Source organism: Ranitomeya variabilis, chromosome 5 (assembly GCF_051348905.1).
Source record: "Ranitomeya variabilis isolate aRanVar5 chromosome 5, aRanVar5.hap1, whole genome shotgun sequence".
Classification (NCBI taxonomy): domain Eukaryota; kingdom Metazoa; phylum Chordata; class Amphibia; order Anura; family Dendrobatidae; genus Ranitomeya; species Ranitomeya variabilis.
The window spans coordinates 191,196,303-191,268,391 of NC_135236.1; the positions used below are offsets into that span (position 1 = coordinate 191,196,303).

General features: G+C 45.5%; 1 protein-coding gene and 1 pseudogene across 3 annotated transcripts in view; both read right to left on the reverse strand.

Moving 5' to 3' along the window:
• LOC143775481 (high affinity cAMP-specific and IBMX-insensitive 3',5'-cyclic phosphodiesterase 8A-like) overlaps positions 1-2,166 on the reverse strand; it is a 534,058-nt gene extending 531,892 nt beyond the window's left edge. For 2 of the 3 annotated variants that reach the window (XM_077263662.1, XM_077263660.1), the window contains exon 1: positions 1,865-2,166. In XM_077263662.1, the coding sequence (XP_077119777.1) occupies positions 1,865-1,927 (63 nt within the window). In that variant the 5' untranslated portion in view covers positions 1,928-2,166. The remainder of the gene's footprint in view (positions 1-1,864) is intronic. The other variant, XM_077263664.1, reaches the window with a different exon arrangement.
• Positions 2,167-19,688: 17,522 nt separating this feature from the next.
• On the reverse strand, positions 19,689-39,320 carry LOC143773408 (putative Kunitz-type serine protease inhibitor; annotated as a pseudogene).
• Between the last annotated feature and the right edge of the window lie 32,769 nt (positions 39,321-72,089).

A 72,089-nucleotide genomic window follows, 5' to 3' on the forward strand; every position in this document is an offset into this window, starting at 1 on the left:
TGCTCCCAAGCTGTCCTTTATCGCGAGAGCATATTCTTAACTCCGTTTCTGGACAGCTTCAGTGCTAATGTGCTCCTCTGAACTTACTTCATATAGTAGTATCAGAGTTTTCGCCAATGGATCAAAGATGCTGCGAGTCTGAACTGTCAATCATTCAGGAGAACTCGCTTTCCAACAAGCAGGAAGCTGGGAGGCTGGGGAGTGCTGCCCCTCTAAGAAGTGAACATGGGACAACCCCTTTAAACCAGTGATCAGATCTGGCAGCATTTATACTTGGAACAGTATATCACAATTTAACAATTAACATTTAACATCGCGGTTGAACTTTTGACATAACAGATCCCTCAAGAATAAATCAGAACTGGGCAATATGGAATGACCACAGTTATTGGAGGTCACAGCAGTCAGAAATGACCTTTTTGGAAAACATGTAATGAGGTCCTTCCCTGACCAGCATTAGTACAAAATGATTGTGCATACGGTAATTGGTATTTTATAGATCACTATGTCATTCTCTATTGTATTAATATTTGGACAGTTACACAATTACACTTATGTGATCCCTTTCTTTTCCAAGAGATAATCACCTTACTAATCTTCTTAAGATGCTGAGAACCTGTTGCTACATTTCTAAATCCGCCACTGCCTAAGACACATTGTACCTCTCCATCTCAGTAGCATGCCATCATCTTCCACGATAAAGTTCAACATTGTCATATATGTTTGAGTTGGTAATTACAGTGTTACGTAGCACAGCTTTGGTCTCTAGGTGGACTTCATTTTGAAAGCCAGCATGGTCTGCCATTCCACATTTGTGCTGGGTAACCCATACTTATCCCATTTTTTCTGCCCTTTTAAATGCACTCACGTGACCTCCCAAATTACAGCTTTAAGATCACTGTTGACTTCCAAAGGTTTCCAAGCACCTACCACACTGTGCTGGCAGATCCTGTTAAGATCTTAACTGCAGAGATCTGAGCATTCAAAATAAATCCTTTTATTCCATAAAGCCGCCTTGTTATTATTACCATGTTGTCTCCAAACCTCTCAAGCAGCATAACATGTACTGCCTGCAAGACAACAGCCCACCAGCATAATCCTGGTAGTAAGTGTACAGGCCATTACTATGCATTACACCATCCTCGCTCACTAATCTTCAGCAGTAGTGTTATATGAGGTCTAATGAATAGTCACCGGGTGGCACAGGGCTCTGAGGTTAGTACTATCACAGCCTGGGGCCAGAGATTTCCATCTGACATTGACACCTGCTACTTGCATTTTGCATGTTCTCTTTATGTTTAAAGTTTGTTCCTATGGCTACTATGAAAATGATCGCTTAATTGGTTTCCTAAGATATTGGCCATATTGAGGGTGTCTGAGATAGTTATATCCGACTGTGAGACTTTCTGAAGACATGGACGTATGGAATAAACATCACTGTGAAATATAATGGCATAAACAAGTGAATAATAAACACAAAGACACAATGCAGCAGCAGATAGTTGGCTAGGCTCACACTAACATACCGCATTATATGAACTTCTGCAAAAAACAAGTCCTATTAATTTCAATTTTTGATTTTGCTTTGTTTCTATTCAGGAGGCCGTCCTTTTAATTTAAAAATTATGCATGCTGCGCTTTTTCTTCTAGCAAAAATGGTTTCACTCGCGACGCAGGCGAATGTGAACCAAGCCAATTTTTAGTTACATAGGTTGAAAAAACACTTAGTCCATCAAGTTTTCCACCAAATTATACATTCTCTGCCACTAGATTATCCAGAACCAGAAGGCATAAACAGATTCTAGGTCAGTGTATCATCTAACAATGAAAAATGAAATCCAGATGAGAAGGATAGGAGCCTTACCTGATGCTTGGGACCATTGAGCAATCTGCAGCCTCCTAAACTTTTCACCTTCTTCCACTCCATAGTGTTCTTGTTGTGCTTGCAGCTAATAATACTGCAGGGATTATTCCTCTGGCATTTAGTCACAGTTGTGTAGGCTCATTTCTAGAGAAGCATTGGTGCTGGCATCTCTCCCTACATTCTACATGACAGATATTAGCAACCTGCTGCCACCAAGAACCAGTGCCCAGATAAGTCCTGTGGGCAGGAGGCAGCAAGAATATTCCACATCAGCAATGTCTCCTGTACACAGAGAAGCAGAAGAAAAAAAAATCAAGACTGTGAGGGAGAAAAAAAAACTTGACAGACCAGTGTTAATTCAATTTTGAAGCCACTCCTTCTTCTCTCATAGCTTGTCTAGATCATAAAACCAGAGGCAAGGTCACCAAGCAACCAGATCTCACGTCACTGTGGCAATAAAGTCCGCAGCTCCTATTCAGTCCTACCTGCAGTGTGAACAGGCTGCTCTCTTATCTCTGCAGTCATTCCCCTCTCTCAGTATATGGATGAGGGCTGTCTAATGTTTACAAGTCACTTTTATGGCAGAGTGTCTCACTTGTTGGACTGTGAACCTGGTCTTCAGGCTGTGAAATACATCCAGTCCACTATCGATACTGGCATTAGACATTGAACCCTACGCTCTATATAAAATGATTTACACCTGTAACTCCTAGATAATATGTATATTTCCAGCTTCAGGGAGAAAATGCTCACAGCTCATGTTAAAGAAAACGTCTGGCATGGTGACCGTGTCCGTCCAACTGCCCGTTCTTCTAGTCACCCTGGAAGAGAAACATCCCTCATCTGTCTAGAGGTTAGAAGCGTTATCAAGGCATCAGCCATATAACGTTCCAACACTTTGATTACATACAAGGTGACCATGTTGGTCTCGACAAGGTGAAGATGCAGTGCCCGTACTTTTTTAGCCATTGCCCAAGAAGCTAATAAAGAGATGACCATCACTGTCTGTATGATTGGTGGTGGGCGTCAACATGTGCAGCTGTACAGGGGCCCAAGAGGTAAGGAGACTCACTATCACCTCCAAACATGTACATAAAGGAGTGCATTACTATGAATTATTGGTCTGCAAAGGGCCCATAATGTTCTCTTACAGGGGCCCTTTTCTGTCTCTGGACACCGGCTAAACAGGAAACTAGGGTTGAGCGACATGGATCGGACAAATTCAAAAATCGCCGACTTTCGGCAAAGTCGGGTTTCATGAAACCCGACCTGATCCTAGTGTGGGATTGGCCATGAGGTCGGCGATCTTCGCGCCAAAGTCGCGTTTCGTATGACGCGTTCAGCGCCATTTCTCAGCCAATGAAGGAGGACGCAGAGTGTGGGCAGCGTGATGACATAGGTCTCGGTCCCCACCATCTTAGAGAAGGGCATGACACACTGATTGGCTTGCTTTCTGCAGCGTCACAGGGGCTATAAAGGGGCGTGCACGCCGACCGCCATCTTACTTCTGCCAATCTTAGCATAGAGAGAGGTTGCTGCAGCTTCGTCAGAAGAAGGGACATAGTTAGGGAGGGAAGATTAACCCCAAAACCGCTTGTGCTGTAGCAATTTCCACTGACCAACACCGCCTTTTTTTGCAGGGACAGTGGAGGCTATATCTTTATGCATCAGCTCTGTAGCTTCTTAGGCTGCCTTATAAGGCTCCCTGATAGCTGCATTGCTGTTTGCACCGCTGCTGTGCAAACCAACTGCTTTTTTAAAAGCAAAAATCCTGTTGCTCCTTTCTGCACAGTTATCTTGTTTATTTGTCCAAACTTTGCGTGCAGCAGTCCTTTTTATTGCTGCCATATTTGTCCTGAGATCATTGTAGGGAGATTGAAATTGTACTACAGTCCTTGTATTTTTTCATATATCTTCCAGCCACTTGCTGCCACTCACATTGCGTTGTTTTATACACTGTGCCTGAGTTTGGGTTCAGTCTCCCCCCCAAAAAAGTGAGACTCAAATTCTCACAAAGTGGATATACCTCATAGTTTGTTGTGTATCAGCCAGCCACTTGCTGCCACTCACATTGCGTTGTTTTATACACTGGGGCTGAGTTTGGGTTCAGTCTCCCCCCCACAAAAAAAAGTGAGATTGAAATTCTCACAAAGTGGATATACCTCAGTCCTCTTAGTTTGTTGTGCATCAGCCAGCCACTTGCTGCCACTCACATTGCGTTGTTTTATACACTGTGCCTGAGTTTGGGTTCTATGTCCAAAAAAAAAAAAGTGAGATTGAAATTCTCACAAAGTGGATATACCTCAGTCCTCTTAGTTTGTGGTGTATCAGCCCGCCACTTGCTGCCACTCACATTGCGTTGTTTTATACACTGGGCCTGAGTTGTGGTTCAGTCTCCCCAAAATAAAAAGGGAGATTGAAATTCTCACAAAGTGGATATACCTCAGTCCTCTTAGTTTGTGGTGTATCAGCCAGCCACTTGCTGCCACACACATTGCGTTGTTTTATACACTGGGCCTGAGTTGTGGTTCAGTCTCCCCAAAATAAAAAGGGAGATTGAAATTCTCACAAAGTGGATATACCTCATTCCTCTTAGTTTGTGGTGTATCAGCCAGCCACTTGCTGCCACTCACATTGCGTTGTTTTATACACTGGGCCTGAGTTTGGGTTCTGTGTCCCAAAAAAAAAGTGAGATTCAAATTCTCAAAGTGGATATACCTCAGTCCTCTTAGTTTCTCGTGTATCAGCCAGCCACTTGCTGCCACTCATATTGCGTTGTAAAATACACTGGGCCTGAGTTTGGGTTCAGTCTCCCCCCCAAAAAAAAGTGAGATTCAAATTCGCACAAAGTGGATATACCTCAGTCCTCTTAGTTTCTCGTATATCAGCCAGCCACTTTCTGCCACTCACATTGCGTTGTAAAATACACTGGGCCTGAGTTTGGGTTCAGTCTCCCCCCAAAAAAAGTGAGATTCAAATTCTCACAAAGTGGATATACCTCAGTCCTCTTAGTTTCTCGTATATCAGCCAGCCACTTTCTGCCACTCACATTGCGTTGTAAAATACACTGGGCCTGAGTTTGGGTTCAGTCTCCCCCCAAAAAAAGTGAGATTCAAATTCGCACAAAGTGGATATACTTCAGTCCTCTTAGTTTGTCGTATATCAGCCAGCCACTTGCTGCCACTCACATTGCGTTGTAAAATACACTGGGCCTGAGTTTGGGTTCAGTCTCCCCAAAATAAAAAGGGAGATTTAAATTCTCAACAAGTTTATATACACCTTCTACCTTGTTTTACAGTACCATATAATGGTTGTTATTTTGGTTACATTTTCCCAAAAATGAGGAAGTCTGGTGGAAGAGACCGTGGGCAGTCGTTGCCAGCTGGTACTGATGGTGGTGGTGGTGGTGGAGCATCTGGTGGTAGAGGGAAAAGCAAAATAGCACCTAAGGCTGGAGGTGTTGAGCCAGCGTCATCGTCTGGCTACACAAGGCCTCGAAGGCTCCCTTTTCTGGAAGTAGGAAAACAGCTTTTAAAGCCGGAGCAGCAGGAAAAAGTTTTGGCTTTCATTGCTGACTCAGCCTCTAGCTCTTTCACCTCCTCTTCAGAAAGTTCCAAATAAAAAAGCAGCGAGTCGTCAGTGGATGCTCCCGGTCAGGAACAAGACGTTTCCTTGTGTCCTTCACCCAAACCAAAAGTGAAGGATGCGTCAGGCGACACTACAGGTTACTCCATGGAGCTCTTTATACATACCGTGCCTGGGTTAGAAAGGGAAATTGTTAACTGCCCATTACAAGATGAATCGGACATGGAGTGCACTGATGCACAGCCACAGCTAGATTATTATGCTGTTCCATTGACTCAGATCACTACATTGCCCTTGCAGTGTACTGAGCCAGAATCTGACCCTGATGAGACTATGGTGCCCCGTCCCGAACGCTATAGCACCTTACACGGTGACACAGAGGAAGGTGCACATGACATTGAAGAGGAGGTAATAGATGACCCAGTTGTTGACCCAGATTGGCAGCTATTGGGGGAAGAGGGTGCCGCTGTCAGTAGCTCAGAAGGGGAGGAGGATGATCCGCAGCAGCCATCTACATCGCAAAAGCTGTCATCTGGCAGGCCCGTATCAGGCCAAAAATGTGTGTCAAAACCAAAAACAGTTTTAGGACAGCGTGGCCATCCGGTGAAAGTAGCACAGCCTGCAATGCCTGAAAAGGTATTCGATAGTAGGAAGAGTGCAGTGTGGCAATTTTTTAACCAAGATCTGAATGATCAGTGCTAAGTTATCTGTAAGAAATGCTCAAAGACCTTTAGCAGAGGGAAGAATCTTCATAATTTAAATACAACGTGCATGCGTAGACATTTAACCAGCATGCACTTGCAAGCCTGGACTAACTACCAAACGTCACGTACCGTTGGTGCACCTGCTCAGAATGAAGGTAGTCAGCAACGCTACATTGCTTCCCTCACTGTAAGTCCACCGGTTAGGACACCACCAGCAGCAAATGTGGAGGTATCATCACAAGGCCAAAGCAGTCAGGGAATCACAAGGTTATTGGTAGGAAACACTGTATGTAGGCCAACATCAAGAATACCATCACCAACCCTCTCTCAATCCGCCATGTCCACCATCACCGCTAGTCCCACCATATGCAGCTCTCCAGTCCAGCTCACCCTACAAGAGACTCTAGCTAGGAAAAGAAAGTACTCATCCTCTCATCCGCATACACAGGGTTTGAACGCCCACATTGCTAGACTAATCTCGTTAGAGATGATGCCCTACCGGTTGGTTGAAAGCGACGCTTTCAAAGACCTGATGGCCTACGCAGTACCACGCTATGACCTACCCAGTCGGCATTTCTTTGCGAGAAAAGCCATCCCAGCCCTCCACCAGCATGTCAAAGACCGTATTGTCCATGCACTGAGGCAATCAGTCAGTGGAAACGTGCACCTCACAACAGATGCATGGATCAGTAGGCATGGCCAGGGATGTTATGTGTCCATCACGGCACACTGGGTTAATGTGGTGGATGCAGGGTCCACAGGGAACAGCCATAGTGGGACAGTTCTGCCTAGCCCACGGTCTAGGAAACAGTTGGCTGTAGGTGTTCGCTACCCCTCCTCCTCCTCCTCCTCCAGAAGCGAAAGCTCGTCCACAGAGCGCAGTCACACGACCACTCCCATTATCAAACAGCTAGTGGTAAGCGTCAGCAGGCTGTGTTACATATGAAGTGTCTGGGCAACAACAGACAGTACTGGCCGAGTACTTGCAGCAAGAAACTCAGTCATGGCTGGGCAGTGTACATCTTGAGGCAGGCAAGTGTTGTGAATTCTGTTCTCGAACTCCCTCCTGTGGTTATGAATGGTACTTCGGCGAGTTCTGTCCATGGACTCCCTCTGGTGGCTGTGAGAGGAGCTGCTGGTTCTGAGGTTCCTTCCCCAGCTGATCTCGTTTAGGCCTTGGCTGGCTGCTCTATTTAACTCCAGTCAGATCGTTACCTGATGCCAGCTGTCAATGTCCTAGTACTGGTTCAGTTTTCTTGGATCTTTCAGATGACCTGTCTACTTCAGCAAAAGCTAAGTCCCTGCTAGCTTATTTGTTACCATTGTGTTTTTGTCCAGCTTGCTATTATGATTTTGTCTTGTTAGCTAGAAGCTCTGGGATGCAGAGTGGCACCACCGCGCCGTGAGTCGGTGCGGTGCTCTCTTTTGCACACTCTGCGTGTTTTTTTGTTAGTTTTTTATGCTGACCGCAAAGATACCTTTTCTATCCTCAGTCTATTTAGTTAAGTCTGGCCTCGTTTGCTGAAACCTATTTCATTCCTGTGTTTGTGACTTCCATCTTAACTCACAGTCAATATATGTGGGGGGCTGCCTATTTCTTTGGGGAATTTCTCTGAGGCAAGGTAGGCTGTATTTTCTATCTTTAGGGGTAGTTAGCTCTTAGGCTGTGAAGAGGCGTCTAGGCAGAGTCAGGAATGCTCCATGGCTATTTCTAGTTGTTGTGATAGGATTAGGGGTTGCGGTCAGCAGAGCTCCCACTTCCCAGAGCTCGTCCTGTATTACTAGTTTGCTCATCTGGTCATTTCTAGTGCTCCTAACCACCAGTTCAATCATAACAGGCAAGGTAGTCAGTGATAACAGAAGGAATTTTATGGCTGCCATAGCCCTTTCAGAACTGAAACACATACCTTGCCTGGCTCACACCTTGAACCTGGTGGTGCAGTGCTTCCTGAAAAATTATCCGGGGTTACCAGCCCTGCTCCTGAAGGTGCGAAGACTTTGCTCGCACATCCGCCGGTCGCCAATACACTCCAGCCGTATGCTGAACCATCAGCGATCACTGAATCTTCCCCAGCACCGCCTAATAATCGACGTTGCAACAAGGTGGAACTCCACACTGCACATGCTTCAGAGGCTGTGCGAACAGAGGCATGCTGTAATTTAGTTGTGGGAGGATACACATACATGGGCAGGCACTTGGATGGCAGACATGGAGTTGACTGGTGTGCAGTGGTCGAAGCTACAAGACCTCTGTCAAGTCCTTCAGTATTTTGAGGAATGCACATGGCTGGCAAGTGCAGACGACGCCATCATAAGCATGAGCATCCCACTAATGCGTCTGCTGATGCAAAGTTTGACGCACATTAAGGAGCAGGCGTCTGCAGCCGAAGAGGAGGGAAGCCTTGATGAGAGTCAGCCATTGTCAGCTCAGGGAACTCTCCTGGACGAGGTGGCGGATGCAGAGGAGGAGGAGGATGATGGGGATGAATATTTATGGGAGGAGGATGCTTCTCAGGGGGCAATAGAAACTGGTTGCGTTGCAAGGTCAGGTACAGGGTTTTTGCGGGACACAAGTGATGTTGATTTGCAAGAAAGTGCTCCTCAACCCAGCACAAGCAGTTAATTGACACCTGGAACATTGGCCCACCTGGCTGAGTATGCCTTGCGTATCCTAAAAAGGGACCCCCGCATTATCAAAATGATGACCGATGTCGATTACTGGTTGGCCTGCCTCCTGGATCCACGATATAAAGGAAAATTACAAAATATCATGCCACATGAGAACCTTGAGCAAATATTGGCTACCAAACAAGCAACTCTTGTAGACCGTTTGGTTCAGGCATTCCCAGCACACAACGGCGGTGATGGTTCTCACACGAGCCGTAGTGGGCAACATGGCAGAGGTGTTAGAGGTGCACAAATCCGAAGTGGCTTTGGACAGAGGGGTTTTATGACCAGGTTGTGGATTGATTTCGCAACGACCGCTGACACGACAGGTACTGCTGCATCGATTCAAAGTGACAGGAGACAGCATTTGTCCAGTATGGTTACAAACTACTTTCCGCCCTTATCGATGTTCTCCCTCATAGGTCATTCCCCTTTGATTACTGGGCATCTAAAATAGACACCTGGCCTGAATTGGCAGAATATGCATTACAGGAGCTCGCATGCACTGCTGCTAGTGTGCTATCAGAAAGAGTATTCAGTGCTGCTGGTTCAATACTGTCCGAAAAAAGGACACGTCTGGCTACCCGAAATGTTGATGATCTAACCTTCATTAAAATGAACCAATCATGGATTTCAAATTATTTGGCCCCACCTTCCCCTGCTGACACGTAGCTTGCCTGAAAAATGTCTTGCTTTTGGCCTCCTCTTACTGACTTCTCCAATTCCTCCATTTGCAGCTGCTGAATGTCCACCATAGGCCATTTATATACCTCCCTAAATGGGCTGACTCCCCCCACAGGGCCGTGGTCACCACCTGGCGCAAGCACCCGTGCGAGTGCCGTTTGCTTGGACAGGTGGGTGTGCCCACTCTTGGGCAACGGCACTGGCACAGGGTCCCTCATAGTACAATGAAGTGTCTCTGACGGTGGTGGTGCACAACCAACGTCAGACACACCGTTGTAATATGAGGGGCCCTGTGCCAGTACCGCAGCCCACGAGACAGTGTTCCCCCCCAGCTCGAAGAGTGCTCTACCACTTGCAATACTTACCTCTGCCTGCTCCACCACTGTGTAGTCTGTGCTGTTAAATCCTTCAATGGCACTGCCAATACAAATTTGTTGAAATGATAGATGGTTGTTAAAATATTCAGGGGCCCCGGCCTCCATTTAGACCAGTTAATACGTTGCACCTACTACCACTGTCTGCTACTCAGCACAGGCGCACACCACTGTACCTACCTATGCCACCTTGTTATTTCTGAAAAAAATTTTGGCAGACATGTAGCCTACTTTATTATTAGGGCCTACTCACTGTGTCAGCCACTCCTTACAATTGTCCTCCGCTGAACCAAGCAATGCCGCTTGGTTATTCGTGTTACCAATTTTGAACTGCATTTAGCCCACTTACTTATTTGGGCCTACTCACTGTGTCAGCCACTCCTTACAATTGTCCTCCGCTGAACCAAGCAATGCCGCCTGGTTATTCCTGTTACCAATTTTGAACTGCATTTAGCCCACTTACTTATTTGGGCCTACTCACTGTGTCAGCCACTCCTTACAATTGTCCTCTGCTGAACCAAGCAATGCCGCCTAGTTATTCCTGTTACCAATTTTGAACTGCATTTAGCCCACTTACTTATTTGGGCCTACTCACTGTGTCAGCCACTCCTTATAATTGTCCTTCGCTGAACCAAGCAATGCCGCCTGGTTATTCCTGTTACTAATTTTGAACTGCATTTAGCCCATTTACTTATATAGGCCAACTCACTGTGTCAGCCACTCCTTACAATTGTCCTCCGCTGAACCAAGCAATGCCGCCTGGTTATTCCTGTTACTAATTTTGAACTGCATTTAGCCCACTTACTTATTTGGGCCTACTCACTGTGTCAGCCACTCCTTACAATTGTCCTCCGCTGAACCAAGCAATGCCGCCTGGTTATTCCTGTTACCAATTTTGAACTGCATTTAGCCTACTTACTTATTTTGGCCTACTCACTGTGTCAGCCTCTCATTACAGCTCTCCTCCGCTGAACAAAGCAATGCTGCCTCGCTAGTCCTGTTACCAATTTTGAACTGCATTTAGCCCACTTACTTATTTGGGCCTACTCACTGTGTCAGCCACTCCTTACAATTGTCCTCTGCTGAACCAAGCAATGCCGCCTGGTTATTCCTGTTACCAATTTTGAACTGCATTTAGCCTACTTACTTATTTTGGCCTACTCACTGTGTCAGCCTCTCATTACAGCTCTCCTCCGCTGAACAAAGCAATGCCGCCTGGTTAGTCCTGTTACCAATTTTGAACTGCATTTAGCCCACTTCCTTATTTGGGCCTTCTCACTGTGTCAGCCACTCCTTACAATTGTCCTCTGCTGAACCAAGCAATGCCGCCTGGTTATTCCGGTTACCAATTTTGAACTGCATTTAGCCCACTTATTTGGGCCTACTCACTGTGTCAGCCACTCCTTACAATTGTCCTTCGCTGAACCAAGCAATGCCGCCTAGTTATTCCTGTTACCAATTTTGAACTGCATTTAGCCTACTTACTTATTTTGGCCTACTCACTGTGTCAGCCTCTCATTACAGTTGTCCTCCGCTGAACAAAGCAATGCCACCTGTTTAGTCCTGTTACCAATTTTGAACTGCATTAAGCCTACTTTCTTATTTGGGCCTACTCAATGTGTCAGCCTCTCATTACAGTGTCCTCCTCTGAACAAAGCAATGCCGCCTCGTTAGTCCTGTTAACAATTTTAAACTGCATTTAGCCCACTTACTTATTTGGGCCTACTCACTGTGTCAGCCACTCCTTACAATTGTCCTCCGCTGAACCAAGCAATGCCGCCTGGTTATTTCTGTTACCAATTTTGAACTGCATTTAGCCTACTTACTTATTTTGGCCTACTCACTGTGTCAGCCTCTCATTACAGTTATCCTCCTCTTATCAAAGCAATGCCGCCTGGTTAGTCCTGTTACCAATTTTAAACTGCATTTAGCCCACTTACTTATTTGGGCCTACTCACTGTGTCAGCCACTCCTTACAATTGTCCTCCGCTGAACTAAGCAATGCTGCCTGGTTATTCCTGTTACCAATTTTGAACTGCATTTAGCCTACTTACTTATTTTGGCCTACTCACTGTGTCAGCCTCTCATTATAGTTGTCCTCCGCTGAACAAAGCAATGCCGCCTGGTTAGTCCTGTTACCAATTTTGAACTGCATTAGGCCACTTACTTATTTGGGCCTACTCACTGTGCCAGCCACTCCTTACAATTGTCTTCCGCTGAACCAAGCAATGCCGCCTGGTTATTCCTGTTACCAATTTTGAACTGCATTTAGCCCACTTACTTACTTGGGCCTACTCACTGTGTCAGCCACTCCTTACAATTGTCCTCCGCTGAACCAAACAATGCCGCCTGGTTATTCCTGTTACCAATTTTGAACTGCATTAGGCCACTTACTTATTTGGGCCTACTCACTGTGCCAGCCACTCCTTACAATTGTCTTCCGCTGAACCAAGCAATGCCGCCTGGTTATTCCTGTTACCAATTTTGAACTGCATTTAGCCCACTTACTTACTTGGGCCTACTCACTGTGTCAGCCACTCCTTACAATTGTCCTCCGCTGAACCAAACAATGCCACCTGGTTATTCCTGTTACCAATTTTGAACTGCATTTAGCCCACTTACTTATTTGGGCCTACTCACTGGGTCAGCCACTCCTTACAATTGTCCTCCGCTGAACCAAGCAATGCCGCCTGGTTATTCCTGTTACCAATTTTGAACTGCATTTAGCCTACTTACTTATTTGGGCCTACTCACTGTGTCAGCCACTCCTTGCAATTGTCCTCTGCTGAACAAAGCAATGCCGCCTGGTTATTCCGGTTACCAATTTTGAACTGCTTTTAGCCTACTTACTTATTTTGGCCTACTCACTGTGTCAGCCTCTCATTACAGTTGTCCTCCGCTGAACAAAGCAATGCCACCTGGTTAGTCCTGTTACCAATTTTGAACTGCATTAAGCCTACTTACTTATTTGGGCCTACTCACTGTGTCAGCCACTCCTTACAATTGTCCTCCGCTGAACAAAGCAATGCCGCCAGTTTAGTCCTGTTACCAATTTTGAACTGCATTTAGCCCACTTTATTATTTGGGCCTATATCTGTGTTTCCTCCTCATCCTGCCAATTGCCCAGCCACTGCTAGATGAGTCTGCTGGTACATTGACCCAGACCACTACATTCCCCTTGCACTCTACACAGCCAGAATCTGACCCTGCTGAAAGTCAGGTTCCCCTTCCCGCATACTATACCACCTTACACAGGGACAAAGAGGACGGTGCAGATGAAAGTGCAGGTTCCTTCATCAGGTGAGGGGCATACTCGTTGGCGACGTCACTGGCACAGGGCCCCTCATAGTACGCAAAAGTGTCTCTGCCGGTGGGAGGCGACACCCGCCGTCAAACACACCGCCGTACTATGAGGGGCCCTGTGCCAGAGCCAATGCCAATGAGTGGGCCCCCACTGCTTGCTCAGGATCACAGCACTTGCAAAGCTGAAATACTTACCTCTCCCTGCTCCACTGCCGTGACGTATTCCGCGTTTCCTGGGCCCACGAAAAACTTGAGCCAGCCCTACCCCCCCACAACTTTAGCCAAATGACCCCCAGTTTTCAATGCCTAACTATTATTATAAAGTAAATTAAGATTGACAAGTTTCAGTAATAAGAATTGATGTTTTTGGCATTAAAATGGGCACTGTAGGTGTTTTCCTGTCCTTCACTCACTGCCGACTTTGATTCCCCATTGGCTTGCATTGGGTTTCGTGTTTCAGTCGGCCCCCGACTTTTTGCAATAATCGGCCGATTTCACCCGACCCGACTTTTGACAAAGTCGGGTTTCGCGAAACCCGACTGAATCGTAAAAAAGTAAAAGTCGCTCAACTCTACACTGTGTTCCAAATTATTATGCAAATTGGATTTAAGTGTCATAAAGATTTAATTGTTTTGTTTTTCAAATAAACTCGTGGATGGTATTGTTTCTCAGGGCTCAATGGATCACTGAAATCAATCTTAAACACATGTGATAATTGGTTTTCCAGGTGATTCTAATTAAAGGAAAACTACTTAAAAATGATGTTCCACATTATTAAGCAGGTCACAGTTTTCAAGTTACATGGGAAAGAAAAAGGATCTCTCTGCTGCTGAAAATCATCAAATAGTGCAATGCCTTGGTGAAGGGATGAAAACATTAGAAATTTTCCAAAAACATAAATGTGATCATCGTACTGTTAAGAGATTTGTGGCTGTATCTGAGCACAAATGTGTTTGTGCTGATAAAGGCATAATGAGGAAGATTTCTGCCAGGCAAGTTCATCGGATTAAGAGAGCAGCTGCTAAAAAGTCATTACAAAGCAGCAAACAGATATTTGAAGCTGCTGGTGCCTCTGGAGTCCCTCGAACCTCAAGGTGTAGGCTCCTTCAAAGGCTTGCTGTGGTGCATAAACCTACTATTCGGCCACCGTTAAACAGTGTTCACAAGCAGAAATGGTTGTATTGGGCCCACACATACATGAAGACTAATTTCCAAACAGTCTTGTTTACTGATAAGTGTTGAGCAACCCTGGATGGTCCAGATGGATGGAGTAGTGGATGGTTGGTGGATGGCCACCATGTCCCAACAAGGCTGCAACGTCAGCGAGGAGGTGGAGGAGTCATGTTTTGAGCCAGAATCATGGGGAAACAGCTGGTAGGGCCTTTTAAGGTTCCTGAAGCTGTGAAAATGACCTCTGCAAAGTACATAGAGTTTCTGACTGACAACTTTCTTCTATGGTCTAAAAAGCAGAAACGTGCCTTCAGGAGCAAAACCATCTTCATGCGTGACAATGCACCATCTCATGCTGCAAAGAATACCTCTGAGTCATTGGCTGCTATGGGCATAAAAGGAGATAAACTCATGGTGTGGCCATCATCTTCCCCTGTCCTCAACCCTATAGAGAACCTTTAGCGGATCATCAAGCAAAAGATCTATGAGTGTGGGAGGCAGTTCACATCCAAACAGCAGCTCTGGGAGGCTATTCTGACTTCGTGCAAAGAAATACAAGCAGAAACTCTCCAAAAACTCACAAGTTCAATGGATGCAAGAATTGTGAAGGTGACATCAAAGAAGGCTTCCTATGTTAACATGTAACTTGACCTGTTGGGATGTTTTGGCGTTAAATAGCGTTTTTGTTCAGTGAATGTGACCTCCTAATGCTGCAAATTCCACAAATGAGCATTTTCAGTTCTTTAAAACATATCAAATGTTTAGAAATTCTACTGTGCATAATAATTTGGAACAGTGCATTTTGAGTTTTTATTCATTTTGTAGATTATACTGTTATCATTGGGAGGTTTCTTCAATAAAATTCGATGTATAATCTAACGGGTGATGACTTTTATTAGACTGACTGTCATTTGCACCGACCATTTAGGAAAATCTAATAAAAATGTAATTTGCATAATAATTTGGAACATAGTGTACAGGAAACTTCAGTACAGCTTTATACAAGTAAATTGCAAATCCAGTGGCTGATCAACTATGTCCTCTTCAATCTCATTATCATGGCATTTAACCCCTTAAGCCCCAAGGGTGGTTTGCACGTTAATGATCGGGCCAATTTTTACAATTCTGACCACTGTCCCTTTATGAGGTTATAACTCTGGAACGCTTCAACGGATCCTGATGATTCTGACATTGTTTTCTAGTGACATATTGTACTTCATGATAGTGGTAAATTTTATTTGATATTACCTGCGTTTATTTGTGAAAAAAATGGAAATTTGGCAAAAATTGTGAAAATTTCGCAATTTTCCAACTTTGAATTTTTATGCCCTTAAATCACAGAGATATGTCACACAAAATACTTAATAAGTAACATTTCCCACATGTCCACTTTACATCAGCACAATTTTGGAACCAAAATTTTTTTTCTTAGGGAGTTAAAAGGGTTAAAAGTTAACCAGCAATTTCTCATTTTTATAACACCATTTTTTTTTAGGGACCACATCACATTTGAAGTCATTTTGAGGGGTCTATATGATAGAAAATAACCAAGTGTGACACCATTCTAAAAACTGCACCCCTCAAGGTGCTCAAAACCGCATTCAAGAAGTTTATTAACCCTTCAGGTGTTTCACAGGAATTTTTGGAATGTTTAAAATAAAATGAACATTTAACTTTTTTTCACAAAAAATTTACTTCAGCTCCAATTTGTTTTATTTTACCAAGGGTAACAGGAGAAAATGGACCCTAAAAGTTGTTGTACAATTTGTCCTGAGTACGCCAATACCCCATATGTGGGGGTAAACCACTGATTGGGCGCATGGCAGAACTCGGAAGGGAAGGAGCGCCATTTGACTTTTCAATGCAAAATTGACTTGCGTTTGGAGAGGCACTGATGTGCCTAAACATTGAAACCCCCAACAAGTGACACCATTTTGGAAAGTAGACCCCCTAAGGAACTTATCTAGATGTGTGGTGAGCACTTTGACTTACCAAGTGCTTCACAGAAGTTTATAATGCAGAGCCATAAAAATAAAAAATCATATTTTTTCACAAAAATGATTTTTCGCCCCCAATTTTTTTATTTTGCCATGGGTAAGAGACAAAATTGGACCGTTAAAGTTGTTGTGCAATTTGTCCTGAGTACGCTAATACCCCATATGTGGGGGTAAACCACTGTTTGGGCGCATGGCAGAGCTCAGAAGGGAAGGAGCGCCGTTTGACTTTTCAATGCAAAATTGACAGGAATTGAGATGGAATGCCATGTTGCGTTTGGAGAGCCCCTGATGTGCCTAAACATTGAAACCCCCCACAAATGACACCATTTTGGAAAGTAGACCCCCTAAGGAACTTATCTAGATATGTGTGGTGAGCACTTTGACCCACCAAGTGCTTCACAGAAGTTTATAATGCAGAACCATAAAAAGAAAAAATTATATTGTTTCACAAAAATGATCATCAATTTTTTATTTTCCCAAGGGTAAGAAAAGAAATTGGACCACAAAAGTTGTTGTGCAATTTGTCCTGAGTACGCCGATACCACATATGTGGGGGTAAACCACTGTTTGGGCGCATGGAAGAGCTCGGAAGGGAAGGAACGCGATTTGACTTTTCAATGCAAAATTGACTATGGTGTATTCAGCTGCAAGATGAATCTTAGCATGGAGAGCTTCAATCTGAATCTGGATTTATCATTGAAATTGGCTTTTGCTTTTGCTGTTGCTTATGAGGAAGAAAGGAGAAGAGAAAGACAAAGAAAATGTCGTCATCGCTATTGGCAACACCCCATTGTTGAAGTCCGAGAGAGCCGTGGAGCCTACCACTCATTGTACACAAACTTCGTGAAAACCCACAAAAGTTTTTTGAATACATGAGGATGTCTGAACAGAGCTTCAATGAATTGCTGCATCGTGTACGAGGATCCATCATCAGCCAGGACACGCATCTACGTAGAGCAATTCCTGCTGAAGAACGTCTGTTGGTGACCCTAAGGTATGTAATTTTGAAAAAGAAACACCTGTGATTAATATTCTTGTTATAAAAGCCATGTACTGATTTTTTTTCCCCCATTTTCTTTTCCACAGATTCCCGGCTACCGGAGAAACCTTAAGATCTTTACATTTTTAATTTTGGATTGGACTGTCCAACCTTTCTGGGATTGCTGGAGACACCTGCCGTGCATTGTGTGATGTTCTGCATCCAGAATTCCTCCCAGAACTGAACTCTGGCTGAAAAATGATGAAAAATTCAAGGAAATTTGTAATTTTCCAAACTGTGTGGGCTGTAGACATCAAACACATTTGTATTCTAAAACCTGCTGGAAGTGGATCCGAGTACTTCAATTATAAAAAATACTTTTCCATTGTTCTCATGGCGATTGCGGATGCTGAATGTCGATTTGTTGCCGTTAACGTTGGCTCATTTGGATGAGGAAATGACTCACAGACTTTCAAAAACTCTGACATGGGATGTTTGTATGTAATATTTTAATTTTCCACTGCAACAACCTCTTCCTAACACTGAAGGACCGCCAATGCCATTTGTTTTTGTTGAGGATGAGGCATTTCAAATACGTGCCAATCTCATAAAACCGCAATTCAGGACTTGAATCACATCACGAAGAACTGTGGAGTGTGCCTTTGGTTTGCTGGCAGCTAAATGGCACGTTTTGGGAACACCAATCAGTCTTAAAGTAGAGACAATGAATGAGGTTGTGAAAGCGTGTGTTGTTCTGCATAATTACATCCTGGCAAAAGAGCAACCAAACTTCGAACTTGAGGAACCTGTTAATCCCACATTGCCGAATTATCATGCTCACCCTCTGAGGACTACAGTGGAAGTTGCCCAAATGAGGGATAAATTGGCTGCCTACTTTGTCTCTGATATTGGACGTGTCATGGCAAGATGAAATGGTTTAAGCTGTAAATAAGTCAAATGTACCTGAAATGTTATGTACCTGTACTTTTTTCTGACTGTAAAATTGACCCCTTGAATGTAACTTTAAAGGGACTCTTTCACCCCAAAAATCGTATCTGAGCTGTGGCCACCGGCATCAGGGGCTTATCTACAGCATTCTGTAATGCTGTAGATAAGCCCCCGATGTAACCTGAAAGATGAGAAATAAAGGTTAGATTACTCACCCAGGGGCGGTCCTGGTGCGGTCCGGTCCGATGGGCATCGCGATCCTCCTATCTTCATTTGATGACGTCCTCTTCTTGTCTTCTTGCAGCGGCTCCAGCGCAGGTGTACTTTGTCTGCCCTGTTGAGGGCAGAGCAAAGTACTGCAGTGCGCAGGCACCGGGAAAGGTCAGAGAGGCATAATGTTTTTTTAGCAGCTTTACATTTCCTGGACTTTGTTTTGCTGCTTCTCCGGCCTTTTGCTTCCTGTTGCTGCATGGTGGTAGTGAAAGTCTGGGCTGCTGCACTTGGCTACATGGTAGAAGTGGAAGGCTGGGCTGCTGCACTCGGCTGCGTGGTTGAAGCAGAAGGCTGGGCTGCTGCACTCAACTGCATGGTGTAGCTAGGTACTGTTGGAACAGTCCTAATGTCCAGCGATGGTTGTGGTGGTGGTGAATAGTGCCACTGATGCTGTCCTGGAGCTTATTGCCCTGTAGGGAAATAACTTTTTGCCTGCTGCTGATATCGGGACTGCCGGTCTATTAAGGTCGGCTTTCAGGCGCTCAAGGCATCTGTGCGCGTCCTGGAAAAGTGTGTTCTTGTGAGTGAGCCCACTATCCAGACTTTCTACAACCGCCTTCATCCCAGCCTGGAAGACGGAGCTTAAATGAATAAACTCGGGCATGACTGACCTCTCCCAGGTCCTCTGCCATTGGCGAGCAGCTCCATTGCTGGTGGATGATTGCGACTGGGCCTGTTCATTGGCTGGTCGATGAGGGGCCGCTCCAACAGAGCACGATCCAGGTTCTGTGGTGCTGCACCAGGTTCTGTGTGGAAAATCAATGAAAAACATTAGTAAAAAAAAAAAATTAAAAGTTTAAATAATAGTAAGAAAACACAAAAGATACTCACGTTCGCTGAGCAAGCGTAGGCCTAAAAAAAAAAAAGCCACTGATGGTACTTATATTTTCTGACTTTTTGAGCAGCATCACTTCAAACCTGAATTTCTTCTCATATCCTTATGGAAGCGATTCTTCATCGAATGCCAACGTACTTTTACTCTCTTCACTGTGAAGGGGGAAGAAAAAAAATTTTTTGTAAAAAGACACCAACATTTACAGCAAAACCGACGCGTAAAAGACCACATTGCAATACTTAAGAAAATCCTTTCTGACTTGTGGCCTTGCATGGTCCCAATCATCCAACAGCGATCTGTCCACTTCACACACAGAGTCGTCGGATCAAGGCTGAGTCAGAATGATTCAGCTCACGGGGGTCCCACAACGCTGCTCGCTCTTGCACAGCTCGAATAAGGACGTCTCTATCGATATCTGGTTGTCCTTCCTCACGTTGTGGAACCTGCAGATGAAATACAAAAAAAAAAAAGTTGTACGTAAAACTGAAAACAAATTCAATTACAAATCTGATAAAGATTACTTACACCCCGTCTTTCCTCCTCAGCAACTTTAGGCCGAGGACTCTGGGAAGAATCATTTCCACTAGACTGCTCCTGCTCATAATAATAATAATAATTATAATTTTATTTATATAGCGCCAACATATTCCGCAGCGCTTTACAAATTATAGAGGGGATTTGTACAGACAATAGACATTACAGCATAACAAAAATCACAGTTCAAAATAGATACCAATAGGAGTGAGGGCCCTGCTCGCAAGCTTACAATCTATAGGAAAAAGGGAAACATGAGAGGTGGATGGTAACAATTGCTTTCGTTGTTCGGACCAGCCATAGTGTAAGGATCGGGTGTTCATGTAAAGCTGCATGAACCAGTTAACAGCCTAAGTATGTAACATTACAGACATAGAGGGCTACTAACTGCATGAAATGTATGAGAACATGATGTGAGGAACCTGATTAAGGTTTAAGTTTGTTTTTGTTTTTTTAATGGGCCAGTCTGGACAAATGCATTTTTAGGGCATGCTTAAAACTGTGGGGATTGGAGATTAATCTTATTAACTTGGTAGTGTATTTGAAAGAATTGGCGAAGCACGTGAAAAGTCTTGGAGACGGGAGTGGGAGGTTTTGATTATTGAGGATGCTAACCTCAGGTCATTAGCAGAACAGAGAGCACGGGTAGGGTGGTAGACTGAGACCAGGGAGGAGATGTAGGTTGGTGCTGAGCCATGGAGTGCTTTGTGGATGAGGGTAATAGTTTTGTACTGGATTCTTGAGTGGATGGGTAACCAGTGTAATGATTGGCACAGGGTGGAGGCATCGGTGTAACGATTGGTGAGGAATATAATCCTGGCAGCAGCATTCAGGACAGATTGGAGCGGGCAGAGTTTGGTAAGAGGGAGGCCAATTAAGAGAGAGTTACAATAGTCCAGACGAGAATGAATGAGTGAAACAGTAAGAGTTTTTGCAGTGTCGAAAGTAAGAAAAGGGCGAATTCTAGAAATGTTTTTGAGATGCAGATAAGAAGAGCGAGCCAATGATCGGATGTGGGGGGTGAAGGAAAGCTCAGAATCAAGGATGACCCCAAGGCAAGCAGGCATGTTGCTTGGGAGTAATGGTGGAACCACACACGGAGATGGCAATGTTAGACAAAGGTAGGTTAGTAGAGGGAGAGAACACGAGGAGTTCAGTTTTTGACAGGTTCAGTTTCAGATAGTGGGAGGACATGATGTTAGAGACAGCGGTAAGACAATCACTGGTGTTTTCTAAAAAGGCAGGCGTGATATCAGGACAAGAAATGTATAATTGGGTGTCATCAGCATAGAGATGGTACTGGAAACCAAATCTACTGATTGTTTGTCCAATAGGGGCAGTATACAAAGAGAAGAGGAGGGGGCCTAGGACTGATCCTTGAGGAACCCCAACAATAAGGGGAAGGTGAGTGGAGGAGGAACCAGCAAAAGATACAGTGAAGGAGCGGTCAGAGAGATAGGAGGAGAACCAGGAGAGAACGGTGTCCTTGAGGCCGATGGAGCGGAGCATAGTGAGGAGGAGTTGATGATTCACAGTATCAAATGCTGCAGAGAGATCCAAGAGAATTAGCATGGAGTAGTGACCATTAGATTTAGCTCTTTGTGAATGTTTTTCCCAGCAATATGCGCTCCTGAAGGATGATGATGGAACTCGATATTCTGATTCAAGGATGATTTTTATTTCAAACTAAAATACAACCGGTTTCGACTTCTTGGAGTCTTCCTCAGGTATAATGTCATGCATGGTGATGAGGGTGTTAAAATAGGTTTGTTTGGAGAGGTGAAGGGCAGAGTTGTATGTTTTAAGCATAAACTTATAATGAATGAAATCTTCGGGTAGATTAAATTTTCTCCACAGACGTTCGGCGCACCTGGAGCACCGCTGTAGGAAATGTGTTTACAGCATGTGCCACGGTTGTCGCCGTCTGTGCCAAGTTGTTCTATGTATAGGAGGTGCAATTTCATCCAGGGCACTTTGGAGGGTTTCATTGTAATGCTTCAGTGCAGAATCAGGACATGAGATGGAGGAGATAGGGGCCAATGAGGACTGCAAGCTCTGCATAAGATTCTGGGTGTTAATGCCCTGTATGTTTCTGTAAGTGTGGAAAGTGGGGGTGACCTGAGTGGGCTGGCAGTTCTTGATAGAGAATGAAAGAAGGTGGTGGTCAGAGAGCGGGAGAGGGGAGTTTGTGAAATCGTCCACTGAGCAAAGCCGGGAGAAGACCTAGTCGAGGGAGTTTCCGTCTTCATGCGTTGGAGAGTTAGTATGCTGCGAGAGGCCGAAAGAAGAGGTTACAGATAAAAGGTGAGAAGCAGATGGGGAGAGGGGAAAAGCAATGGGGATGTTGAAGTCACCCAAGATGAGGGTGGGATGTCACAGGAGAGAAAGTGTGGAAGTCAGGTGGCAAAGTGATCCAGGAACTGATGAGAGGGGCCGGGAGGACGATACACCAATGCCACTCGCATGGAGAAGGGGTTGTAGAGTCTGACAGCATGGACTTCAAAGGAAGGGAAGACAAGGGAGGGTACTTGGGGGATAACCTGAAAGGTACATTTGGGTGATAGGAGCATACCAACGCCTCCACCTGCTCTGTTGTCTGATCTAATGATAGACTACCTGACTATTGGGCCGGCTCATCAAGGATACGAGCATTGTTTGGTAATGACGGACCACTTCACGAAGTTCGTTGTCGTGACCCCAACAAGTGATGAGACTGCTGAATCCACCTCCCATGCCATCTGTAAAAAGTTAATTCAAGTATACGGCTGCCCAAAGTGAATTCATTCTGACCAGGGGGCTTGTTTTCTGGGGAAAGTGGTGGAAGAATTACACCGTCTGTACCAGATCGAGAAGTCTCGCACCATGCCATACCATCCTCAGGGAAATGGAGCCTGTGAACGGTTCAACCGCACCCTAATCCAAATGCTGAGAACACTGGAAGAAGACCGGAAGGCCCGATGACCAGAGTTCGTAGCTGAGTTAGTATGGGTGTACAACAACCGCACAAAAAAACTACCGGTTAAACTCCATATACCTTGCTATTTGGTCGTTCAGGGAAAGAGATCACCGAGCTGGAGCTGGATCCAGAGGAGGTCTACCCACGGATGGGGGTGTCCACCTGGGTTCGAGAATATCGCCATCGTTTACAGACTTTGCATCGCCTAGTGCAGACCTGATTCCAGGAACTCGAGCATGCAGAAAAAACTCCGCTGCGGGGGACAGATCTCCAAGCTGGGGACCATGTACTAGTTTGAGAAAAATGTCCTCGAGACAAACTAGAAAATCGGTGTGAAAGAAACCCATTTTGGGTGAAACGGCGAATCAGCTCTGAAGGGCCCGTTTACAAAATTCAGCCTGAAGGGTTAAGAGAACACCACTTGTATAGTTCACAAGAATATGCTTCGGCCCTGTCTGTCAAAGGATTCTGATTATTACCGCCGCTGCCTGGTCCGCTGCTCGGTCCTCCGCTGCTGCTGCTCGGGTCCCCGCTGCTTTTGCTTGCTTATCCGCTGCTGCTGCTCAGGTCCCCACTGCTGCCACTCTGTTTTCCATTGTGATGCTGGCACCCCGGCATGCTGTTCCTGCCTGGTCCTGCCACGCTTCTCCTCCGCTTCCGGTCGCACGCTCTGCAGTGAGTCTCCAGCACCTGCGCATGCACCCTGGGTCTCTTAGAGCGCGGCCGCGTGCATCGATGTCTTACTATGATTTCTAGGGGTCCTGACCCAGGAGCCATTCAGCCAATCGGAGTAAGGTATGGGGTATATTAGGCTGCCTCCTTTTAGAGGAGGTGTCTGATTATAATTTAGGGTTCCTGCTTAGTAACCCATTTTGTCTCTCCGTGCGCTGCGCCCTCTGCATGTAGTTCTTCCCACTAAAACTCTGCTTTTCTCCATAATGCCAGCCTCTGGCGCCTATCTGGAGTCCTGTCCTTTCCCTTCTGGGTCCACGTCCCTGGTTCCTGTATCTCCTTCTCGTCCATCTCCTCACGGATCCTCCTCGTCTCATTCCCCACTTCCCTATGAGCCGCCCCTCTTGGTATCTGCTGCTGTGGTATTAGAGACCTCTGGGCTTTCCCCTGACTGTCCCTGTATAGAGGTCAGTCCTCATCAGGTCAGCTCGCCAAGGGTAGGGTCGGTTCCACAGTGAAGAGGGTCCACTGTCATGGTTCCCAATGGCAAGGGAACGTAAGAAACATATAAATAACGAACGAGCTCTCGGGTGATGGAAACTCGAGTTGACCGTGAGCTAAATCTACCACACAACTAATAGTAGCCAGGGAGCATACCTACGGCTTCCTAAATGCCACGCGCCAGCCGGAGGACTAACTAAGCCTGGTAGAGGAAGAAACAGACCTGGCTTACCTCTAGGGAAATACCCCAAAAGATGATAGCAGCCCCCCACATGTAATAACGGTGAAATAAGAGGAAAAGACATACACAGTATGAAAGTAGATTTAGCAAAGAGAGGTCCACTTACTAGATAGCAGAAGGATACAAAAGAGGACTTCACGGTCAACTGAAAACCCTTTCAAAAACCATCCTGAAATTACTTTAAGACTCCTGTGTCAACTCATGACACAGGAGTGGCAATTTCAGCCCGCAAGAGCTTCCAGCTACAGAGAATTACAAAAACTGCAAACTGGACTAAAGATACAAAACAAAAGGACAAAGTCCACTTAGCTGATCAGCAGACTAGTAGCAGGAACATGCAACCGAAAGCTCTGGTTACAATGATGACCGGCAAGGAAATGACTGGAGAGCAAGGCTAAATAGGAAACTCCCAAACGCTGATGGAAGCAGGTGAACAGAAGCAGCAAAGTGCAAACAAGTCACCAGTACCACCAGCAACCACCAGGGGAGCCCAAAAAGCGGATACACAACAGTACCCTCCCCTTAAGGAGGGGGCACCGAACCCTCACAAGAACCGCCAGGGCGATCTGGATGAGCCCTATGAAAGGCACGAACCAAATCCGAGGCATGAACATCAGAGGCAGTTACCCAAGAATTATCTTCCTGACCATAGCCCTTCCATTTAACCAGATATTGAAGTCTCCGTCTGGAAATACGGGAGTCCAAGATCTTTTCTACCACGTACTCCAATTCACCCTCCACCAGCACAGGAGCAGGAGGTTCAGTAGAAGGAACCACCGGTACCTCATATCTCCGCAACAGCGACCGATGGAACACATTATGGATAGCGAAAGATGCCGGGAGGTCCAAACGAAAGGAGACAGGGTTAAGAATCTCCAAAATCCTATAAGGACCGATGAACCGAGGCTTAAATTTAGGAGAAGAAACCCTCATAGGGACAAAACGGGAAGACAACCACACCAAGTCCCCAACACGAAGGTGGGGGCCAACACGACGACGGCGGTTAGCAAACTGCTGAGTCCTCTCCTGGGACAATTCCAAATTATCCACCACTTGTCCCCAAATCTGATGCAACCGATCCACTACCGCATCCACTCCAGGACAATCCGAAGATTCAACCTGACCAGATGAAAAACGCGGATGAAACCCTGAATTGCAAAAGAAAGGAGAAACCAAAGTGGCAGAACTAGCCCGATTATTAAGAGCAAACTCCGCCAACGGCAGAAAGGCAACCCAATCATCCTGATCCGCAGACACAAAACACCTCAAATAAGTCTCCAAAGTTTGATTAGTTCGTTCCGTCTGGCCATTGGTCTGAGGATGGAATGCAGACGAAAAAGACAAATCAATGCCCAACCTGGCACAGACTCCCGCCAAAATCTAGACACGAACTGGGTACCCCTATCAGAAACAATGTTTTCCGGAATACCATGCAGGCGAAACACATTTTGAAAAAACAGAGGGACCAACTCAGATGAGGAAGGCAACTTAGGCAATGGCACCAAATGAACCATTTTAGAAAAACGGTCACACACCACCCAGATGACAGACATCTTCTGAGAAACAGGGAGGTCCGAGATAAAGTCCATAGAGATGTGCGTCCAAGGCCTCTTCGGAATAGGCAAGGGCAACAACAACCCACTAGCCCTAGAACAACAAGGCTTGGCCCGAGCACACACATCGCAAGACTGCACAAAAACACGCACATCTCGAGACAGGGAAGGCCACCAGAAGGATCTAGCCACCAAATCTCTGGTGCCAAAAATACCCGGATGACCTGCCAGAGTAGAAGAATGAACTTCCGAGATGACTCTAGTGGTCCACTCGTCAGGAACAAACAGTCTACCAGACGGACAACGATCAGGTCTATCCGCCTGAAATTCTTGCAAAGCACGTCGCAAATCAGGAGAGACAGCAGACAAAACCACTCCATCCTTAAGGACACCAGCAGGTTCAGAATTCCCAGGAGAGTCAGGCTCAAAACTCCTAGAAAGAGCATCTGCCTTCACATTCCTAGAACCCGGTAAGTACGAGACCACAAAATTAAACCGGGAAAAGAACAACGACCAACGTGCCTGTCTAGGATTCAGGCGCCTGGCAGACTCCAAATAAATTAAATTCTTGTGATCAGTCAAAACTACCACCTGATGTTTGGCACCCTCAAGCCAATGACGCCACTCCTCAAATGCCCACTTCATGGCCAAAAGCTCCTGATTACCAACATCATAGTTTCGCTCGGCGGCCGAAAATTTTCGCGAAAAGAACGCACAAGGTCTCATCACTGAGCAGTCGGAACTTTTCTGCGACAAAACCGCCCCCGCTCCAATCTCGGAAGCATCGACCTCAACCTGAAAGGGAAGGGAAACATCAGGCTGGCGCAACACAGGGGCAGACAAAAAGCGGTGCTTAAGCTCCCGAAAGGCCTCCACGGCAGCAGGGGACCAATTGGCAACATCAGCACCCTTTTTAGTCAAATCCGTCAGAGGTTTAGCAACGCCAGAAAAACCAGCTATAAATCGACGATAAAAATTAGCAAAGCCCAAGAATTTCTGGAGACTCTTCAGAGAAGTAGGCTGCGTCCAGTCGTAAATAGCCCGAACCTTGACAGGGTCCATCTCAATAGAAGAAGGGGAAAAAATGTACCCCAAAAAGGAAATTTTTTGAACCCCAAAAACACACTTTGAACCCTTTACACACAAAGAATTCTCCCGCAAAACCTGAAAAACCCTCCTGACCTGCTGAACATGAGACTCCCAGTCATCAGAAAAAATCAAAATATCATCCAAGTACACTATCATAAATTTATCCAAATATTCACGGAAAATATCATGCATTAAGGACTGAAAGACAGAAGGTGCATTAGAAAGGCCGAAAGGCATTACCAAATACTCAAAATGGCCCTCAGGCGTATTAAATGCGGTTTTCCACTCATCCCCCTGCTTAATCCGCACCAAATTATACGCCCCACGAAGATCAATCTTAGAGAACCACTTAGCCCCCCTTATGCGAGCAAACAAATCAGTCAGCAAAGGCAACGGATACTGATATTTGACTGTAATTTTATTCAGGAGTCGATAATCAATACAAGGCCTCAGAGAGCCATCCTTTTTAGAGACAAAGAAAAAACCGGCTCCTAAAGGTGATGAAGAAGGACGAATATGTCCCTTTTCCAGGGACTCCTTAATATACTCGCGCATAGCAGCATGTTCAGGTACAGACAGGTTAAACAAACGACCCTTTGGAAATTTACTGCCAGGAATCAGATCTATGGCGCAATCACAATCCCTGTGAGGAGGGAGTAAACCAATCTTAGGCTCTTCAAAAACATCACGATAATCAGACAAAAATGCCGGAATCTCAGATGGAATAGATGACGAAATGGGCACCATAGGAGTGTCCCCATGAGCCCCCCGACATCCCCAGCTTAACACAGACATAGCTTTCCAGTCAAGGACTGGGTTATGAGACTGTAACCATGGTAATCCAAGCACCAAAACATCATGTAAATTGTACAACACAAGGAAGCGAATCACCTCCTGATGGTCTGGAGTCATACGCATAGTCACTTGCGTCCAGAACTGTGGTTTATTACAAGCCAAAGGTGTACAATCAATACCCTTCAGAGGTATAGGGACTTCCAGAGGCTCTAAATCAAACCCACAGCGCCTGGCAAAGGACCAGTCCATAAGACTCAGAGCGGCGCCAGAGTCCACATAGGCATCCACGGTAATAACTGATAATGAACAAATCAAGGTTACAGACAAAATAAATTTGGACTGTAAAGTGCCAATTGAAATAGACTTGTCAACCTTCCTAGTACGTTTAGAGCATGCCGATATAACATGAGCAGAATCACCACAATAGAAGCATAACCCATTTTTACGCCTATAATTCTGCCGCTCGCTTCTGGACATAATTCTGTCACATTGCATTTTCTCTGGCATCTCTTCAGAAGATACCGCCAAATGGTGCACGGGTTTGCGCTCCCGCAAACGCCGATCAATCTGAATTGCCATTGTCATGGACTCATTCAGACCTGTAGGCGCAGGGAACCCGACCATAACATCTTTAACGGCATCAGAAAGGCCCTCTCTGAAATTTGCCGCTAAGGCGCACTCATTCCACTGAGTAAGCACAGACCATTTACGAAATTTTTGGCAGTATATCTCAGCTTCATCTTGCCCTTGAGATAGGGCTATCAATAATAATAATAATAATAATAATAATAATAATTTTATTTATATAGCGCCAACATATTCCGCAGCGCTTTACAACTTATAGAGGGGACTTATACAGACAATAGACATTACAGCATAACAGAAATCACAGTTCAAAACAGATACCAGTAGGAATGAGGGCCCTGCTCACAAGCTTACAATCTATGAGGAAAAGGGGAGACACGAGAGGTGGATGGTAACAATTGCTTTAGTTGTTTGGACCAGCCATAGTGTAAGGCTCGGGTGTTCATGTAAAGCTGCATGAACCAGTTAACTGCCTAAGTATGTAACAGTACAGACACAGAGGCTATTAACTGCATAAAGTGTATGAGAACATGATGGAGGAACGTGATTATGTTGTTGTTTTTTTATTAATAGGCCACACAGGGATAGTTAGGTTAATGCGTTGAGGCGGTAGGCCAATCTGAACAAATGAGTTTTTAGGGCACGCTTAAAACTGTGGGGATTGGGGATTAATTGTATTAACCTAGGTAGTGCATTCCAAAGAATCGGCGCCGCACGTGTAAAGTCTTGGAGACGGGAGTGGGAGGTTCTGATTATTGAGGATGCTAACCTGAGGTCATTAGCAGAGCGGAGGGCACGGGTAGGTTGGTAGACTGAGACCAGAGAGGAGATGTAGGGTGGTGCTGAGCCATGGAGTGCTTTGTGGATGAGGGTAGTAGTTTTGTACTGGATTCTGGATTGGATGGGTAGCCAGTGTAATGACTGGCACAAGGTAGAGGCATCGGTGTAACGGTTGGCGAGGAGTATGATTCTGGCAGCAGCATTCAGGACAGATTGGAGTGGGGAGAGTTTGGTAAGAGGGAGGCCAATTAGTAGAGAGTTACAATAGTCCAGACGAGAATGAATAAGTGAGACAGTAAGAGTTTTTGCAGAGTTGAAAGTAAGAAAAGGGCGAATTCTGGAAATGTTTTTGAGATGCAGATAAGAAGAGCGAGCCAGTGATCGGATGTGGGGGGTGAATGAAAGCTCGGAATCAAGGATGACTCCAAGGCAGCGGGCATGTTGCTTTGGAGTAATGGTGGAACCGCACACAGAGATGGCAATGTCAGGCAAAGGTAGGTTTGTAGAGGGAGAGAACACGAGGAGTTCAGTTTTTGACAGGTTCAGTTTCAGATAGAGGGAGGACATGATGTTAGAGACAGCGGTAAGACAATCACTGGTGTTTTCTAAAAAGGTCGGCGTGATAACAGGAGAAGAGGTATATAATTGGGTGTCGTCAGCATAGAGATGGTACTGGAAACCAAATCTACTGATTGTTTGTCCAATAGGGGCAGTATACAAAGAGAAGAGGAGGGGGCCTAGGACTGATCCTTGAGGAACCCCAACAGTAAGGGGAAGGTGAGAGGAGGAGGAACCAGCAAAACAAACAGTGAAGGATCGGCCAGAGAGATAGGAGGAGAACCAAGAGAGAACGGTGTCCTTGAGGCCGATGGAGCGGAGCATAGTGAGGAGGAGCTGATGATCCACAGTGTCGAATGCTGCGGAGAGATCCAAGAGAATTAGCATGGAATAGTGACCATTAGATTTAGCTGTTAGTAGGTCATTAGAGACTTTAGTGAGGGCAGTTTCAGTAGAGTGTAAAGAGCGGAAACCAGATTGAAGAGGGTCGAGAAGAGAATTATCTGAGAGATAGCGGGTAAGACGGGAGTGGACCAGGCGTTCCAGGAGTTTAGAGATGAAGGGAAGATTAGAGACAGGTCTATAATTAGCGGCACAATTTTGATCGAGGGAGGGCTTTTTAAGTAGTGGATGTATGATGGCATGCTTAAATGAGGAGGGAAAAATACCGGAAGTGAGGGAAAGGTTGAATATTTTTGTTAGGTGAGAGGTGACAGCCGGGGAAAGGGACTGGAGGAGATGCGACGGAATGGGGTCGCTGGTGCAAGTGGTCGGGCGAGAAGATGCAAGGAGCCTGCTTACTTCTTCTTCTGTAACTGGTTCAAAGTCAGAGAGTGAACTAGATGCAGTGGGGGAGGGAGGACAGTGCTTGGTATGAAGAGATTGGGAAATGATTTCCTGTCGAATGTGGTCAATTTTTTCTTTGAAGTAATTGGCCAGATCGTCAGCGCGGAGATCTGTGGTTGGGGCCTGCTCTCTTGGGTTGAGTAGGGACTGGAAGGTGTCGAAGAGACGTTTAGGGTTATTGGACAGCGAGGTGATGAGGGTGTTGAAATAGGTTTGTTTGGAGAGGTGAAGGGCAGAGTTGTATGTTTTTAACATGAACTTATAATGGATGAAATCTTCGGGCAGATTAGATTTTCTCCACAGACGTTCGGCGCACCTGGAGCACCGCTGCAGGAAACGTGTTTGCAGCGTGTGCCACGGTTGTCGCCGTCTGTGCCGAGTTGTTCTATGTATAGGAGGTGCAGCTTCTTCCAGGGCACTTTGCATGGTTTCATTGTAATGCTTCAGAGCAGAATCAGGACAAGAGATGGAGGAGATTGGGGCCAATGAAGACTGCAAGTTCTTCATAAGTTTCTGGGTGTTAATGGCCTGTATGTTTCTATAAGTGTGGAAAGTGGGGGTGACCTGAGCGGGATGGCAGTTCTTGATAGAGAATGAAAGAAGGTTGTGGTCAGAGAGCGGGAGAGGGGAGTTTGTGAAATCATCCAGTGAGCAAAGCCGGGAGAAGACCAAATCAAGGGAGTTTCCATCATCATGTGTTGGAGAGTTAGTATGCTGCGAGAGGCCGAAAGAGGAGGTTAGAGATAAAAGGTGAGAAGCAGATGGGGAGAGGGGAGAAGCAATTGGGATATTGAAATCACCCATGATGAGGGTGGGGGTGTCATAAGAGAGAAAGTGTGGAAGCCAGGTGGCAAAATGATCCAGGAACTGGTGAGAGGGGCCGGGAGGACGATACACCACCGCCACTCGCATGGAGAAGGGGACGTAGAGTCTGACAGCATGGACCTCAAAGGAAGGGAATACAAGTGAGGGTACTTGGGGGATAACTTGGAAGGTACATTTGGGTGAAAGGAGCAGACCAACGCCTCCACCTGCTCTGTTGTCTGATCTTGGGGTATGAGAAAAGTGTAGTCCACCAAATGAGAGAGCAGCAGCAGCGGTGGTGTCTGACTGCTGGATCCAGGTTTCAGTAAGAGCCAGGAGATTAAGAGAGTTAGAAAGGAAGAAGTCATGAATGAAGGAGAGTTTATTACACACAGAGCGAGAATTCCAAAGGGCACAATTCAAAGAGACAGAAGGCATGCATGGAATATTAATAAGGTTAGAGGGGTTTCTGGGTGTAGCAGTTGGGAGGTTTGACTGGCTATAACATGGGGGGCCGGGGTTCGGAGAGATGTCTCCAGCAACTAGGAGAAGGAGGATAGAAAGAGTGAGCAGATGGTTAAGTGATTTGTGAGAGCGTCTTTTGTGTTGGATGGTGGGACTGAATGGATCTGCGCTGTTAAGCAATGTGAACAGAGCATGAGTGCTATACATAGGAGAGGCAAGGATAGAGGGGCCGATATGGATGGAGTTTAAAGAGTTTATGCAAGGGCGGTGAATGTGAGTGAATGCAGCAGCCAGGATATAGATTATACAGATACATATGGTGAGTATTTGCTGTGTGCCAACTGAATAGGGAATAGATTTAGATTGTCTTACCTGTCTCCTGCCCTGTCTAACTGCCATGTTATAACTGCTGAATACTTAGAAAAAAAAGTACTTTGAAAAAAAAAATGTACACGAATAATAGTGCACGAATGCCCCCTGCATGAATGCTTCCCCAAGCTATATCTACATTTATAGGTGGCCAGCTCTTAGATCTCACTTTTTTTTTTTTTTTTTTTTTGTCTTCCCCCTCTCGTTACCAACCAATCTAACTCAATTGAGACAGCAGGGCACAATAAATGTAGTGATCAGATAAACAAATGTCCAGGTCTACATGGATCATAAACCCCTTTGAAAAACAGTTATGCGAACTCTTGGCATAAGGACAAGCAGAAGAGAATGAAATATCTAGAAACAAAAACAATTGCATAACAAGCTGACTAACAAATATAGATATAAGCAGGAATCAATGCCGAAGGTAGAAGGACTCTGATACCATTCAAGCTTGCTTGCTGTCAGGGAATGGAGCAATAGACATGCAGGATATTTCAGTTCAAAGAATGAATGATATGTTACCATTCAAGCTTGCTTGCTGTCAGGGAATGGAGCAATAGACATGCAGGATATTTCAGTTCAAAGAATGAATGATATGTTACCATTCAAGCTTGCTTGCTGTCAGGGAATGGAGCAATAGACATGCAGGATATTTCAGTTCAAAGAATGAATGATATGTTACCATTCAAGCTTGCTTGCTGTCAGGGAATGGAGCAATAGACATGCAGGATATTTCAGTTCAAAGAATGAATGATATGTTACCATTCAAGCTTGCTTGCTGTCAGGGAATGGAGCAATAGACATGCAGGATATTTCAGTTCAAAGAATGAATGATATGTTACCATTCAAGCTTGCTTGCTGTCAGGGAATGGAGCAATAGACATGCAGGATATTTCAGTTCAAAGAATGAATGATATGTTACCATTCAAGCTTGCTTGCTGTCAGGGAATGGAGCAATAGACATGCAGGATATTTCAGTTCAAAGAATGAATGATATGTTACCATTCAAGCTTGCTTGCTGTCAGGGAATGGAGCAATAAAGCTTTTTCAGCTTGAATCTCCAAATTAGGTTCCTCATAAAGCAACCCTAAAGCCAGGAAAAACGCATCCACATTGAGCAACGCAGGATCCCCTGGTGCCAATGAAAATGCCCAATTTTGAGGGTCACCTCGCAGCAAGGAAATTACAATCTTAACCTGCTGGACAGGATCTCCTGAGGAGTGAGGTCTGAGAGAAAGGAATAATTTACAATTATATTTGAAATTCAGAAACCGAAATCTATCTCCGGAAAACACCTCTGGTGTAGGGATTTTAGGTTCAGAAATAGGAGTATGCATAACAAAATCTTGTAAATTTTGAACCTTCGTAGCAAGATTATTTATACCTGCAGCCAAACTCTGAGGATCCATAAGGAGAGAAAGGCAAAGGCATTAATTAGAGCTGAAATACAATTGATCCAACTATGGAGCAAGCATAGGGAAAAAGAGAAAAAAAAAAAAAAATTTACAGACTTCCTTTTTCTCTCCTTTCTTCTGCCAATAAGTTTAACACATGGCCGGTCATACTGTCATGGTTCCCAATGGCAAGGGAACGTAAGAAACATATAAATAACGAACAAGCTCTCGGGTGATGGAAACTCGAGTTGACCGTGAGCTAAATCTACCACACAACTAATAGTAGCCAGGGAGCATACCTACGGCTTCCTAAATGCCACGCGCCAGCCGGAGGACTAACTAAGCCTGGTAGAGGAAGAAACAGACCTGGCTTACCTCTAGGGAAATACCCCAAAAGATGATAGCAGCCCCCCACATGTAATAACGGTGAAATAAGAGGAAAAGACATACACAGTATGAAAGTAGATTTAGCAAAGAGAGGTCCACTTACTAGATAGCAGAAGGATACAAAAGAGGACTTCACGGTCAACTGAAAACCCTTTCAAAAAACCATCCTGAAATTACTTTAAGACTCCTGTGTCAACTCATGACACAGGAGTGGCAATTTCAGCCCGCAAGAGCTTCCAGCTACAGAGAATTACAAAAACTGCAAACTGGACTAAAGATACAAAACAAAAGGACAAAGTCCACTTAGCTGATCAGCAGACTAGTAGCAGGAACATGCAACCGAAGGCTCTGGTTACAATGATGACCGGCAAGGAAATGACTGGAGAGCAAGGCTAAATAGGAAACTCCCAAACGCTGATGGAAGCAGGTGAACAGAAGCAGCAAAGTGCAAACAAGTCACCAGTACCACCAGCAACCACCAGGGGAGCCCAAAAAGCGGATACACAACAGTCCACTCTAATTAGCTCACCTCCCTGAGGCGTAACACTGATCATGTGGAAGAGTACCTTCACCAGTTGTAGTAGATTGCGAAGAGGATGAAAGTCCTGAATGGCCACCCGAAGATCTATGGGAGGATCAAGTACCTGAAGTTCCCGATGAGTCTGCCTCAGTGGCAACAGCCGTGCTACCACCTTCACGTATGCAACCTGACTCGACCACCCAAGGCGACTCAACTACTCCTTCTGACTTACGGCGCTCTGAATGAACAACAGCCACAATACCCCCCAATCGGTACAATCAGGGCCAATTTATTTGGCAGCAATTGTCCAGGAAAAAGAAGACTTCCAACGCGTTTTACAGGAACACTCGTCCGTGGACTTGGGAGCAAAAGGAGAGGGAGAGTGTAGGAAGAGGGACCAGGCAGGTAATACCAATCTTGTGTTCATTCTGGAATTATTGGGGCTGTCACCATTGTTGCTGGGGGGAAAGATTTCTGTCCCGGACAAACCTTTGCACTCGACTGTAGGGGGCATGTCAGGGATAAAAGGGACGGTGCGCAGGAAAGTGAGGGACTTGGCGGGAAGACAGAGTGCGCAGCAGGAGAAGGTTGATTCACTCTCCGTGAAGCAATGCGATTGTCCAGGTCCGCGCTGCAGCACCCCAGCCCATGTGCTCACTGACTGTGAGGAACGTAGATCTGGGTGCCCACTTATTCCTCTGACTGAGAATCTGTCCCGCGCCGTTCCGCTGACTGCTACGAGCATGCGGCCTAAGGGTTACCAGGTGTATCATACAGAGCCGGGTGGCTTCACCCCGCCTCCGCCACTGAACTGAGTCACACTCCAGTGGTACCACAGGCTATTTCTGAGCACGCACGTCGCCCCGGTAACGCAGGACCTCACCTAGGAGAGCCACTTCCGTCATCCGTCAGGAGACAGTGCATTAACTTTCGTCAGGATCAGGCTAGAGACTTCACGCGCCACTTGTTGCAGAGTGCGTCTTCTTGCAGTCACCGCTGTAGTTACGAGAGCTTCAATCAGCAAGATATCTTGAGTAAACAGTATTTACTTCATAGTGGATAAACATGAGATACAATTCAGTGTCACACAGTCCGTGCACTGACACATAACACATTCAAGAAGAAGAATGAATAATCAGGAAGTAAGAAAAACAACCAACAATTGAGAGCTTCCCTCCCCACATTACAGCAAGTATATAACTTTACACACTATCGCCATCTGCTGTCTGGTTAGTATAAAGTCCTCCTTTCACTTATAATAAGTCCTAATCTGTTGCATATGCCAACACCACTGGCAGTGCCACTGTGGGATTTCAGGCTTCCACAGCCCGGAAACCATCAGACTGATAAGTTTACCTGTTTCATAAACATTTGTTCTTACCCTGATACAATATTCAATTTTACTCCCCTCATAACCCTTTCTCTCCCTGCGTGGAGTATCCCCTGTAATAAACCCTTTAACTCTTGCTCTGCCCCCTGCTCATCACTGCATCCTGTGTCCCTGCAATTCTACACGGGACCTAGATCACTTATGTATGACGTTGTAGTAATATTGAAATAGTTTTCTCTCACATCCCTCCATACACTTTTTACAGAAATCTCTCTGCCACCTGTAAGGCTTTAATGTTTTATGTGCCTCATAAGTGCCTCATTTTGTTAGTAGCAGGGAAACAAAAGTTTTAGTCAGGGGTGATAAGGGGGAGAGGGGACCAATCAGGAATGATACACGGGGAGGGGATGCAGTCAGTCAGGGGTGATACAGGGGGAGAGAAGCTCAGTCAGGGGTAATACAGGAGGAGAGGGGCTCAATCAGGGGTGATACAGGGGGAGGGGATGCAGTCAGTCAGGGGATACAGGGGGAAAGGGGCTCTGTCAGTCAGGGGTGACAAAGGGAGAGAGGGGCTCAGTCAGGGGTGATACAGGGGAGGGGACACAGTCAATCGGGTGATACAGGGGGAGGTAGTGCAGTCAGTGATACAGAGGGAGGTGGCACAGTCAGGGTGATACAGGGGAAGGTGGCGCTGTAAGTGTGATACAGGGGGAGGTGGCGCAGTCAGGGTGATACAGGGGGAGGTCGCGCAGTTGGTGATACAGGGGGAGGTGGCGTAGTCAGGGTGATACAGGGGGAGGTGGTGCAATCAGTGATACAGGGGGAGGTGGCGCAGTCAGGGTAATACAGGGGGAGGTGGTGCAGTCGATGATACAGGTGAGGTGGCCGCAGTCAGGGTGATACAGGGGGAGGTGGCGCAGTCAGGGGTAATACAGGAGGAGGGGTGCAGTCAGGGGTAATACATGGGTAGAGGGGCTTAGTCAGGGTGAATCCGGGGTGAGGGGGTTCAGCAGGGGTGATACGGGGGAGAGGGTGCAGTCAGGGGTGATACAGGAGGATGGGGTGCAGTCAGGGGTAATACAGGGGTAGAAGGGCTCAGTCAGGGTGATTCCCAGGGCAGAGGATTCAGCAGGGGTGATACAGGGGAGGGGGTGCAGTCAGGGGTGATACAGTACGAGGGGTGCAGTCAGGGGTAATATAGGGGCTCTTCAGGGTGGGGATTCAGCAGGGGTGATACAAGGGAGGGGATGGTCAGGGGTGATACAGGAGGAGGGGGTGCAGTCAGGGGTAATACAGGGGTAGAGGGGCTCAGTCAGGGTGATTCCAGAGCAAGGGGGTTTAGCAGGGGTGATACAGGGGAGGGGGTGCAGTCAGGGGTCAAACAGAAGGAGGTGGCGCAGTCAGGGGTAATATGGATATGGATATACTGGCTCTTTTGGGATGGTGAAAAAACATGAAGACTGTCACAGGAATACCGCGACAGAGAGGGGCTAGTAGATTACGGGGTCACAATGTGGTGGTAATATGTGGTCTGAACATGCTGTGGTGGTATTTGTTCCTTGTATGTGATATTATTCGGTCACTGTGGTGGTAATATGTGGTCTGGACATGGTGTGGTGGTATTTGTTCCTTGTATGTGGTATTATAGGTCTCTATGTGGTGGTAATATTGTGTCTGGTCATGGTGCAGTGGTATTTGTCCCTTGTATGTGATATTATTGGTCATTTTAAAACTTGAAAAATAAATAAAAGTATACCCAAATTGTATTGGATATTTTAACAAATGATTAATAGGATAGAGTAGAGTAGTGCTCGGTCAAAAGAGTCTATCTTGTTGTGGTGGTGGCTTAAAAAATCTTTTGGCCAAAACAAAAACTGCTGGCTATATGTGTGATCTGGTGATGGATACTGTTAGGTCACACTTGCGAGTTCAATGCGAGAAACTCGCACATCAAGTCCCGGCACTGCTGTCGGCACTCGGGACTGGAGTTTGCGGCTGCATGTATTTCTATGCAGCCTCATGCTCCGGTCTCGAGTGTCGGCAGCAGTGCTGGGACTTGATGCGAGAGACTCGTGCGAGTTTCTCGCATTGAACTCGCAAGTGTGACCCTGGCCTTAATGTGTGATTAGTGAGAAGTGGAGTTTTTCCATGAGAGAGCAGTGGGGCTGTGGACAGTTCGAGGAGTAGAGCCTGGGCAGTGTCTCAAGGGGGCACCAAAAATTTTGTCAGTATGGGGCCCCGAAATTCCTAGTGGCATCCCTGGCTCTGTATTATTATCCTGTGAGCAAAAAACACTTGGTATCCCGTGAGCAGGAAAAAATATGAGCAAAAACTGCCAACTTTTGACCTGGTGACAGGTCCTTTTCATACATGTTTGAAATGCCTGTTGTTGTTTTCTACAAAACGCAGGACCAGATTTATGTCCTATGATGTGGAGATTCCATCATTCTAATTAGTTAGTAATACTTTAATTTTAGTACATGTTTTGATACTTAGGAAGCTGAAAATGTGATGTTAAAAGTGAATTTGAACACGGCGCAGATAGGAGACAAAAGAAAAACAATGTAGATTTATTTAGTTAAAATATCAGCCAGAATCTTGTCTTCATGACATGACATCCATACACATGGTTCTCCAGTGCACATCACAGTGTAGACCTAAAAGGCTGGAAACAAGCTGCTACTTCACACAGGACTAGTCAGCAGGATGGTCATGTTCTTTTTGATTGCTCTAGGGTAGGGGATCTAAGGGAATGTATGTGTGCAAAGCTTTGAAATAAAGTGTTAGAACTAGACTTTGTGCTGAAAGAATGTAATACAGTAAATAACATAAAATGAAAAGTTTAAATACACATGATTCTTTTTTTTACCAGTAGGATAGGATTTTTATTAAAGGCCTTGGTATAAACTGGAGTGTTTTGTACTTTCCCTCCATTTCTCCTCTCTACAGAGTGTACACGCTGTTCATGACACACTCTTTGTCATCAGTGGGGTTCCATATGGTGCGGAAACCTGCAGTCTCCTGATACCTTCACAAAGAACATGATCATGACGTCGATCAGAATGGCAGCAAGGAGGGCAAGAAGGATGGGCAACACCACAGCATGAAGGGAGCGATACACGACACTGTGGTCTGCAAAATCATCATCATTATTTTCTGTGTCCTGAAAACATATTCTTACATTCCGTCTCAGTCATGTAGCCATTTTTCTTGGATTTGTAGCTGCCAAATGTTTGGCATGTGCCCGAAGAAGCGTCATAGTACCATCGCTTGAAGGTAGCGCGACACGGTCCGGTATAGGAGGGAGCAGCACAGTACTCTTTTATTGGGAGAGTGGACTTTCACAGGCTCTGGCTTTGGTGCATCTGCAGTAGACTTGGCCATACAGTCCTGCTCAGACATATGGTTGTTGGTAGAGCCGCTACAGCCGCCATAGATGAACGTCTTGCAGGACTTTGACTCCGCTTCATAATACCAACGAGGGAAAGCAGCTCTGCAGTTAGCGGTCACACCAGGCCCTGAGTAGTATTCTGGAACAGTTGTAGCTGACAGCATAGGTTCACTGCGTTGGGGGGTTCTGTGTCCTTGTGCTGCACCCCTATTACACCCTGACATTTATTTATGCATTCTTCCTTCCCCGGCATGGTTAACAGGACAGCCTCCGTAGGTGAAGTTTTTGCAGGTCTCTGGCTCAATGTCGTAACACTATCTGATAAAATGCGCCCGACACGGCCCGGTTTCCTTTTGTGGCAAGCAGAAATCATCCAGTGTGGACTGCGCCCCAGTGTCCGGTCTCCTGTAGGTCCTTGCATCCTCCTGCTCACTCAGCTCGCACATTTCAAAGCCTTTGACGTTACACTGGCCAGGAAGCACCTCCCGACGGGGATGACAGCAGGTCACAGCCTTCAGTGCCACAGCAGCGGCTCCAGCACACCCGTTCGTGCGTCACCTCCTCAGTGTTCTCCAGCACATTCACCCCAAACTGAGATGGAAGATCCACATTCTCCAAACCAAACCCCTCTACCAGCTCGTAACTGGCACAAGGCAGCTCGGTGTCGGCTAAAGCCAATGGTATTAAGAGGACGAAGAGTCCGGAACCCATACACATGATTCTTGAACAATGGGAGAAAACCACTTGTATAAACATCACATGTAGAACATTATATATGTATAGAATGTACAATCAATACATAGTTCTAAACACGTTTCTCTACTTCTTTAATTTGTTTTTATTTGTGTGTATCGTCAGTATAGAAATGAATGCATTGGTGTCAACTGCTGTTACCGGCCGGCCTACATTTCTGTGATGGTCCTGGACCTCTGCTTAAATTATGTCTGTGTGGAATTTATTTCTTAAGTCAAATTTTCTCCAGCTTGTTACTACTGTCTGTTAAAATCAATCAATTCATTATAATACACCCTTTGCATTCCTATTCTGATTATGTTTAGCCATTTGGTCCTCTCATTGGATATGTTCAGTCTTTATGGATGGTCGGTGTGTGAGTGGTTGTACACTGCAGCTGTGCTGCCTCAGCCCTTTATCATAGGGTATGTCTGCATTCTGCAGTACATTAGTATTATGAACAACTATTGGTTAAGTATGGCTATTTTTTCTGCAATGCACTTGGATTTGATGCCCTTTTCAGTCAATTGTTTATAAATCTGGATACAATCTTTCCTTTACCACACAAAAGATATTTTGACGGATCAGTAAGACTAAGGCTAATGTCACACTATCAGTGTTTGTCAGGATTTTACCTCAGTATTTGTAAGCCAAAACCAGGAGTGGGTGATAAATACAGAAGTGGTGCATATGTTTCTATTATACTTTTCCTCTAATTGTTCCACTCCTGGTTTTGGCTTACAAATACTGATGTAAAATACTGACCAAATACTGAATGTGTGAACGTGGCCTAAGGGTATGTGCACAGAGTGCTTTTTTTCTGGCAGATCCGCTCTGTAACTCGCCAGAAAAAAAGTGCTAAATGTATGCTAAAAAAATTAACTCATACACTGCACTGTGAAGACAACTCACTGTTCATATGTATATTCTTTTGAGGTTTTTTTTTAACCATTTCAGGTGTCCTAAGACATGAAGCGGCTAAAAGAAGTTACTGGTCCATTTTAAAAAATAAACAAAACCTGATAGCTAAAAGACATTGGAAAAGACAACCAAAAAGAAGCAAAAAAAAGTTACCGGTACTTAGGGACAAAATTATGATATTGTGCCCTGAAGCATCTTCAGTCTGAAAAACTGCACGGATTCGCAGAAGTCAGAAAGAAGTCATGTGCACACACTCTGACAGTGCCCATACCCTTCAGATATTAGTTAAGACCCCATACGCATTAGACTAAATTTGGTCAAACCTGCCAATATCAACAGGTTCCGCTGACACTCCAATGTGTATGAAGGGCTTTGACTGATGATTGTGAGGGGAGATAGGAATCCAGCTTGACCCATTTCGGACTGTAGATCCTTTTGTTCTCTAAGTGAAAAGCTGCTGCCAGAGATGTCTAACAGCGGCTCTCATAGTGAAAACAGGAACGCTGGGCAGAGTGAGCAATCCTGTATATGTGAGAGACAGGAAAGATAGCTGTCAGCTGAATGATTGGACAGCTGTCTATAGTGTATGGGGGCTTTAGTCAATTTCTTTTGTTCAGCTGACAGACATTCAGACAGTTGCACTTTTAGACCAGAACACTGACCTTATGTTTTAGTATCAAGCATCATAAATTAAAGATTACATTTACATGACGACATCACCAGAACCACCGTCCGTACAGAAATACATCACCAGAACCTCAGTACAATAATGCATCAGCAGAACCTCCTTCACTACAATAATACATCACCAGAACCTCCTTCAGTGCAGTAAAATGTCACTAGAACCTCAGTCAGTGCTGTTGAGTCACCCACCAGGGCAGCGGGGTACTCGGCACAGGGTCCGGTGGCTGCGACCCGGTCCGTGGCCCTGGGACTCACTGTAAAAGGGGAACGGTCTTTAAAGGGAATTGTGATAAAGTCTGTTGTGACACCACCTGTGGGGGTCGGTCAATAGGGGGACCGACACTGCTTTAAAGGGGTCCACTGGGGGATGTTGTTGCAGCAATGATGATGAGGCTTCCCCAGGGCTCCCAAGGTGTATGACGATGATGGTGTATGCTGGTCAATGAGTAAAGGATACAGCGTTGCAGTCTTTACCTGGTTTACTGAAGATGTAACAGGCCTCAGTCCAGGGTACCAGCAACAGGTACATTAGGTGTCCAGGAAGCCCAGAAACAACTGAAATCCCCTTTGCAAGTCTGGTTGGGAGCCTTCCACTTTGCGCTCGCTGTAAGTCCCTTGCTTCCTGAAGTGTCCTAACAAGGTCCTGGTTCTTTCCCCCAGCCTGGAACAGGTACCTGTATGGTAGGCAGCTTGAGCCGTTCCTTCTGGGGTCTCTGCACGGTGACTCCAGGCTCCAGAATGCTGCTGTACCACTTGCTGTACCGCAGGCTTAATTTGGGCAATATACGTTTATTTCTGTGCCCTCCGGTTCTGCTATGGGGCTTGCAGCTCCCCACAGCTTTGGGCTCCCGATACCTGGTCTCTGCGCTCTGTCTCCTCGGAGGCCTACTCGCAGCCTCCTTGAGCCCTATTCTCTCCTCTGTGCTCCTTTCCTATCACTCGTCTGCACCAGACTGAACTGCACTCACTGGTCCCTCTGGACCAACTGTCTCTTCTGGTCTCTCTGGACCGACTGTCTGACTCCTCCTCCAGACCAGGATGTTTATTCAAGGAAGCTGCCCTAAAAACGGGTTTTGAGCTCCCCCTCTTGGCCTGGATTCAGAAGGTGTTGTGTGTGTGTGGTTACCTGCCAAAGAGATCCCTCTTGTTTCCAGGCATAGCACTACCCTCCTGTCATGGTTCTCAATGGCAAGAGAACGTAGTAAAGCATACAAAAAGGACTAGCTCTTGGAAGATGGGAACTCGAGCTGACTGTGAGCTAAACCTACCGCACAAATAACAGTGGCCGGGTAGCGTGCCTACGTTTTATCCCTAGACGCCCAGCGCCAGCCGGAGAACTGACTGACCCTAGCAGAGGAAAATACAGACCTGGCTTACCTCTAGAGAAATTTTCCCCAAAAGGCAGACAGTAGCCCCCACATATATTGTCGGTGAGTTCAGAGGAAATTGACATACGAAGTATGAAGATAGGTTTAGCAAATTGAGGTCCGCTTACTAGATAGTAGGAAGACAGAAAAGGGAACTTCACAGTCAGCTGAAAACCCTTTCAAAACACCATCCTGGAATTACTTTAAGACTCTAATATCAACTCATGACACCAGAGTGGCAATTCCAGCTCACAAGAGCTTCCAGCCTCAGAAATAAACAATCACAGAGAACTGGAACAAAAATGCAAAACAAACTTAGGACTACAAGTCCAACTTAGCTGATAGTAGTCTAGGAGCAGGAACATGCAACAGAAAGGCTTCTGGTAACATTGTTGGCCGGCATAGAAATGACTGAGGAGCAAGGCTAAATAGACAACTCCCACATCCTGATGGAAACAGGTGAACAGAGGCGATGAAGCACACAAGTTCAGTACCACCAGTGACCACCGGGGGAGCCCAGAAACCAAATTCACAACAGTACCCCCCCCTCAAGGAGGGGGCACCGAACCCTCACCAGAACCACCAGGGCGATCAGGATGAGCCCTATGAAAGGCACGGACCAAATCGGAGGCATGAACATCAGAGGCTGTCACCCAAGAATTATCCTCCTGACCGTAGCCCTTCCACTTAACCAGATACTGAAGTCTCCGTCTGGAAACACGGGAGTCCAAGATCTTCTCGACAACGTACTCCAACTCACCCTCAACCAACACCGGAGCAGGAGGCTCAACGGAAGGCACAACCGGTACCTCATACCTGCGCAACAATGACCGATGGAAGACATTATGAATAGAAAAAGATGCAGGGAGGTCCAAACGAAAGGACACAGGGTTAAGAATCTCCAATATCTTGTACGGGCCGATGAACCGAGGCTTAAACTTAGGAGAAGAAACCTTCATAGGGACAAAACGAGAAGACAACCACACCAAGTCCCCAACACAAAGACGAGGACCAACACAACGACGGTGGTTGGCAAAATGCTGAGTCTTCTCCTGGGACAACTTCAAATTGTCCACCACATGCCCCCAAATCTGATGCAACCTCTCCACCACAGCATCCACTCCAGGACAATCCGAAGACTCCACCTGACCGGAAGAGAAACAAGGATGAAACCCCGAATTACAGAAGAAAGGAGAAACCAAGGTGGCAGAACTAGCCCGATTATTGAGGGCAAACTCCGCCAAGGGCAAAAAGGCAACCCAATCATCCTGATCCGCAGACACAAAACACCTCAAATAAGTCTCCAAGGTCTGATTAGTTCGCTCGGTCTGGCCATTAGTCTGAGGATGGAAAGCAGACGAAAAAGACAAATCAATGCCCATCCTAGCACAGAACGCTCGCCAAAATCTAGACACGAATTGGGTTCCCCTGTCAGACACGATATTCTCCGGAATACCATGCAAGCGAACCACATTTTGAAAAAACAGAGGAACCAACTCGGATGAGGAAGGCAATTTAGGCAAGGGAACCAAATGGACCATCTTAGAGAAACGGTCACACACCACCCAGATGACAGACATCTTCTGAGAAACAGGGAGATCAGAAATAAAATCCATGGAGATGTGAGTCCAAGGCCTCTTCGGAATAGGCAAAGATAACAACAATCCACTAGCCCGAGAACAACAAGGCTTGGCCCGAGCACAAACATCACAAGACTGCACAAAACCTCGCACATCTCGCGACAGGGAAGGCCACCAGAAGGACCTAGCCACCAAATCCCTGGTACCAAAGATTCCAGGATGACCAGCTAACGCAGAAGAATGGACCTCCGATATGACTCTACTGGTCCAATCATCAGGAACAAACATTCTACCAGGCGGGCAACGATCAGGTCTATCCGCCTGAAACTCCTGCAAGACCCGACGCAAGTCTGGGGAAACAGCAGATAATATCACTCCATCCTTAAGGATACCTGTAGGTTCAGAATTACCAGGGGAATCAGGCTCAAAACTCCTAGAAAGGGCATCCGCCTTCACATTTTTAGAACCCGGTAGGTAAGAAACCACAAAATTAAACCGAGAGAAAAATAACGACCAGCGCGCCTGTCTAGGATTCAGGCACCTGGCAGACTCAAGATAAATCAAATTCTTGTGGTCAGTCAATACCACCACCTGATGTCTTGCACCCTCAAGCCAATGACGCCACTCCTCAAAAGCCCACTTCATAGCCAAGAGCTCCCGATTACCAATATCATAATTTCGCTCAGCGGGCGAAAATTTACGAGAAAAGAACGCGCAAGGTCTCATCACGGAGCAGTCGGAACTTTTCTGCGACAAAACCGCCCCAGCTCCGATTTCTGAAGCGTCGACCTCAACCTGAAAAGGAAGAGTAACATCAGGCTGACGCAATACAGGGGCGGAAGAAAAGCGGCGCTTAAGCTCCCGAAAGGCCTCCACAGCAGCAGGGGACCAATCAGCAACATCAGCACCCTTCTTAGTCAAATCAGTCAACGGTTTAGCAACATCAGAAAAACCAGTTATAAATCGACGATAAAAATTAGCAAAGCCCAAAAACTTCTGAAGGCTCTTAAGAGAAGAGGGCTGCGTCCAATCACAAATAGCCTGAACCTTGACAGGGTCCATCTCAATGGAAGAGGGGGAAAAAATGTACCCCAAAAACGAAATCTTTTGAACCCCAAAAACGCACTTAGAACCCTTTACACACAAGGAATTAGAGCGCAAAACCTGAAAAACCCTCCTGACCTGTTGGACATGAGAGTCCCAGTCGTCCGAAAAAATCAAAATATCATCCAGATACACAATCATAAATGTATCCAAATATTCACGGAAAATGTCATGCATAAAAGACTGAAAGACTGAAGGGGCATTTGAAAGACCAAAAGGCATTACTAAATACTCAAAATGGCCCTCAGGCGTATTAAATGCGGTTTTCCACTCATCCCCCTGCTTAATTCGCACTAAATTATACGCCCCACGAAGATCAATCTTAGAGAACCACTTGGCCCCCTTTATTCGAGCAAACAAATCAGTAAGCAGTGGCAAAGGATACTGATATTTAACCGTGATTTTATTCAAAAGCCGATAATCAATACACGGCCTCAAAGAGCCATCTTTTTTAGATACAAAGAAAAAACCGGCTCCTAAGGGAGATGACGAAGGACGAATATGTCCCTTTTCCAAGGACTCCTTAATATATTCCCGCATAGCAGCGTGTTCAGGCACAGATAGATTAAATAAACGACCCTTTGGAAACTTACTGCCCGGAATCAGATCTATTGTACAATCGCAATCTCTGTGCGGAGGTAGTGAACCAAGTTTAGGCTCCTCAAAAACGTCACGATAATCAGATAAAAATTCCGGAATCTCAGAGGGAATAGATGACGAAATGGAAACCAAAGGTACGTCCCCATGAGTCCCCTGACATCCCCAGCTTAACACAGACATAGCTTTCCAGTCGAGGACTGGGTTATGAGATTGCAGCCATGGCAATCCAAGCACCAACACATCATGTAGATTATACAACACAAGGAAGCGAATAATCTCCTGGTGATCCGGATTAATACGCATAGTTACTTGTGTCCAGTATTGTGGTTTATTACTAGCCAATGGCGTGGAGTCAATACCCTTCAGAGGTATAGGAACTTCCAGAGGCTCTAAATTAAACCCACAGCGTTTGGCAAAGGACCAATCCATAAGACTCAAAGCGGCGCCAGAGTCGACATAGGCGTCCGCGGTAATAGACGATAAAGAGCAAATCAGGGTCACAGATAGAATAAACTTGGACTGTAAAGTACCAATTGAAACAGACTTATCAACCTTCTTAGTACGTCTAGAGCATGCCGATACAACATGAGTTGAATCGCCACAATAGAAGCATAACCCATTTTTTCGCCTAAAATTCTGTCGTTCGCTTCTGGACAGAATTCTATCACATTGCATAATCTCTGGCGCCCTCTCAGTAGACACCGCCAAATGGTGCACAGGTTTGCGCTCCCGCAAACGCCGATCAATCTGAATAGCCATTGTCATGGACTCATTCAGACCTGCAGGCACAGGGAACCCCACCATAACATCTTTAATGGCATCAGAGAGACCCTCTCTGAAATTTGCCGCCAGGGCGCACTTATTCCACTGAGTAAGCACAGACCACTTACGAAATTTTTGGCAGTATATTTCAGCCTCATCTTGCCCTTGAGACAGGGCCATCAAGGCTTTTTCAGCCTGAATCTCTAAATGAGGTTCCTCATAAAGCAACCCCAAAGCCAGGAAAAACGCATCCACACTGAGCAACGCAGGATCCCCTGGTGCCAAAGCAAATGCCCAATCCTGAGGGTCGCCCCGGAGCAAGGATATTACAATCCTGACCTGCTGTGCAGGATCTCCAGCGGAGCGAGATCTCAGAGACAAAAATAATTTACAATTATGTTTGAAATTCTGGAAGCGAGATCTATTCCCGGAGAAAAATTCAGGCAAAGGTACTCTAGGTTCAGATATAGGAGCATGAATTACAAAATCCTGTAAACTTTGAACCTTCATAGCGAGATTGTTCAGACCTGTAGCTAAACCCTGAGGATCCATTTTCATCAGGTGAAGTCAGAACCATTCAAGGATTAGAAGGAGAGAGAGACGAAGGCTGCAGTAAGCAGAGAAGCTAGTAAATCAACTAATGAGCAAACTCAGAGAAAAAAAAAAAAAATTCTCTGCAGACTTCTTTTCTCTCCTTTCTTCTGCCAATAATTTTAACCCTTGGCCGGCCAAACTGTCATGGTTCTCAATGGCAAGAGAACGTAGTAAAGCATACAAAAAGGACTAGCTCTTGGAAGATGGGAACTCGAGCTGACTGTGAGCTAAACCTACCGCACAAATAACAGTGGCCGGGTAGCGTGCCTACGTTTTATCCCTAGACGCCCAGCGCCAGCCGGAGAACTGACTGACCCTAGCAGAGGAAAATACAGACCTGGCTTACCTCTAGAGAAATTTTCCCCAAAAGGCAGACAGTAGCCCCCACATATATTGTCGGTGATTTCAGAGGAAATTGACATACGAAGTATGAAGATAGGTTTAGCAAATTGAGGTCCGCTTACTAGATAGTAGGAAGACAGAAAAGGGAACTTCACAGTCAGCTGAAAACCCTTTCAAAACACCATCCTGGAATTACTTTAAGACTCTAATATCAACTCATGACACCAGAGTGGCAATTCCAGCTCACAAGAGCTTCCAGCCTCAGAAATAAACAATCACAGAGAACTGGAACAAAAATGCAAAACAAACTTAGGACTACAAGTCCAACTTAGCTGATAGTAGTCTAGGAGCAGGAACATGCAACAGAAAGGCTTCTGGTAACATTGTTGGCCGGCATAGAAATGACTGAGGAGCAAGGCTAAATAGACAACTCCCACATCCTGATGGAAACAGGTGAACAGAGGCGATGAAGCACACAAGTTCAGTACCACCAGTGACCACCGGGGGAGCCCAGAAACCAAATTCACAACACCCTCCCCAAGAGGCAGCAATACTTTTATACCCGAATTCCTGGGGTGCCACACTATAAACATCACCAGAACCTCCGTCAGTGCAATAATACATCACCAAGAGCTCAGTCAGTGCAGTAATACATCACCAGAAGCTCCATCAGTGCAGTAATATATCCCCAGAACCTCCATCAGTGCAGTAAAACATCAGAACCGCCATATGTACATGAATACATTGACAAGTTTTGTACAGCAGTCAATTAAAGTGTCAGGTCAGCCCCAAATACAATTGTAAGCAGATATATAAAGTGTGAAAGTTATTCCTTATCCATGGAATAGGGAATTATTTTCAGATCATTGGGGGTCCAACTGCCATGGTTCACACTGATCCTGAGAACCGGGAATCTGAAGAGCCCCAGTTGAATGGAACAGAGGCATCCGTACTAGTGCTTCATTCATTCTAACGGGAACGCAAAAAATCAGCAAAGTGCTGCACTCGGTAATCTCCGACACTTCAATTTAGAATGAATGGAGCAGTAGTGTGGATGATCGACCTCTGCTCCAGTTTTCGGAAATGCTTGAAACAGCCCCTTTAAGGAGCAGTAAAGGGGTTTTCCGGCTTAAAACTGCCAATCTGCAGTCGCAATGTGACTGCAGAGTTGTGAATCCTCCCAGCACATGCACTGCTTGCTGTGAGGATTTTCCGGGGACAGTGCTGGGAACGGTGGTGGTCATGACCGTAAGTATGCGATATGCATACTTCACAATCTGACTAGATGGGCGTAGCCTCACTCAATTTACTTGCATAGTCGGATTGTAGCCGGAAGTATGCAAATCACTCACTTGCAGTCACATGACCACTCTGACACCAGAGAATCTTCACCTCAAGCAGTGCGTGATGTGAGGATTCACAAGTCAGCAGTCACATAGAGTGACTCCAGATTTGTGCTTTTAGAGGAAACAACCCCATTGACACTGCCGCCGATAATGGGAAACTGATTATCGATCTATCTAAACAGGCTGTCAATCACCCAATGCACGAGCAAACCTTTCATTCATTGGGTGAAATGAATTTTAAGATTACTGAAAGGAAATCTGTCACCTCAAAATGACAATTAGACTGCATAAAGATTTACATAGGGAACGTAGTTCCGACGAAAATAACACCAGGCATATACAGTTTTGCATAATATTTGAGGAAAAAGCAACATTTATTTAACATGCACATGAAGACACTTCTGTGCACCCTTGGCGTGGTCTAAGCCTTGGTGCACCGTTATGACCTAACATTGGAAAATTAAAGGGAACCTGTCACCAGGTTTGCCCCATATAAACTAAGGCCAGCACCTATATGCCTCTGTTACAGCATTCTGAAAGCTGTGTATATGTCCCCAATCCCCTATGCAAGGCACAAAAAAGGCATTTATTATACCCACATATGGCGCAGTCTGGTCCACTGGGCATCTCTGTTCTTGATCCAACACCTCTTCTCTTCTTACAGTCATCGTCCTCTGTCCCTGCTTCATGTGGATGACGTGTCCATATCATCATCACGGTGTCTTGCAATTGCACTTGCACTTATCTCTGCCATGCCGTGCCATGTACTGTAGTGTGCATGAGCCAGAAAAGGCAGAAAAGCGCTGATGACACATAGGTAAAGCCAGCACATGCACACTACCAAACTTTGCTCTGCCCTCGGTAGGGCAGAGGAAAATGTGCTTGTACAGGAGCGTGATGGGGTGACACTGAGTGGATGACATAGGATACGTCATCTGTTGTGAATTAGACTTTTTGGCTCCCTCTTGTGGTTACTAGTGATATGACTCTGGGATTGTCTTTCCTCAGTTTGGCACCCACCTGGGTCGTTAGTCCAGGGGTGTTGCTATTTAAACTTCCTGGATCCTTAGTCCAGTGCCTGGCATCGTTGTAATCAGATCCTTTCTGTTTGCTCCTGTCTGCTGGTCCTGGTTCGTGCAAAATTAAGCTAAGTCCTGCTTCTTTGTTTTTTGGTTATTTGCTTTGCTCTTATTTTTGTCCAGCTTGTACTAAATGTGATTCCTGACTTTGCTGGAAGCTCTAGGGGGCTGGTGTTCTCCCCCCGGGCCGTTAGACGGTTCGGGGGTTCTTGAATATCCAGCGTGGATATTTTGATAGGGTTTTTGCTGACCATATAAGTCATCTTACTATATTCTGCTATTAGCTAGTGGGCCTCTCTTTGCTAAATACCTAGCTCATTCTTACGTTTGTCTTTTCCTCTTACCTCACCGTTATTATTTGTTGGGGGCTTGTATCCAACTTTTGGGGTCTTTTCTGTGGAAGCAAGAAAGGTCTTTCTTTTCCCTTCTAGGGTTAGTTAGTTCTCCGGCTGGCGCGAGACATCTAGAACCAACGTAGGCACGTTCCCCGGCTGCTGCTATTTGTGGTGCTAGGATTAGATATATGGTCAGCTCAGTTACCACTGCCCTATGAGCTGTTTTTTTGTGTTTGCAGACTTAGTAATTATTTCTGAGACCCTCTGCCATTGGGGTCATAACAGTCATCCACATGAAGAAAGGAAAGAGGAGGTTAACTATAAGAAGAGAGGAGGCGCAGGAGCAAGACCAGAGACGCCCATCAAACTGTGCTGTTTGCGGGTGTAATAAAAGCTAATTTTTGTGCCTTGCACAGGGGGTTGGGGACATGCAGACAGCATATCAGAATGCTGTAACAGAGGCTTGTAGGTGCTGGCTGTACTTTATATCGGAAAAACCTGGTGACAGGTTCCCGTATAAAGCCAGTCCATTGTCATGATAGTCATCCGTTGGTAAGAGTGAGCACACTCTAAGGCTGTAGTCACACTAGCTATTTTAAAATCTGTCCGATTTGATGCAGGAGAGTCGGACGAGTGTAATGCAAGTATCATGCGTTTTTTATGCAAGTAATATAATAATCTTTTATTTATATAGCGCCAACGTATTCCGTAGCGCTTTACAGTTTGCACACAATATCATTGCTGTCCCCGATGGGGCTCACAATCTAAATTCCTTATCAGCATGTCTTTAGAGTACAATCTGATTTTTCACACCTAGCATCCAATTTACATCGGACATGTTGAGGCTTGGAGTTCCAGAGGATGGGGGATATTCGGGAGAAATCTTGGAGGCGGTTGTGTGAGGAACGAATAAGTGTCGTGGAGAGTAGGAGGTCTTGGGAGAATCGAAGATTGCGTGAGGGAAGATATTGGGAGATTAGTTCAGAGATATAGGGAGGGGACAGGTTGTGGATGGCTTTGTAGATCAGTGTTAGTAGTTTGAACTGGATTCATTGGGGAATTGGGAGCCAGTGGAGGGATTTGCAGAGGGGAGAAGCAGGGGAGTAGCGAGGAGAGAGGTGGATTAGCCGGGCAGCAGAGTTGAGGACAGACTGGAGTGGAGCAAGAGAGTTTGGAGCAAGAGAGTTAGCGGGGAGGCCACAGAGGAGGGTGTTGCAGTAGTCGAGGTGGGAGATGATGAGGGCATGCACAAGAGTTTTAGTAGATTGAGGGCTGAGGAAGGGATGGATTCTAGCAATATTTTTGATTTGGAGGTGACAGGAGGTGGCAAGAGATTGGACGTGCGGTTTGAAGGACAGGGCAGAGTCGAGAGTTACTCCAAGGCAGTGGATTACAGGTGCGGGAGAGAACATGATGCCAAGGGTATAGATGGAAAAAAGTAGGGGCCCCAGGACAGAGCCTTGAGGGACACCAACAGAGAGAGGGCAGGATGAGGAGGAAGTGTGGGAGCGGGAAACGCTAAATGTGCAGTCAGAAAGGTATGAGGCAATCCAGGACAGGGCAAGGCAGTAAGCAGTGGTCGACTGCGTCGAAGGCAGCGGACAGGTCGAGAAGGAGGAGGATGGAGAACTGTCTGTTGGCTTTGGCTGTGAGTGTTAGAATCTGTTTTGTTTTGACCATCCGCCATCTTGTTGTGGTTTTCTGGCTGCTGGTCTTTTTCCCCTGGTGCTGGGTTGTCTTGGTCAGGTGATTGTATCACCCTTTATTACCCAGCACCTGCCTCACATTCCTTGCTGGACAACAGTGTTAATCTGCTAGAGTTCTGGCTAGGTGCTTAGACACCTTTCTGTGTTTGATATTTTGCAGTTCTGGGATCTCTGGTTCTGCTATCTTTTGTTTCTGTTTTCAGTTTGTTTCTGCAGCCTTCTCTGTGTTTCCTATTAGGAGGTGATCTGTTTTTTGTACCCAGTCCTTAGATCTTTTAGGGACCTCCTTCATCTATAGGTCTTCGCTGAGTTTAGACTAGGATCGTCGGTGGGTCTATTCGCAAGGAATGGGTCGCCCACTCCATCGTAGGGTTTCAGCCTAGTCTTAGTGCAAGGTCAGCTTTCCCCCATCTCTCCTAGTTCTGTGCTGCAGTTTCGTAAAAGTAAGTAAGTCATTATTCATTTTGGTCAGGGCAGTTTCGGCTGAGTGGTGGGGGCGGAATCCAGATTGGAGGTTGTCAAGGAGAGAGTTAGATGAGAGGTTGGAGGAAAGTTGAGCATGGACATGCTGCTCAAGGAGTTTTGAAGCAAACGGGAGCAGTGATATGGGGCAATAGCTGGGCATAGCAGCTGGGTCAAGGTTTGTTTTTTTGAGGATAGGTGTGATGGTGGCATATTTGAAGGCAGAGGGGAAGACACCAGAAGATAGCAATAGGATGAAGAGATTGGTTACGGCTGGAATGAGCGTGTTAGTGAGGTTGGGGAGCAGGTGGGATGGGATGGGGTCAAGTGCACAGGGGGTGAGGTGCGATTTGGAAAGGAGGTGAGTAAGCTCTCCTTCAGTGATGTTGGAGAGGGAGGTTATTAGGGAAGGGCACAGGTGTGGTATGTGGAGTGGTTGGGGTGGTGGAACAGCAAAAGTTTGCCTTGTTTGGTCGATCTTATTTTTGAAGTAGGTGTCAAAGTCCTCGGAAGAGATGAGGGGAGTTGGAGATGGCAGTGGTGGGCGGAGGAGAGAGTTGAATATGCTGAAGAATTGTTTTGGGTTGTAGGATAATGAAGATACAAGGTTTGTGAAATAGGTCTGTTTAGCAGAGGTGAGGGCTAATTTGAAGGCAAGTGTAGCTTGTTTGAAAGCAATGAAGTCGTCTGGCAGGCGTGTTTTCTTCCAACGCTGCTCCGCGACCCTGGATGCTTGTTGAATTTTTTTGGTGAGATTGTTGTGCCAGGGTTGCCTATTGATTCGTCGCACTTTGCCATGCATGAGAGGGGCGACTGAGTCTATGGCTGATGTTAGGGTGGCATTATAGAAAGCAGTGGCGCTGCCCGTGTTGTGGAGTGAAGATATGGAGGACAGAGGTAAAAGACAATCAGAGAGTCTGTGAATGTCTAGGTGTGCGAGGTTTCTGCGAGGAAACATAAACAGGTGCATCTAACAAAATTAGAATATTATCAAAAAATTTATTTATTTCAGTTCTTCAATACAAAAAGTGAAACTCATATATTATATAGAGTCATTACAAACAGACTGATCTATTTCAAGTCTTTATTTCTGTTAATGTTCATGATTATGGCTTACAGCCAATGAAAACTCAAACGTCATTATCTCAGTAAATTAGAATAGTTTATAACACCAGCTTTAAAAAAAAAAAATTAAAATCTGAAATGTTGAGCTACTGAAATATATATTCAGTAAATGCACTCAATACTTGGTTGAGGCTCCTTTGGCATCAATTACTTCATCAATGCGGCGTGACATGAAGGCGATCAGTCTGTGGCACTGCTGAGGTGTTATGGAAGCCCAGGTTGCTTTGATAGCAGAATTTATTTAGCTTGTGTGCATTGTTGGGTCTGGTGTCTCTCATCTTCCTCTTAACAATACCTCAAAGATTCTCTATGGGGTTAAGGTCAGGCGAGTTTGCTGGCAAATCAAGCATAGTGATACTGTTGTTTTTAAACCCGCTATTGGTACTTTTGGCAGTGTGGACAGGTGCCAAATCCTGCTGAAGAATGAAATTTCCATCTCCAAAAACCTTGTTGGCAGAGGGAAGCATGAAGCGCTCTAAAATTTACTGTTAGACGGCAGCGCTGAATTTGGTCTTGATAACAAAGTGTACCTATACCCAGGGCTGTATTTAGAGTTTCTGCTGCCCTTGGCACTTTTAGTGCTGCCTCCCCTTTGGTCAGTATGACACTATCAGCAGTGACTTTGTCAAAAATCGCTGATGTGAAAGTAGCCTTTGCAGCAGATCCGGCAGTTTTTCCGCATCTGCCGCGTAACGGATCACTTACAGCAACTCTGCGTTCGGCCTCATTCATTCCCTATGGGATTTGTGGACATTTGTGGCACTTGCTGCGATCTGGCAAATGCGGTATCATACCTCCCAACTTTTGAAGAAGAGAAAGAGGGACAAAGTTTGCGGCGCACTATGCGCGCCGTGGCAAATTTTAGGCCATGCCTCTGACCACACCCATTTTACAACTAGTAACACCCATATCCACGCCCCAACCACACCCATTTAGTACTGCTGATCACACTGTTTCATAAACAATAATTATAAACAAAAAAATATGGCCACACAGTGCTCCATACTGTATAACGACCCCACATGATGCTCAATACTGTATAATGGCCCCACATGATGCTGCTTACAGTATAATGGCCACACAGAGCTCTATACTGTATAATGGCCACACAGTGCTCCATACTGTATAATGGCCCCACATGACGCTCCATACTGTATAATGGCCACACAGTGCTCTATACTGTATAATGGCCACACATGATGCTCTATACTGTATAATGGCCACACATGATGCTCAATACTTTATAATGGCCACACAGTGCACCATACTGTATAATGACCACACAGTGCTCCATACTGTATAATGACCACACAGTGCTCTATACTGTATAATGGCCACACATGATGTTCCATACTGTATAATGGCCACATATGATGCTCCATACTGTATAATGGCCACACAGTGCTCTATACTGTATAATGGCCACACATGATGTTCTATACTGTATAATGGCCACACATGATGCTCAATACTTTATAATGGCCACACAGTGCACCATACTGTATAATGACCACACAGTGCTCCATACTGTATAATGACCACACAGTGCTCTATACTGTATAATGGCCACACATGATGTTCCATACTGTATAATGGCCACATATGATGCTCCATACTGTATAATGGCCACACAGTGCTCTATACTGTATAATGGCCACACATGATGCTCTATACTGTATAATGGCCACACATGATGCTCAATACTGTATAATGGCCACACATTATGCTCTATACTGTATGATGACCCTGCATGATGCTCAATACTGTATAATGACCCCACATGATGCTCCATACTGTATAATGGCCACACATGATGCTCCATACTGTATAATGCCCCCCATCTTGTATGCATGGCTCATCTCCCACCTCCCATCCTGTATGCATGGCTCATCTCCCCCCTCCCATCCTGTATGCATGGCTCATCTCACCCCCCATCCTGTATGCATGGCTTATCTCCCCTCCCCTCCTGTATGCATGGCTCATCTCCCCCCCTCCCCCCTCCCCTCCTGTATGCATGGCTCATCTCCCCCCTTCCATCCTGTATGCATGGCTCATCTCACCCCCCATCCTGTATGCATGGCTCATCTCACCCCCCATCCTGTAAGCATGGCTCATCTCCCCTCCCCTCCTGTATGCATGGCTCGGCTCCCCGCTCCCATCTTGCATGGCTCGGCTCCCCGTCCTCCTTCATCCTCCCCCCATCTTCCCTGGCTGTCATACTCACCTTTCCCACACCGTGCCGAACATCCCTCCATGATATCTGTCCTGGCGCAGCACCTTCTTCCTGCGTGAGCGGTCACGTGGTACCGCTCATTAAGGTCATGAATATGCGTCCATATTCATCACCCTAATGAATGGTACCACGTGACCACTCACACATGACGAGCTGCCGGCGCTGAGACCAGGCATCACTGGAGTAGGGTGAGTATGATGTCTTCAAGGAGGCAGGCAGGTGGGCGGGCTTGTGAGCAGGCTTACGGCCGGGGGGAGCGGCAGCGGTCGGTCAGTCGGGAGGTGACCCCGGACTTTAATTAAAAAAAAAAACTGAAAAAAACCTTGCTCAGGTGCCACCCCCCTGCATCGTGCCGCCCTAGGCACGTGCCCTCAAATGCCTAGTGGCAAATATGGCCCTGCCTATACCAGCAGATGACATGGCTCCCCAAACCATCACTGATTGTAGAAACTTCACACTAGACCTTAAACAGCTTGGATTGTGTGCCTCTCCACTCTTGCTCCAGACCATGATTTCCAAGGTCTAGGCAAATGTAAAAACATGCTCTGTGGGTGAAATTTATCAACTTCTGTGGGTAAAATTGGTAAACATGCTCTGTGGGTAAAATTTGTTATCAGCCCCTGTTGGTCAAATTTGCTATCACCTTCTGTAGGGGAAAAGAGTAAATGTGTTCTGTGGGTGACATTTGCTATTAGCTTCTGTGGGGATACTGTGCTAAAAAGCATTTGTGTACAGCCTTGTCTGTACAAGTAACGTGCCTAAAAAGTAATTTTACTCTACCCACCTACTCATTCCAATTACAGAGCCTTTAAATTGTCATGGATGGCTATTCTGTCTTGCAACTGTAAGGAGTAAGACCGGGACACGGGTACCTGTATCGAGCCGGGTCCGGAACTGTTGAGGCTACCTCCCTTGTTGCCCTAGGGGAAGGAATGAGGAGGCGGACCGACCTCATGACCTGGGTAGTAGGAGCAGCTTAAAGGGAAAAGCGCGTAGCCACAGGCAGTTTGGCGCGAACAAGCAGAGCGCGGCAGGCTGAGTGGCGTGCTCCAGCTCCCGAGCTCCAGCGCTGCAGCAGATCCCTGCACCACCAGAGTGACTGTGAGAGACCTCTTTCTCAAGGTACGGTCCTTAGTATTAGATCAGCGATCTGTCAGTGTGAAGTTGTTGTCCTATCCTGGGCCAATGAAAAAAGTTTTAAAAAAGGTAATAAAAATTGTAAAAATATATAAAAAAAAATAAATCACAAAATAAAGAGCAAAAAAAGAAAAAATATTAATCCACTAAATATATTTATTTATGAAAAAAAAAGTACACATATTTAGTATAGCCGCTTCCGGAACCACCTGACCTATAAAACTGTACCACTAGATAACCCCTTCGGTGAATGACTCCCCGGTCCATATCTGCTGAGCCACAGTGGGTCTGAACTGTATTGTAGCCCACACTTTAGCAGCGATCCCAATCCCCGGATTCAGAACCCTGCGTGGGGCATCAGAGATGAACTGTCGCCGTCAGGACCCACTGGAACAAGCGTTCACTGACTACTGTCGGCGTCACGCTCCATGTCGTTGAATCCAGCAACTGGAAGTCGACTGACCGGATAAGTTATCCTTTAAGAACTCGTTTCTACCTTATCACCGGTATTGCGTTGCTTTATTCACCTTATTTCCTTGTTTGTTTTCCCCCATTACTGCAATAACTCTGCAAAACTGCTTAACTCCCTGCGTGGAGTATATCTCTGTTCAAATAAATATATTAACCCTTGAGCTGTCTCCCGTCTGTCACTGCATCACGCAATCTGGTCACATATTAATGGTGTGGGATCCACATACAAATATGAGGGCAGGGAAAACACATGACCTAAAAAAATACTAGCTGTAATAAAGTGCTAGTGCTAAGTTATATAAACATATACTAATGGATGCAATCTTGATGAAGGTATACAACAAGTAAATGATTGATCAAAATGACAGTCCTAAGTGTTTGTCTATATAACCTACATACAACATAGCAGAGCAAAGGAGTGCTCCTAGCTAAAGATCATAAAACACAATCAACGAGTTAACATGTTCTGGCCCATATCTTCCCTTGTGACACTTTCTTCTGGGCGCAGGACAGTAAGGCCTCCTCCTTTCAGCTGCTGAGCTGGGTGATGATGGACGTGTTGTCCATGGACTTGGCCGAGTTGCTCGTTGTCCACGGTAACATCTATCCCTCGTACAGCTCCTCCTCAGCATGGAGTCCAGGTGGGGAGAAAGGCCCCTGTCCCAGGTAACATAGTAACATAGTTATTAAGGTTGAAGGAAGACTTTAAGTCCATCTAGCTCAACCCATAGCCTAACCTAACATGCCCTAACATGTTGATCCAGAGGAAGGCAAAAAAAAACCATGTAGCAAAGAGTAAGCTCCACATTGGGGAAAAAAATTCCTTCCTGACTCCACATACGGCAATCAGACTAGTTCCCTGGATCAACGCCCTATCAAGGAATCTAGTATATATAACCTGTAACATTATACTTTTCAAGAAAGGCATCCAGTCCCCTCTTAAATATAAATAATGAATCACTCATTACAACATCATATGGCAGAGAGTTCCATAGTCTCGCTGCTTTTACAGTAAAGAATCCACATCTGTTATTATGCTTAAACCTTCTTTCCTCCAGACGTAGAGGATGCCCCTTGTCCCTGTCTCAGGTCTATGATTAGAAAGATCATCAGAAAGGTCTTTGTACTGTCCCCTCATATATTTATACACTAGATGGTGGCCCGATTCTAACGCATCGGGTATTCTAGAATATGTATGTAGTTTATGAAGTTTTCAGATTGCAATTTATACACAGGATTCGGCCGGCCGGCTGCTACCAATTAGCGAAGCGTGGTTCAAATTCCGCACCAATTCGCAGGCGGACTGCACCTGTCACTGATTGTTCGCGGCCGGGTGTGACCAATCAGTGAAGCCAGGGCCAACTCCAGGTTTTTGAGGGCCCCGGGCGAAAAAAGTCTCAGTGGGCCCCCCTCTTTAACACATACCACGATTCATGATGCACAGATACAGCAGAGAAATATAACACAACCAAGTAGCGTATAACACAGCCCACGTAGTATATTACACAGCCCACGTAGTATATTACACAGCCCATGTAGTATATAACACAGCCACAAAGTATATAGCACAGCCACGTAGTATATAACACAGCCACGTAGTATATAGCACAGCTACGTAGTATATAACACAGCCACGTAGTATATAGCACAGCCAACGCAGTATATTGCCCAGCCACGTAGTATACAGCATAGCCCATGTAGTATATTGCCCAGCCACATAGTATATTGCCCAGCCACGTAGTATATAGCACACAAGTAGTATATAGCACATGCACGTAGTATATAGCACAGACAAGTAGTATATAGCACAGACACGTAGTATATTGCCCAGCCACGTAATATATTGCACAGCCATGTAGTATATACAGTAGCACAGCCACATAGTATATAGCACAGAGACGTAGTATATAACACTGCCCATGCAGTATATAACACAGGTCACGTAGTATAGAGCACAGCGATGTAGTATATTGCCCAGTCACGTAATATATACCACAGCCACGTAGTATATTACACAGCCCATATAGTATATAGCACAGAGATGTAGTATATAATACAGCCCACGCAGTATCTAACACAGCCCACGTAGTATATAGCAATGTGGGCACCATATCCCTGTTAAAAAAAGAATTAAAATAAAAAATAGTTATATACTCACCCTCCGTCAGCCCCCCGGATCTAGCTGAAGCGTTTACCGATGCTCCTTGCGGCGCTCCGGTCCCAAGAATGCATTGCGGTCTCGCGAGATGATGACGTAGCGGTCTCGCGAGACCGCTACGTCATCATCTCGCGAGACCGCAATGCATGGACCGGTCACCGGAGCGTCGCGAGGAGCGGGAAAGGCCTCGGCTGGATCAGGGGGCCCACGGAAGGTGAATATATAATGATTTTTTTTTAATTATTATTTTTAACATTAGATCTCTTTACTATTGATGCCGCATAGGCAGCATCAGTAGTAAAAAGTTGGTCTGACAGGGTTAATAGCAGCTTTAAGAGACTGTGTTACACCGTGGCATAACGCGGTCCGTTAATGCTGCCATTAACCCTGTGTGAGCGCTGACTGGGGGGAGTATGGAATGCGGACGCTGACTGCGGGGAGTAAGGAGCGGCCATTTTGCCGCTGGACTGTGCCCGTCGCTGATTGGTCGTGGCCGTTTTGCTGCGACCAATCAGCAACTTGGGACTTCCGTGACAGAAAGAAAGACAGACAGAAGGACAGACAGAAAGACGGAAGTGGACCTTAGACAATTATATAGTAGATTAAAATAAGATTACCCCTTAGCCTTCATTTTTCCAAACTAAATAGCCCAAGTGTAATAACCTATCTTGGTATTGCAGACCCCCCAGTCCTCTAATAACCTTGGTCGCTCTTCTCTGCACCCGCTCTAGTTCAGCCATGTCTTTCTTATACACCGGAGACCAGAACTGTACACAGTTTTCTAAGTGTGGTCGAACTAGTGACTTGTATAGAGGTAAAATTATGTTCTCCTCATGAGCATCTATGTATGCCTCTTTTAATGCATCGCATTATTTTATTTGCCTTTGTAGCAGCTGCCTGACACTGGCCACTAAATGTGAGTTTGTCATCCACTCATACGCCCAGGTCTTTTTCATTGACGGTTTTGCCCAGTGTTTTAGAATTAAGTACATAGTTATACATCTTATTACTTCTACCCAAGTGCATGACCTTACATTTATCCCCATTAAAGCACATTTGCCTTTTATCAGCCCAAGCTTCTAGTTTACATAAATCATCCTGTAATATAAAATTGTCCTCCTCTGTATTGATTACCCTGCAGAGTGTGTGGCGGAGTTTGTGGCGGGTCACTGTTTTCCCTCAGCAGCAGGCGGTGTGACCATATCTCCCCTTGTGGAGTGGCACACCAGCAGCCCCAAGCACTCCTTTGCTCTGCTATGTTGTATGCAGGTTATACAGACAAACACTATACAGACATATATAGTATGTTACACGCAGATACATACCGACAGACAGGGCCGTATTTAGAGTTTCTGCTGCCCTAGGCACTTTTAGTGCTGCCTCCCCTTTGGTGAGTATGACACTATCGGCAGTGACTTTGTCAAATATCGCTGATGTGAAAGTAGCCTTTGCAGCAGATCCGGCAGTTTTTCCGCATCTGCCGCGTAACGGATCACTTACAGCAACTATGCGTTCGGCCTCATTCATTCCCTATGGGATTTGCGGACATTTGTGGCACTTGCCGCGATCTGGCAAATGCGGTATCATACCTCCCAACTTTTGAAGAAGGGAAAGAGGGACAAAGTTTGCGGCGCACTATGCGCGCCGCGGCAAATTTTAGGCCATGCCTCTGACCACATCCATTTTACAACTAGTCACACCCATATCCACGCCCCAACCACACCCATTTAGTACTGCTGATCACACTGTTTCATAAACAATAATTATAAACAAAAAAATATGGCCACACAGTGTTCCATACTGTATAACGACCCCACATGATGCTCAATACTGTATAATGGTCCCACATGATGCTGCGTACAGTATAATGGCCACACAGAGCTCTATACTGTATAATGGCCACACAGTGCTCCATACTGTATAATGGCCCCACATGATACTCAATACTGTATAATGGCCACACAGAGCTCTATACTGTATAATGGCCACACAGTGCTCCATATTCTATAATGGCCCCACATGATGCTCAATACTGTAAATGGCCCCACATGATGCTGCGTACAGTATAATGGCCACACAGTGCTCTATACTGTATAATGGCCACACTGTGCTCCATACTGTATAATGGCCCCACATGATGCTCAATATGGTATAATGGCCCCACATGATGCTGCATACAGTATAATGGCCACACAGTGCCCTATACTGTATAATGGCCATATAGTGCTCCATACTGTATAATGGCCCCACATGATGCTCAATACTGTATAATTGCCACACAGTGTTCCATACTGTATAATGGCCACACATGATGCTCAATACTGTATAATGGGCAGACATGATGCTCCATACTGTATAATGGCCATACAGTGCTCCATACTGTATAATGGCCCCACATGATGCTCAATACTGTATAATGGCCGCACAGTGTTCTATACTATATAATGGCCACACATGATGCTCAATACTGTATAATGGGCACACATGATGCTCCATACTGTATAATGACCGCACATGATGCTCCATACTGTATAATGACCACACAGTGTTCCATACTGTATAATGACCACACAGTGCTCTATACTGTATAATGGCCACACATGATGCTCCATACTGTATAATGGCCACACAGTGCTCCATACTGTATAATGGCCCCACATGATGCTCTCTACTGTATAATGGCCACACAGTGCTCTATACTGTATAATGGCCACACATGATGCTCGATACTGTATAATGACCACACATGATGCTCCATACTGTATAATGGCCACACAGTGCTCTATACTATATAATGGCCACACATGATGCTCCATACTGTATAATGGCCACACAGTGCTCTATACTGTATAATGGCTACACATGATGCTCTATACTGTATAATGGCCACACATGATGCTCAATACTGTATAATGGCCACACAGTGCACCATACTGTATAATGACCACACAGTGCTCCATACTGTATAATGACCACACAGTGCTCTGTACTTTATAATGGCCACACATGATGTTCCATACTGTATAATGGCCACACAGTGCTCTATACTGTATAATGGCCACACATGATGCTCTATACTGTATAATGGCCACACATGATGCTCAATACTGTATAATGGCCACACATGATGCTCCATACTGTATGATGACCCTACATGATGCTCAATACTGTATAATGACCCCACATGATGCTCCATACTGTATAATGGCCACACATGATGCTCCATACTGTATAATGCCCCCCATCTTGTATGCATGGCTCATCTCCCACCTCCCATCCTGTATGCATGGCTCATCTCCCCCCTCCCATCCTGTATGCATGGCTCATCTCCCCCTCCCCCCTCCCATCCTTTATGCATGGCTCATCTCACCCCCATCCTGTATGCATGGCTCATCTCCCCTCCCCTCCTGTATGCATGGCTCATCTCCCCCTTCCATCCTGTATGCATGGCTCATCTCACCCCCCATCCTGTATGCATGACTCATCTCACCCCCCCATCCTGTATGCATGGCTCATCTCCCCTCCCCTCCTGTATGCATGGCTCGGCTCCCCGCTCCCATCTTGCATGGCTCGGCTCCCCGTCCTCCTTCATCCTCCCCCCATCCTCCCTGGCTGTCATACTCACCTTTCCCACATCGCGCCGAACATCCCTCCATGATATCTGTCCTGGCACAGAACCTTCTTCCTGCGTGAGCGGTCACGTGATACCGCTCATTAAGGTCATGAATATGTGTCCATATTCATCACCTTAATGAACGGTACCACGTGACCACTCATACATGACGAGCTGCCGGCGCTGAGACCAGGCATCGCTGGGGTAGGGTGAGTATGATGTCTTCAAGGAGGCAGGCAGGTGGGCGGGCTTGTGAGCGGGCTTACGGCCGGGGGGAGCGGCGGCGGTCGGTCAGTCGGGAGGTGACCCCGGACTTTAATTTAAAAAAAAAAACAGAAAAAAAACTTGCTCAGGTGCCACCCCCCTGCATCGTGCCGCCCTATGCACGTGCCCTCAAGTGCCTAGTGGCAAATATGGCCCTGCCGACAGATACTTATCCATCATGCCATACCATCAGGTACGCATCTGAATGGCTCCTAAATAAATCTGTAACAGGACAACAGCCTCAAACATGCAGCTAATGTGATCAAGAACTATCTTCAATGTAAAGAAGAGCAAGGAGTCCTGGAAGTGATGTAATTATGGGGTGCCGATGGTTGCCATGGCATCCGGGATCTACTAAAAGCCCTCCCAGGCCTGCCATGGCTAAATTGCTATTGGGCTATGGCAAAGGTAAAACTTAGTATATAGCTTAATTTTCTCTGTCAGACAATAATCCTTTGGTATACTGAGTGTGCTAAAACATGATATATGTGATCTCTACATGGCAACATAATATACCCCACTAGAACTAAATTGGTTACTAAGGCAGTGATGGGCAACCTTTTGAGCTTGGTGTGTCAAAATTCGCCAAAAAACCGAACATAACTTGGGTGGTGTGTCACCTTGATAAAAAAAACCATAATTTTGCGACATGTATAGTTTAAATAACAAATATGTATAATTATAATTAACTTACTTGCTTAGTGACTTCTTTGTTCATCTGTCAGTTGGTTTCTTTTGTTGGTCTTGCTATTATTTAACTTGTGTGGGGTGCCGTAAACTAAGATGATGGGTCTCCCCTGTACACTGATGCTGGGGTGCAGGGCAGATGTTGGGTCCCACCTGTACACTAATGCTGGGGTGCAGGGCAGATGTTGGGTCCCACCTGTACACTGATGCTGGGGTGCAGGGCAGATGATGGGTCCCCCCTGTACACTGATGCTGGGGTGCAGGGCAGATGTTGGGTCCCACCTGTACACTAATGCTGGGGTGCAGGGCAGATGATGGGTCCCCCCTGTACACTGATGCTGGGGTGCAGGGCAGATGTTGGGTCCCACCTGTACACTAATGCTGGGGTGCAGGGCAGATGTTGGGTCCCACCTGTACACTAATGCTGGGGTGCAGGGCAGATGATGGGTCCCCCCTGTACACTGATGCTGGGGTGCAGGGCAGATGTTGGGTCCCCCCTGTACACTGATGCTGGGGTGCAGGGCAGATGTTGGGTCCCACCTGTACACTAATGCTGGGGTGCAGGGCAGATGCTAATCACTAGCTTATAATTAGAAGTGTCCTGTGACTGCCCAGGACATTAGTGAAAGTCCTTTGCTTTTCTCCCTCCGGCCCTTGGTGTACTCTACAATACCCCCAGTCATTCTAGTGGTGGCACCAGGGACAGTGTGCGACAATGGCAGGCGCCCTCCATACATAGCGTGTGATGAGCTCCTCTGAGGATTTTTGTTCACTTCCTTTCCTCTGAACTGGCCTGGGATCACTTCCTCAGAGCACACGTAGCTCCGTCAGTAATGGCTCAAGTGTGTGTGTGTGTGTTTCCCCCCCGGGAGGGGGCTGGGAGCGTGAGCCATGGCCAGAGTCCGCCTGCTTCCTCCTGCCGCTGGGAGGCCATGCATTGCTGGCTGCGGTGATGGAGAGTGAAGCACGATGAGCAGCTCTCCGCGGCTCCGCTCCGTGCTCTCCGCCGGCCGTGCTCTGCAGCAGGCCGCCCCCTCCGCTGTGCAGCCAGCCTGCCTGTGCCGCCGCCGACCTCCTGCTCACTGGCGCTCACTTTCTGCTTCTAGGGTGGATCCATGCCGTGTACACTCCAGCAGACTTCCTGGTGTTCGGGGGGAACATACTAGGTCTGGGACTTCCGGGAGCTGCGCCGGGTCTACCGGAAGTCCCAGGCCTAGACGCTCTGCGCCGGAGCTCTGTTGTTTTGGCCTACAGGCCTCCTGCATGGCATCTGATCCGATAAAAAATCGGAACGGCTTGCCATGCAATTTAAGGATGCAATTTCTATGGGGCCGCGGCCGGCGGCCGCGTGTCACTGAAAATGACTACGCGTGTCAGCACTGACACGTGTGTCATAGGTTCGCCATCACTGTACTAAGGAATAGTGGTCAGGATGGTTTTATTCTAAAATGAAAACTCGTTCACATAGGGGTTATTGAACTTCAATGCAACAAAAATTCAACAGAATCCAAATTTTCAAAAAGCTAATGACTGAAATAAGTAAATTCCAGCAGCTCCACTTTCGATTACTAATGGCTATAGAGTGAGCAGATGTAATAGCATCTTTGCAATATATTGTTGTCAGTAAATTTTTCTTTTTCTGCAGAGTAGCAAAAATGTGTTGGAGATTGTGTGGCGCCCCTGAGGGTCCAGTGGCCACAGAGGTAATGCACCTCAGCCAGAGGTGTGGTACTCTTCTCTTGGGTATGGAGGGGGCACTACCCGGGACTCGCACATGTGCATCCAATACAACACTGCTCCAGGCTAGGGAGGACGGCCCCAGCTCTGGCGGGGAGTTGTGTGACAGTTGGAGGGAAAAGTAGTGAGTTGGTGGGGAGGAGTTGATCGGAGCAGACGTGAAGAAAGGAGCTCCAGTGAGAGAAGAGGTCCTAGGGTCAGGGAAGTGAGGAATCCACCTGTGGTGCCCAAATCCATGCCGACCGTAATTTTGCGGAAGGACCAGGTCACAGTGGGGACCAGCCCCAGACTAGTGGAGGATCTGCAAGTCTCAGCTAGCAAATCGGAGGCTGTGGTATCTGTATGTGTCACAGCTAAATCTACACACATTCGCTGAAAAGGCAGCCATATAGGATCAAGGGGACCAGGAGAGGATCGCCCAACAGGACCCAAGGCTATTGGTTTGGGACACTGTGTGTGAGACGCAGGGCAGGAGGGCGAAGCCAGGGCAGAGAGATGGCCTGGGAAGGTACATAAGAAAGGGAGTCTCGGAAAAGTGCACCCAAATTACCTGAGAGCTGGCTGGACCACAGACCCGGCTGGAGACTGTAAGGCCATGTGCACACGTTGCGGTTTTTGCTGCGGATCCGCAGCGTTTTTGACGCAGCAGTTTTCCATGTGGTGTACAGTACCATGTTAACCTATGGAAAATAAAAACCGCTGTGCACATGCTGCGGAAAAAAAACGCGCGGAAACGCTGCGGTTTATTTTCCGCAGCATGTCAATTCTTTGTGCGGAATCCGCAGCGGTTTGACACCTGCTCCATATTAAAAAAACGCAGGTGTAAAACCGCAGTAGAATCCGCACAAAAACCGTGGTAAATCCGCAGGAAAAACGCAGTGTTTTTGCCCTGCGGATTTATCAAAATCAGTGCGGAAAAATCGGCAGACCAGTCCGCAGCGTGTGCACATAGCCTAACCTAACAACTGTGAGTAAAGTGTGAAAACTGCATCCTGCTGTGTCCTCAGAATTATTACTGCGTCACCTGCCCTGCACTACACCAGTTCATCATTGACTTTAAGGGTATGTGCACACATTTCAGATTTGCCTGCGGATTTTTCTGCTCTAAATCCGCAGCTCTTGGCAGAAAACGTAGGTGCGTTTTTTGCGCGGTTTTGATGCGGATTTTGCTGCGTTTTTTTATGCATTTTTGAAAGCTAAATAAAGATGTATTATTGAACAAAAAAAAAAGATTTGTGATGTCATGTCTTGTCCAACCTCCTCTTTTACATTTGTCCAACCCACACTCCATTACACACATAGATAGATAGATAGATAGATAGATAGATAGATAGATAGATAGATATTTAGATAGATCGATAGATAGATAGATGGAATGAGATAGATAGATGTAGATAGATATATGGATAGTTAGGCTACTTTCACACATCAGGTTTTTGCTGTCAGGCATAATCCGTTGAGTTTTGAAAAAAGTGGATCCGTTTTTTTTCGCCGGACCCGTTTTTTTCTCATAGAGTTGCATTAGCGCCGGATTGCGCCTGATGGCCTCACGTTTCATCCGTTTTTTTGCCGGATTTGTAAAAAAAACTTTCTGGCGGATGGAGAAAATGTACAGAGGAAAGTTTTTTTCTGTCCTGCGAAAAAATGCACAGCGACGGATCCGGCAAAAAATGTATGAAACTGAGATGTGAATTGCTATTGTAAGGTGACATTAAGCCGGGTTAATAATGGAGAGGCGTCAATAAGACGCCTATCCATTATTAATCCTAGAGTAGTGAAAGAGTTAAAAAAAGTAAAGACACAGCCAGAAAAAAGTATTTTAATATTCTTAATTTAACCATACTTACCATACTCGATCACCTGCAAAAAAATTAAAATAATAAACCAACCGTATACTACCTGTCCGCCATAGTCCAATTAATAATGAGTGTCCCACGACGATCTCCCCTATAGAACAGTGATATTGGGTGATGTCACTGCTCTATAGGACCTCTAGTGACACACTGACAGGAGGCAATGGCTCCTGCAGTGCATCACTGAGGTTACCTGTGTTCAGGGTCTCACTTTATGGCATTGCTGCGTGGGAACTTTCTCACACAGCAGTGCCACAAGTGAGACTAGGGACTATTTTTTACAGTGGTGGAGGAATACAGTACGGAAGGATACCTTCCATCATTGTATTCCTGGAGCCCCTGGAGAGCGGTCGCATCAGCTGATGCTACTGCTCTCCACGGGAGATCATCGTGGGACACTCGTTTTAATTGGATTTCTGCGGATCAGGGAGTATATTGTTTGTTTATTATTTTAATGTTTTTTACAGGTGACACTGGCTTCGGGGATCAAAGTGACAAGTGATGGTGAGTATGTGCTGTATGTTATATGTACTGTATGTCTATATGTATGTTGTATGTATGTACTGCATGTCTGTATGTATTGTATGTAATGTATGAATGTACTGTATGTATGTATTGTATGTTATATGTCGTATGTACTGTTATATGTTGTATGTTATATGTTGTATGTTCTGTTATATGTTATATGTTGTATGTTCTGTTATATGTTGCATGTTATATGTTGTATGTACTGTTATACGTTGTATGTTATATGTTGTATGTTCTGTTATATGTTGTATGTTGTATGTTCTGTTATATGTTGTATGTTGTATTTATATATTGTATGTTCTGTTATATATGTTGTATGTTGTGTTATATGTTGTATGTTGTATGTACTGTTATGTTGTATGCTATATGTTGTATGTTCTGTTATATGTTATATGTTGTATGTTCTGTTATATGTTGTATGTTATATGTTGTATGTACTGTTATATGTTGTATGTTATATGTTGTATGTTCTGTTATATGTTGCATGTTCTGTAATATGTTGCATGTTGTATTTATATGTTGTATGTTCTGTTATATGTTATATGTTGCATGTTGTATGTTCTGTTATATGTTGTATGTTATATGTTGTATGTTCTGTTATATATTATATGCTGTATGTTCTGTTATATGTTATATGTTGTATGTACTGTTATATGTTGTATGTTCTGTTATATGTTGTATGTTCTGTTATATGTTGCATGTTGTATTTATATGTTGTATGTTCTGTTATATGTTATATGTTGCATGTTGTATGTTCTGTTATATGTTGTATGTTGTATGTTATATGTTGTATGTTCTGTTATATGTTATATGTTGTATGTTCTGTTATATGTTATATGTTGTATGTTGTATGTTGTATGTACTGTTATATGTTGTATGTTATATGTTGTATGTTCTGCTGTATGTTCTGTTATATGTTGTATGTTATATGTTGTGTTGTATGTTGTATGTTATATGTTGTATGCTCTGTTATTGTTATATGTTGTATGTCCTGTTATGTGTTGTATGTTATATGTTGTATGTTCTGTTATATGTTATATGTTGCATGTTGTGTTATATGTTGTATGTACTGTTATATGTTGTATGTTATATGTTGTATGTTCTGTTATATGTTGTATGTTCTGTTATATGTTGTATGTTCTGTTATATGTTGTATGTTATATGTTGTATGTTCTGTTATATGTTGTATGTTGTATGTTCTGTTATATGTTGTATGTTATATGTTTTATGTTATATGTTGTGTTGTATGTTGTATGTTCTGTTATATGTTGTATGTTATATGTTGTATGTTATGTTGTATGTTATATGTTTGTGTTTTTTTTGTTTTTTTTACATTCAACACATTAGCCGGATGATGGGACTACTACTGTCCCATCATTGGGTAATGTGTCAATCACTGTCATTGTAGCAGGCATAGCACGATGGGACTTGTAGTACCATCGGACAATGCCTGCACACACACACAAAGACCCCCGGCAGCCCGCACAGACCTCCAGAAGACCTGCACAGACCCCAGAGAGGCCCGCACAGACCCCTGAGAGGCCCGCACAGACCCCCGAGAGTCCCGCACAGACCCCAAAGAGGCCCGCACAGACCCCCGACAGGCCCGCACAGACCCTCGACAGGCCCACACAGACCCTCAGCAGGCCCGCACAGACCCCCAGCAGGCCCGCACAGACCCCCGGCAGGCCTGCACAGACCCCCGGCAGGCCCGCACAGACCCCCGGCAGACCCGCACAGACCCCCGACAGGCCTGCACAGACCCCCGGCAGGCCCGCACAGACCCCGCCCACACACACAGACACACACAGTCTCCGCCCACACTCCACCCACACTCTTCCCCGCTCCCGATCTGCAGCGTTTTCACCCGCAGCTAAACCGCAGATCTTTTTTACATCTGCGGTTTTGCTGCAGAAGTGCCTGACTCAATACAAGTCAATGGGTGCAGAAACGCTGCAGATCCGCACAAAGAATTGACATGCCGCGGAAAAAACAACTCTGCGTTTCCGCGCATTTTTTTCCACAGCATGTGCACTGCGGATTTGGTTTTCCACAGGTTTACAGGGTATTGTAAACTGCATGGGAAACTGCTGCAGATCCGCAGCGTCAAAAACGCCACGGATCCGGGGTAAAAACCGCAACGTGTGAACATGGCCTAACACTTTAACTGCTGTGGGGTCTAGCTCTACCCGTGGAGAGCTGTAACATCCCAGCTGAGCACCAACCGCCCCAGTGGACCTGAATCGCAGCGTCGGCCATTTTCTTATTGCCGAACACCACGGGTGGCGTCACAAACTAATCCAAACTTAATTCCCCTTCATTTCAATTTTATTGGATGTCCGAGTACCCCACGGCCCTAGCGGGCACTCCAATTGACAACAAAGGAAACTAACTGCTTCTGATTGATCTTTCACCTATTTTCTTTTCCAAATCTCGTTTGTTTCAATACACACTACCGAGTAGTCAACAAACACATAAACACAATAGAGAAAAAAGTGGATTATTTTTGGCACATACATCCAGGTAATAAAATGCAAAAAATTAATAGGCAAACATTAAAAGGGTATTAATATAAACAAATCCTGAGTCCCTGACGCATTTCAGAAACTCGTTAGGTTTTGTTTTCTTAATACCATTTTAATGTTTTACTAATATATTTTTGCATTTTATTACATTGATGGATGTGCCAGCCAAAATCCTTTTTTTTCTCTATGTTGGCTGCACTTACCAGAGGGATTGGCACCCACCATTGAATTTACAAACTCAGCTGACCCATTGCAAGGCGTGGTGAGCTCCATAACACCCTCTCCTTTCTCCCAACCAACATTAAAGTAACTGATGCTAGTTAACCCCTTTCTTGCTTACACCTTCTTGAGCAGGCCAAGTTTTTCAAATCACTTCATGTGGTAATAACTCTGGAATGCTTCTGTATAATGCCAGTGTTTCTGACATTATTTTTTGTAACACATTGTACTTTATGTTAATTGTATATTTAGATTAATAACATTTCTGTTTATTTGTGAAAATATAGTACATTTGCTGGTGGTTTAGAAAAACTTGCAATGTTCAGACTTTTAATTTTTATGTAGTTCAAACAGATAGTCATGCCACAAAAAATAGTTAGTAAATAACATTTACTGTATGTACATTTTACATTAGTATCACTTTTTAAATGTCTGGGTTTTTTTTGTTAGGATGTTAGAAGGCCTAAAAGTTTTGCAGCAATTTTTCATTTTTTTTTCAATGAAATTTACATAGCCTGATTTTTTTATGGACAGCTTCATTTTGTATTTGACATTATGTCAGGAGACCAACATACAAGAATACCATTAAAAAATGTACCCCTTAAGGTATTCAAAGCTGCATTCAGGAAGTTTGATAACCTTTTTTTTTTTTAAATGTCACTTTAGTCTCAAATTTTCCATTTTCAGAAAGGCAGGACTCAGAATAGGAGTAACACTTTAAGTTTTGGAGCTCAAATTTAGCTGGAATAGATAGTGGGAGTTGTACCAC